Source organism: Musca vetustissima, unplaced genomic scaffold (genome assembly GCF_032173495.1).
Source record: "Musca vetustissima isolate MV318-11 ecotype Yass unplaced genomic scaffold, APGP_CSIRO_Mvet_v1 utg4278, whole genome shotgun sequence".
Taxonomy (NCBI): Eukaryota; Metazoa; Arthropoda; class Insecta; order Diptera; family Muscidae; genus Musca; species Musca vetustissima.
Window position 1 is genome coordinate 1 of NW_026882057.1, and position 72,089 is coordinate 72,089.

Genomic DNA, 72,089 nt, shown 5'->3' on the forward strand with positions numbered 1-72,089 from the left:
TACTTGAATGTATAATCAATAATAATCATACCTTAAAAATTATGAATATCTTATATGCGTATATACAGTTGTGTTCATAAAAATAGTAGTGCAGTTGACCAATTTACAAATGCCAAACATACAACCAAATACATACATATCGTCATCATAAATGCAAACGGACAGAAAAATTCGAAATTGACTTTTTGTTTGATTATTGGTCGTTTAGTCAAACTGCATGTTCACACAAAAAATTAGACATCTAACGTCAAAACAGCGATCTATTTAAAGAAATTCAAACGGACGTAACTACAATAGTATGTAACTACGTAACTACACTCCTGTAAAAAGATTTATCGGAAGGATCCACAAGGTGTATACTTATCTCAAGAACTCTTGAAGAGATAGCCGATTTATTGTGTCAGCATCAAGTGACGCCAAGAGTAATTCTCAATCTTTAATGTATAGCTCTCGTATGAACTAGGATAAAACCAATCGGTGAATATCTTCTTTATTTTTCAACGTGGTTTATGATAAAAATTATGTGATTTTCCAAAAATATTTTTTTCAAAGGTCCGTCATTTTGTTATATTTTGAGCGAAGTCAATAATACTAGTTCACGAGAGCTAGTCATGTACTCGTTCTAACACCGTTGGAATTTTCGCAGTCCGATTTTCCAGTGCGGAATAAACACCAAATGTGATTATTTTTAAATATGTCAATTTTTCGGCGAAATTCGGATAAAATAGCAGAATAACCCCAACATTTTTTTCTGAAATTTCTTGTATAAAATTAAAAAATAAATATGATGACATTATTTTTTCGAAGCAAAAACAAATATTATTCCTCTATACCTTGATTTGTTGTCGCTCTGATTTACAAACCGCTACAGCGACTTGTGTGATTTTCATATCATTTGATTCATCATGGTGTTTAGATTATGTAGATATTTTATATACATTTTTAGGTGTGTGAATGTCATAAATATCATGAAAATATTGACGTAATCTCCTATATTTTTATTATTTTTCTCATATTTCGCGAAGATGTACAACTTTATCGCGATTATTATAATATATGCATATTCTTACTTTACGGAGGAAGATATATATCAACCTTTTTGGTCAATATAATAAACGGCGTAATTTTAAGATTTTTTTCTTATGCCCAAAATTAAAACCTCGATAACTTTTGCGCGCATCAACCAAAAATTTGATCGCGAAAGGTTTCGGATTCAGAACATTTTTCTCTATATGTGTACCAAAAATCATTGATGTGCCACAAAAACAAAAAAGCTGATTTTTTGAAAATTGAATATTAAAAAATTGGCAATATTGCCTATATATATATAGGGGAGAGGGGGCACCTTTGAACACATTTTTCTTTCAAGCCTAATAAAATTTTTTATTTTATAATTTTTGGTTTCTTATAAATTTTAATTAATAGGTGCATATGTATCCTATACATTGAAAATACATATGACATACTTTATTCAAACATGTCAGAAATGTATTTATTTATTAAAAAATATATACAAAAATTTTCGAAAACTAAAAAATTCAGATCAAAATTTATTAAAAAATTCAGATCAAAATTTATTAAAACTTAAAATTACATCAAAACAAAAATTAATATGATGAAAAATACAGTTAATTTTGTAGTCTTATTATCCCATTTGAAATTTTGAGAAATCGAAGGCAAAACTTAAAAACTCCGCTTTTTACTCGAATTTAATGGGCATGTTCAAAGGTGCCCCACCCGTGGCATTTTACGGAAATGTATAATAACTTTTTTTAATAAATATATATGCAAGAAATTACATTAGTTATGTTTGAAATGATTATTGGAATTCAAAAAAATTGTTTAACGAAAGAAAACTTTCACAGAATTCTTCCTGCGCCCTTACAACCAAAAGAATAAAAGTTTACAATTACACTGCGAAAACATGACCACCCATGTACAATTTGTCGACAACTGAAAAAGCTAGCCAAAGTGGTTTACGCAGATAAAGAACAAGATTGCCATATACAAAAATGTGTTAGCGGGTCTGAAAAAATTTAAACCAAGATTTTATGAGCGTTGTTCAAAGGTGCCCCCGTTCAAAAGGTGCCCCCTCTCTCCTTTATATATATATATATAGTAAGGTCGAAGTGTATGCTAATAAAACAAATAAATAAAGCCAAAAATAAGCAAAAGTGTTTTATAAACCAGCAATATATTGTCGTTTGATATTTTAATTAATTTCCATTAATTTACTTAATGGTATTAGTTTTTAGTGGGAAGAGGAAAAACTTGCACGGCTGCGACAAGAGGATTGATAACAAAGTTAAGAAATGAAGAATAAGGTGCAAAGAAATTTAAAATGTCATTGCTACAAGGGTATTTAACGCAATAACAGATAAGAAAAAAACTTGAATAACTTGGCTTAAGACGTTTGGGGGATATGTGTCTAGAACGGCACAGTAGGTGCCAGAAGTCCTAGAAAGGTCCCCTTTTTGACATGGAAGCATGGTAACGCTAAGTTGAGTTATGCAAAATCTCATAAAGCTTGGTCACTAGAAAAGTGGTGTAACATACCCAACAAAGCGACACGACTTTTTAAACCACAGGATTACGTATTACCGCGAAAAATTCAACACCAAGTTTGAGCACAAAAACGAAACGTTGTACGTATTCAATGAACACTCCAGTAGGAAATCGGATCAGTCTCTTATTATCGGTCGACGGGAAGCTCTTTTTCTTTTTCGCCTCTTCCGCAGAAGTGGAGGGCTTATTCTTTTGAGCCTCTGTCTGCTTCTCGCACTTTTTGTTCATCCGGTTCATTCTGGCCAACTTCCGTCTTTGTGCCCCAAACAACTGCTTCTTCCTAGGAAGAGGCCGACCAGACAACTATATTTGATTTTCATGTTCAGACTCAGAATTCGAATTTGAGTCCCCTCCTGTATCTGAAGGCTGTATTGTCTGATGGCTGAGTGCTTGTAGCTGTACCTTCGACTACAGATGCCAATACACCAAAATCTGTAGGTGATTGCTGCTCACGATCGCAGGATGACGACTCGTGGGCAGAACAACGACACTTGGGCTGGGATTGGGATCTCCTTAAGTCCATTTTTGTACACATCTTGGATTTCTAGTACATTTTACAAAACAAATAACGTTTTATTTTCTAACATATTGAAGCGCCAAAGCCTGATTTTGATTTCGCAAAACTTTACTGCATAAAAATCTTTCAGTAAACTCCAGTAAGTTTTTTTGTTGTTGAACTATCAAACTTGCTACGTTATGGGCTGGAAGTTTTTCATTATAATGGTAATTTCGTATTGCCATCATATACCAAAAGCTTTTTGCCCTCTTCACTATATTAAAAAGCTCGTAGCTTTACAAAAAATTTGATTTTTTTAGATTTTTCTTGTGATATGTGTCGTCCATAATCACGCCTTGACACAGGAATTCCAAAGAATGCATATCTACTACCTGTATACTAAATATAAGCTTTAAAACATTTTGTTGCCTGTGGACAACATTGGACCATATTTCACTTAACGCTGTTTGGAGAAAAACGCGTTTAAAGTTTGAGAAGCCCTCTTGCTGTCACTTGATGCAAACATAATAAATCGGCTATATCTTCAAAAGTTGTTGAGATTTTCACTTGAAAATTTATAGGGACATTCTTGAATAAGTGTAGGTTCGAATTAAATCAAAATACAAAATTAAATGTTTTGAAACCGAGAATGGTAGGGGGTATCCTTAAGTACTAGGCAAACATAAAAATCTTATTCTATGCACTTATCACTATTTTTTAAGTCAAACCAAAAGTATGTATATATATTAGGTTGGGGAAAAGAAACCCATTATTTTTATATGAACTATAGGACTTTATTTAACATGATCCGGAATGTCCGATTTGTGCCAAATATGCACAGTTTTGTTGCATGATTTGTTGCCATTTTAAAGGTAAATTAATAATGCCTCTCTCAAAGAAGTCTATTTGCAAAAAACTCGAGTAGTCGATTTTCACAATCTTCCCTAGATACCAATTTTGTATCATTACAGAAATTTTCAATGCAAGAAAAATATGATAATCGCTTGGTGCAATGTCCGGACTGTATGGCGGATGCATTAAAACTTCCCAACTAAGCTCCCAAAGTTTCTGGCGAATGACTGTAGATGGGTGTGGTCTAGCGTTTTCCTGTTGGCCAATTTTGGCCAATTGTAAATGGTTTAAAACAGTTGTGTGGTCGATTTTAGCTCCTGGGTGATGTTCCGACTGCCAACATGGCCGGTCAACTTCGATCATTTCTCCGACTTTATCGACATTTTCGACGACCGGCCTACCTGTGCCAGTTGCATTTTTAACATCAAAAATTCCTGAACGGAATCTACGAAACCAAAATTGCACATAATTGGCTGTTACAGTATCGATACCTTAAACACCATTCACAAGTTTAGCCGCTTGGCTTGCATTTTTGGCTTTGTCAAAGAAAAACTGTAAAATGTACTGAATTTTCTCTTTGTCTACTTCCATCTTTAACACCCTTTAAAACCCTAGATGGGCTTTTAATTATTAGCTAAGAATTTTGTTTAAACTAGGTGTGGATTTTCTAATAATTCGTACTGTTAATCACGTGAACTACTCGAAATATTGATTTTTTCAGCAGTGTTTTACCGCTTAATAATATGTACAAATTTAGCTATGAGATAAAATCCAAACACCCGTTCAAACCACGTTTGGGAATTTTATAATCGACTTATTCGTTTTTTTCTAACATACATAATTTAATGTTTTTATTTATATTGCAGAAATTTGAAACAGGACTTTTACCCTTCCACTGATTCTATATATAAAAATCGTATTATGAATCGTAATATAAATCCCCAGGAAATCGATGGTTTACGAGCTGTGCTGGAAGTATTACGTGCTGTAGCGTCCCATGATGAGGTAGCGCGGATTGCAATTTGTGAACATCCTAATTGGAATCCTCTTTACACATTAATTGGCAAGCATCTTATTAAATTACGCCTAAAAACAGTTAATTATCGTTATCTTTGTTTTTTTAGGACTCCTCAGCTGCTCAGTTCCTATTTACTTAAAGTCTGATATACTTACGACTTTAACGGCTTTGGCAAAATCGAAGGAGACAGCAATGCCACTTTGGAACAATTTGGAGGCTTCTCAAATTATAAAAACTCTTCCCTCCAATATAACCTACGGTAAGAAACTGAAGTATTTTAATTTTTATTTTTGTTGAAAATGTAATGCTATGCGAAAATAAATAAAAATTGAGTTAGTTATAATATAAATTACCCTTTTAGAAACCTGCAATTTGGAGATGGAAATCGAGCAAAATGAATGCCGACTTGAGCAGTATCCCCTTACTTGTGGAATACTTGATTTATTGTATGCACTAGTGACTACGGCTATACCGAAAAATTTAGGAGGTGGACCACGAAAACCCGGACTCGATCCATATTTGAAATTCATAATTAACGGAATATTTTTAAAATTCTATAATAGGTAACTACTTTAGTATGTAATCTAGGCCATAGATTTAATACAATAATTTAAACATTCACAATCATATACACATTTCACATAACATCGCCATTACATGCTTTTGTTTAGTTCTTGATTTTAGCAAAATTATTTAGGGCAAACATATCACACAAAATATTTGTGTTTAAGCTGCTGTTGTAAGTTTGAGTATGACTTAAAACATTTCTCAACTATTTGGCATGATAAAAAGGAAGATCTTTTTGCATGTACGAAAAAAATTAATTTTTTTAATCAAAAATTTTTTATTTTTTTTTAACAAAGTTAACAAAGTAGTTTGAACACATTTTTGGTCGGAAATTATTTTGTTTTTATAACAAAAGTGACATTTTTACATGAAAAATCTAATAGAATGAAAATGTAGTCATATAAACTATGGTCTGTATTTCACTATAAACATTAACATTTATGATATGTACCAAAAATGCAGTTTATGGAGAGATGGGTATTTTGGCTAATATAGCCAGAGAGCACACAGCAAAGATATTAATGTTCCACGCAAGAAGTTAAATATTTGTCAAACTACATCGACTAAAATATAACGAAATACTACTACAATATATTGTATTTTTTAATAAAGTGCTTTGAAGTCGAATCGTGTAGATCAATTCCCAACATGGTGATTTTCCAAACGAAGAATAACAAAAATCGTTATTGGAAACCAATAGGTACCTTCCAGGTCAAAAACATGTGTTTTCTATGTTTCCATATACCTATCATTCATTTTAATCTTTATTGTAAAACACAGGCCAAAACCCGTATGGTTATACCGTTCTTTCTTTTCTTTCGCACTGTAAATTTGATAAGTTAAACAATTAATATATATATACAGTGAGTGTAATAAGTATTTTGCCTCAATAAAAATTTGAAAAAATTCCAATATATACGCCTAAAGCCAGCAAACTAAAGATGTAAAATGAATTATTTATGATGGAGTATGTTTGTGGACATATTTAGATCGTATTTCTGCAAGAATCACAGCGTAAGACCTACTGATCTCGAAGATATCGGCCGAAATATATAACAATCCAAAAATGTTTATCACAAAAAAGTATTTTGCTTTTTATTATTATTTTAGAAAAAATTGTAACATAGAACACGTTTGGTCTTTTTATAGTTACCATTGCGGGTAACGACATACTATAAGTGATTTGGCAACGATTCCAATAAACCACGGCATTTTTTCGCGAGTATTTTCTCACATTTACGTTCAATACATTCTCCAGCAATATTTCATTTAATATTTCGTAATTTCTCGTCCAAAATTTAAAAATCAGAGTATTAAATATAGTCGTCGCGGCTTCAAAACATCCCAAATATGTTAAGAATAATAAAAAGGAGGTTTTACAAAATATATCGCGAGGACAGGACCTTAAAAACTATTAAAACCAAAATCCGACAAACAAATTATTTAAAAAAATATCGCGAAACCCCATTTTTCTAACTTCGAAAACTTTATGGTTCATTATTACTGATCTAGGAACCAAAATATACTATGAAAATAGCAATAAGGAGGTCAGATTCAAAAATATGGACGGTTTTCTGGCAATAGAAATACATCTTATTTCGAAAATAAATAGATCGAACCGTTTATTCCCTACTGCATTTTATTCGCAACTGATGGTGTTAATCGGAGATAAAATATAGAATGCGTATTCGCCACCAGCAACCACAGTTTTTCAAAAGACAATATGATTTGACGAATAATGATGTTTTCTCCCAACTTCATGTATTGTTTTTTATTACTATTGCTTTAGAACTGTTCATATCTTTGAATCTGACCTCCTTATTGGTATTTCCATTGCATATATTGGTTCCTAGATCAATATTACTGGACCATACAAATTTCAAAGTCAGAAAAATTGGGTTTCGCGATTTTTTTTCAATAATTTGTTTGTCGGATTTTGGTTTTAATAGTTTTTAAGGTTCTGTCCTCGCGTTATATTTTGCAAACCCTCTTTTTTATTATTCTAAACATATTTGGGATGTTTTGAAGCCGCAATGACTATGTTTAATACTCTTATCTTAAGATTAGGACGAGAAAATACCAAATATTAAATGAAATACTGATGGATAATGTATTGAATGTAAATGTGAGAAAATACCCACGAAAAAATGCCGTGATGTATTGGAATCATCGACAAACCGCTTATAGTATGTGGTTAACCGCAATTGCAACTATAAAAGGACAAAACGTGTTTTATGTAATATTTTTTCTAAAATAATATTAAAAAGCAAAATACTTTTTTGTGATAAACATTTTTGGGTTGTTATAGATTTCGGCCGATATCTTCGAGACCAATCGGTCTATCGCAATGATTCTTGCAGAAATACGATCTAAATATGTCCACAAACATATTCCATCACACATAATTCATTTTACATCTTTAGTTTGCTGGCTTTAGGCGTATATATTGGAATTTTTTCAAATTTTTATTGAGGCAAAATACTTATTACACTCACTGTATATATATATATATATAGTGGCGAGCAGAAGCGAGTACATGTTTGTACATGTTTGTACTTTTTACGCCATAAAAATAAAAGTAAAAAAGCAAATTCAAAAATGTTGATTGTATTTTATTAGGTGTTTTGTTTGGTAATTAACAACACAACCTAAATTTAAACACTTAACTCTTAAATTTCTAGGAAAAAAATAAGGAAAAAAATTAACTCCAATGTATCCAATGTATTTGAAGAAAAAGAATGCCAAAACACTTTTTTAAATCTTTATTTAGTTCTTTTTTTATTAGTTCTTTTTTTAAGAAAGTATAAGTTTTACATTTATTAAGTCCCGTTTACTAAAAAACATTGTGGAAAATTTTAAACAAAAAACAAATAATTAACTAAAAAAATAAATCATGAAAAAACGTTTAATAATCTCTGAAGAGGCCATGCGGGTCTTGAGTGAAAGAATATGTTCTACCCTGGAAATGGCAAAGATACTTAAATTGTCCCATTTAGTGGTTATTTTGGTACAAAAACGATGTTCCCAAACCTCAAATTAGAGTTTGTACGCCGCTTCTAAGTTGTGTGGACCCACGGGAAAAGTGAATTAATAAGTTTTAATACCAAAATATGCTTCGCTAGTACTCGTCAAACCTGTTAATCGGTGAACGGCGTGAAGAGCCCTTCCCGACATTGACTGTAGCAGCAGTAAAAAAAATACAATGGTTTGGGTTGTCTTTAACTTGTGGGTCTTGGACCGATGCAAAAAAATTGGTAATATAATAATGAAAGACGTCTATTAAGATCATATCATCCGGTCTTGGTAGATAACGCCTATCCTGTAGGAGAGGTAATTATGAGCAGGGCGTTGATCAAAGACACACGCCCATCATTAACAAGTCGTTTTGAAAATTTTTCGAATTTTTTTTAATAAGTACCAAGAACTCGATGCATTTGTATCGTCGCCGTCCGTTTCTGGGCAGAAACGAAAGCGGTCTTCGAAGAAGGCACTAACTAAAATGATGCCTATTCGTAAAGCCTCTATTTCTGCTGGGAATACTGTATCACGAACAGCGTCAGATAAAATGGATAAAACTGATGCTGTTGATGATCAGACGTATGCCAGTGTCGTGTCTCATGCAACCATGGAAGCTAGCAAGGATGTATTGGAAGTGACAATACCTCATAACGCTATGAGTATTGATAACAGTAGTCTTAAGAAGACCGTCAAATCTACTCATAGTACACATGTGTTGTCATTTCCTTCATCTGGTGCGTTTTCCGAGGTTGTAGCTGGCAATTCCCCACTACCTACCCAAAGACAATTATTAATGGCCCCTGTCATGAAAATGGTTTTTGTGTCTAGGTTTGCGCCTGATACCTCGGCTGAGGATATAAATTACTATATCAAATAAAAAATAAATGGTAATTATTTTCTATGATGCTACAAGCTTCGATCGGCATACTCTGAAAGTAGATCATCATTTAAAATATTAGTTCATGATGATATATTTCCAAGTTTGATATCGAAAGATTTTTGGCCTGCTAGAGCGTTTGTTAAAGAATTTCTAGGAAGATCAGATAATTTAGCTCATTTACCTCAGAGATCTGAACCAGTATCATAAAACTAGATAACCTATTTACCATTTGCTATCAGAATGTAAGGGGGTTAAACACTAAATTAACTCGTTTATTTACTGATAGCATTGGTTTTGAATTTAGCATTATTGTGTTTACTGAGACTTGGCTCAAAACGTCTGTGTTAAATAGTGAAATTATGTGTTCAAAATATCAAATATTTATTGCAGATGATGTCAAATTTTCCACTAATTTAATTAAATTAAATTGTTTTCCTGACATAGAATTTATCTGCATATCAATTGAATTGGGTAAATTTGAACTATTCGTTACGTGCTCATATATACCTCCTTCATCACATCTTGATATTTATAATCAGTATTTAGCAGCACTAAACTCAATTATTAATATTATAAATGATTCCGATAGAATTTTAATTCTTGGTGATTTTAATATGCCATCTGTAAAGTGGCTCTCATTGCCAGACTCAGAAAGTTTTACGCCGTTGACATCTGAAGCAAATGTAAACCAATATACATTTGATATTGTTAATCGATTTTGTGAAATTAATCTCCTTCAAATAAATAATATTTTAAATTGTAATGATAGAATCCTTGATCTAGTATTTGTAAATTTTACACAATTTTTTAAATTAATTCGAATTCCTGCTATATGTACTCCAGAAGATAATCATCATCCAACATTATATATAACCATGTGCCATAATTCTACAATTAACGAAAGTTCATGTGACTCATTTAAAAATATTCTTAACTATAAAAAAACAAACACGAAAGCTTAATTCTCTTATTTCATCTGTAAACTGGACAACTGCATGTCAATGTAAGAATCACTCCGATTTTGAATTTATCTATATATATAAAAATTAATTGCTGTTCGTTAGTCTCGCTAAAACTCGAGAACGGCTGAACGGATTTTTCTTATCTTAGTCTTAAAATATTCGTAGAGCTTCAGGGAAGGTTTAAAAGGTGAGAAAAATTTAAAAATCGCGAAAAATTTGCAAAAAAGAAAAAATATTATGAAAAAAAATATTATGAAAAACAATATTTGAAAAAAAAAAATATTCATTTGTCAAATATTGAAAATTTTCAAAATATTTTATTTTATTCAATTGGCATTGTAACGAAACTTTTTTTCTGAGAATGCAAAACAATAATTGAGATGAATTCGCGATCATTGTATGTACACGTTTTCCATAAAATTCACTTACATTTTGGAACAAATGCAAGGATGAAAATCTGAAGATTCAGAAAAGAGTTCTGATTCGAAGACACATGCCCTAGATTATTCTTCTTGAAAATAATAATAATAGGAACATAGGAACATGTTGTTATTGAAGTACCTAAAATGTACCATTATATGGTGGTTATATGCCTAATCGTTGGTCAATGTCTTTAATCGCATATGTGTATCACAGAGAAAATTAAGTTCATATTGAAAGAGAACAACTATAAAAAGCATTTGTTATAACAAAGAGTCTCATGATGTTACCTCAATATGTCAACTACCGATATATTTAATACCATGAAAAATCGTTGTTAAGATCGAACTTTTGTACTTCCTAATATGTAGATTCCTTAAATCGGCCGGGACATTTATATGGGGACTATGTTACACAGTATGTGTAGTAGATTGGAAAACGGGGGTAAGAACTTCAACATACTGAAAATTAAACGGGAAATATGTATGGCGCCTTTTTATTGCATTAAGCCAAATCCATGATCCATCCATTCCGTCAAATTCTTTACAAAACCGAAAATGGTGCGGGACCCGTATGTAGGAGCTATACAAAACTTGGTCGTGAATAGAAATGTTTCCGCAAATGTGTTTTACCCTTTCAATATCATGGAATGATATATGATATGAATGATATACGATACTACAATGGGTATGGATATATACTAATACCACATGAGAAAATACCGAACAATAAGAGTATATCATTATATGCATATCATTATATGGGGCTACCCGGACCAATTTGCACCAATATTGATAATTTTTTGTAAACAGGTTTTCTTCATCCAAAATAAAACATTACAGCTCTTCAGCTGAAGCACTCCCTAAAATACCGAACTCCTTAAAGTACCGACTATTGTGGGCACCTCAAAGATTTAACCAATATTGACAATTTCAGTACGATTCATTCTACCAAATATACAACCAAACGTGCCCAAATCCCCCACAGTATCGAAAAAGGAGGATTACTATTACATGGGGGATATTTGAAAGCTTGGGCGAACATAACATTGCAGCCAAACACCGAATATTAAGGGATGCCGTTAGGTGGGGATATCCGAATACTTGAGTCAATATGAAAAATTCTAATTAGGGAGAATTTCTGCCCAATAAGTATCCCTAATATTAGATTTGGGAAAAAGAAATCCATTATACCGGTGGAACGATGGAATTTTACAGGCATGTCGTAACATCATCCAGGAGCTAAAAATTAAACCATTCACACAAAGCTGGATTCAAAAAGAAGCTCAATGGTTGGGTGACTCACCAATTAACAGAAAAAATGAAATGGATCGAATTTCCATCTGCGAAGTCTTGACCAAACGGAATGAGATACTCTTATTTTTAAAAACGGATGGTAACTGGAAATGAGAAATGGATCACATACGATAACCCAATGCAAAAACGATCGTGGTCAAAGAGCGGTGAAGCACCTCAAACGGTGACCAAACCAGGACTAACGACCAGGAAGGTTCTGCTATGCATTTGGTGGGACTGGAATGGGATTATTTATTATGAGTTGCTTTCATATGGCCAAACGCTAAATTCTGATCTCTCCTGCCAACAACTGTACCGTTTGAAGATAGCAATTGGCCAGAATTGGCCAACAGGGGAGGTGTCGTGTTTCACCAGTAGGCCTATTCTGTAGCTTTTAACAACATTCGATATTGTTTAAATTTCTTTTGTTATTGTAAAAACAATAAAACTAACAAATGAAATTGTTGTAAAATAGACATTATCGAATGTTGTTAAAAAGTTACAGAATACAGGGGCAGGACAACGCTAGGCCATCTTATGAGTAGTACAAATGTATGTGCAAATATAAAATGTATATCTTAAATCGTGGAGGGAACAACAAAACTCACTCATAAACATCAAATTTAGTTTTGTAATGTTACCCTATGTGTGCTATGATAATTACCAAGATGTTACAAAAATATATACACTTCACCTTATGATGGAGGGTATAAAACCAACCTAAAATGCCGAAAATTATACATCAACAATATTGTTAGGCAAGACAACGTTTGCCGGGCCCTCTAGTAATTGATAAATTTTATAATACTCTAAATACATTTATTTCTGAATGTGTTCCAACTGTTAGAATTAAAAATTCAGACAGATATCCATGGAGTTCGGGTGAGTTATCAAGTATAAAAAATTTAAAAAATAAACTTTTTCGAAAATATAAGAAGTCAGGCTCATCTATAGACTACGCTAATTATTCTGTTGCTAGGTCCAAATATACCATAGAGTCCCGTAGTTTGTATAATAATTACCTCAACAAGATCAAAAATAATTTAAAACTAATCCGAAGTCATTTTATGAGTTTGCTAACTTAAAAAGAAAAGTCTCCTTAAAACCAACAATTTTGAAATGCAACAATAAGAAGTTTGTAAAAAACTCTGAAATAGCAGAATGTTTTGCAAATTTTTTCGCCTATAATATAAGCTCATATCCTCCAAATATAAGCTCATATCCTTATGAGCTATCCAAAATAGATCAAATATATATGCCTTTTTTACAAAGTCAAGATGTTGCAAAAAATTTACATACTCTAAAACCAATTAAACTTCCAGGTCCAGATGGTATACCTAGCATAATTCCCAAATATTGTTCTGACACTTTAGCAACGCCTCTTACGTTGCTATTTACTCATTCCTTAAATTTTGGTTATTTTCCCACTATATGGAAGAAATCTTTTATAGTACCGTTGCACAAGTCTAATAGTCTATCAAACGTCTCAAACTACAGAGGAATTGCAAAATTAAGTGATATCCCAAAATTGTTTGAAAAATTAGTTACTGCTGTTATTTCTCACAAAATAAAATCCATTTTAAGTCCATATCAACATGGCTTTCGTAGTGGTCTTTCAATTATAACAAATCTTATAGAGTTTACTTCAATTGTAATAAAGGGATTTGTTCAGCGAAACCAAACTGATACCATTTATACAGATTTTAGTAAAGCTTTTTATAGGGTTAACCATGAACTCTTATTATATAAATTTGATAATATGGGCTTCAGTATAAACTTAGTCAAATGGATATCATCTTACTCACAAAATAGATCACAGCTAGTTTTGTTTGAAGGATGTCTCTCAAAATCGATTAATGTACCCCCAGGTGTTCCACAAAGAAATCACCTCGGGCCGGTTCTTTTTATATTGTTTATAAATGCTTTGCCAACTTCTGTAGTACATTCTAAATTGTTAATGTATGCAGATGATGTCAAGTTATTCATTACCCATAATTCTGAGAAACAATCCATTTTACTCCAAAATGATTTAAATAACCTTTTTCAGTGGTGCAGATTAAATTGTATGGATTTAAATTTAAACAAATGTAAACATATGTGTTTTTCTAAAAATTCCTCATTGATGAGGCTATACAATATTAACGGTTCGGTTTTATCAACAGTTGAAACATTCGTGGATCTTGGTATTTTAATGGATCCAAATAAAGCATATGGTGTATTAAGTTTTATAAAACGGTGGGCCAAAGAATTCTCGGATCCTTATATAACAAAACAACTATACACGTCTCTTGTTAGACCTATATTAGAATATGGTTCTGTTGTATGGGATCCTCAATATGCAATATATTCCGATAAAATCGAATCAGTGCAGAAACAATTCTTACTTTTTGCAATGAGGGGTTTACATTGGAATAGTGATTTTGTGTTGCCTTCTTACACTAGCAGGTTAAAATTAATTCGGTTACCTACATTAAAAAGTAGACGTATTATGTTGAACACTATGATGGTACTAAAAATATTAAATGGTAATATTCCCTCTGATTTCCTAATTTCACCTATTAGAATAAATGCTCCTTTTCGATCTAGTAGATATTATCAACTATTACATGTAGATTTTCATCGCACAAATTATTCTATGGGAGATCCACTCAGTAAAATTTGTATTGATTTTAATTCTGTGTAGTCTAATGTAGATTTTAGCAAGAATGTTGAATTTATAAAATCTAATATAATTGTATTTTTAAATGAGTAGTGCAACTTAATAATAAACTGGCTGTTGGAGTAGATTCTGTAGCTGGTTTTCTATTCCCTTCTCACATTCCCTTCTCAAAAATATGCAAAATATGCAAACATATGCAAAATATGCAAACATATGCAAAATATGCAAAAATATGCAAAAATATGCAAAAATATGCAAACACATGCAAAATATGCAAAATATGCAAACATATGTTTGCATATTTTGCATATGTTTGCATATTTTGCATATTTTTGCATATATTTTGCATATTTTGCATATGTTTGCATATGTTTGCATATATTTTGCATATGTTTGCATATTTTTGCATATTTTGCATATGTTTGCATATATTTTGCATATTTTGCATATGTTTGCATATTTTTGCATATTTTGCATATGTTTGCATATTTTGCATATATTTTGCATATTTTTGCATAGTTTTGCATATATTTTGCATATATTTTGCATATTTTGCATATTTTTGCATATATTTTGCATATATTTTGCATATTTTGCATATATTTTGCATATATTTTGCATATTTTGCATATGTTTGCATATTTTTGCATATTTTGCATATTTTTGCATATTTTGCATATATTTTGCATATTTTGCATATTTTTGCATATTTTTGCATATTTTGCATATTTTGCATATGTTTGCATATTTTGCATATGTTTGCATATATTTTGCATATTTTTGCATATTTTGCATATATTTTGCATATATTTTGCATATATTTGCATATATTTTGCATATATTTTGCATATTTTGCATATGTTTGCATATGTTTGCATATTTTTGCATATTTTTGCATATTTTGCATATATTTTGCATATTTTGCATATGTTTGCATATGTTTGCATATTTTTGCATATTTTGCATATTTTGCATATGTTTGCATATTTTGCATATATTTTGCATATGTTTGCATATTTTGCATATATTTTGCATATTTTTGCATATTTTGCATATTTTTGCATATTTTGCATATATTTTGCATATATTTGCATATTTTGCATATATTTTGCATATTTTTGCATATTTTTGCATATTTATTGCATATCGACCTAGCATACCGTGCATATTTTTTGCATACTCTTGCATATATTTTGCATATTTATCGCATATCGACCTACCATACCGTGCATATTTTTTGAATATTTTGCATATTTTAGCATATATTTTGCATATTTTATGCATATATTTTGCATATTGATTGCATATCGACCTAGCATATTTTGCATATATTTGCATATTTATTGCATATCGACCTAGCATACCGTGCATATTTTTTGCATTCTCTTGCATATATTTTGCATATTTATCGCATATCGACCTACCATACCGTGCATATTTTAGCATATATTTTGCATATTTTATGCATATATTTTGCATATTGATTGCATATCGACCTAGCATATTTTGCATATTTTTTGCATATTTTGCATTTTTTGCATATCGTGCATATGCAAAATATGCAAAAAATTAAAAAATATGAACCCTTCAAATAATTCTAAATCCTTTGAAACGAATTTGTGTCCAATCAGTATTTCGATATCTTCATTATTAAAAAATATGCAAATATGCAAAATCCGAGGTCTAGAAATTACAAAAATATTTTTAATTCCTTGAAACTGAGGTTTGCAAGCTTATAACTCGCGAAATATGAACATTTGCATGTAATTTAGATTCAATTCTATAAAATGAAGTGTTCTTGTCACTATCTTTGAATATTGGTAATAAATAACTTTTTATTTATTGCCAATATTCAAAGCTGTAATGGTAGTTATATAAAAAATGGGCGAAAATGTGTTAAAGCCAACAAGTTTTTTTGATTTGCGGCTAAACTACACAACGCACGCACATGTGATCAGTGACTAAGTTGAAGAATAGCCATTTTGAAGCCGGATTTTCGGTGTTTTTTGAATTTTTCTTATAATCAGAACGCGAATCCAGATAATGAATTAAACTGATTATAGGATTGTAGAACTCGTGATTTTGCTTCGCTTAGTGTATATCTAATGAATGTGCTCACCGTAGCTTATTTGGAATCGGGTTCCAAAGACGAAAATTTGGTGCGTAAATTTTTATAAAAAACATATTTTTGGAGTCTAAATTTAAGAAATCCATTCAAATGCCGTGGAATCCCGCGTGATTGTGGGAAAAACTGCAAAAAATTATTTTGACAAATTCGCGTATATAATCGCGTGTTTCTTGGATTTTTTTTACATACATTTATGTTTGTATTATCACATTCGCGAATCTGTATGAAAATAGGTCAAAAATACATCGATACGCGAATAATATGCGTATTTTATCCAAAATTGATTGTGGCGGAACATCCGCGGTTCTTAACCAATTCTTTTCAAATAGGTGTACTTTTGTGTATTTTCATTGGAGATTACTGAAATCTGATGCGTATAAAAATCGTATGCAAGTTGCGTCATTTTTTTTTGTCATTTTTAGGCTTTTTGCATAGTAAAGTACATCGAGCGGCACACTTTGCCCGCTAAATGAAACTTCGAAAAATTCATAATTATTGGAAGAGTTTGATTCGGTTTATACGAACACCGCATTCGCATCAACTATTCCCTTAACCATAACAAACCAGTAAGGAAAGCAGTAAAGTCGGACTGGGCCGACTATATGATACCCTTCACCACTTTGGGTATATTCAAAAGATGTATCCTAAGATGTATCCTATCGATGCACCAATTACCTAAAACCGGACGAAAATATATATGGGAGCTACATTTAAATCTGAACCGATTTTCACGAAATTTAGCTCACGTCATTCTAAACTTAATTCAGTACGCTATGACAAATTTCGTGCAAATGGAATGATTTTCAAAGACTTTGATGCACCATTTACCTAAAATCGGGCGACTATATTATATATGGGAGCTTTATATACATCTGAACCGATTTTCATGAAACTTGGCACACATTATTATAGACGCAATTCAGCACGCTATGCCAAATTTCGTACAAAGATATACAGGGTCTTAAAAGCACCAATTACCTTAGATGAAAATATATGTGGAATCTATATCCAAATTTGAACCGATTTCAACGAAACTTTTCACAGGTTGGGTTATACTAATTTCAGTACGTTTTGTTCTTTCAATCATATATTGGTTCCTTGGTGTGTCAATTACTTAAAATCAATCGATCTATGCAATATTAGAACTTTGGTACATTATTTACATTAAATCTGACGGAAATATATATATATATATATATCTTAATCTGAACCGATTTTCACGAAACTCAGCACACATCATTCCATGAAACTTGGCATAAAGCACTCTAGGCTCTATTAAGTACGTTATGCCAAATTTCGTGCAAATCGAAATATATATAGGGACTTTGGTGCATCACTTACATAAAATCGGACGAAACTATATATGGGAGTTATATCTAAATCTGGACCGATTTTCACGAAACTTGGCAGACATCACTCTAAGCTCAATTAAGTACGTTTTGTACTTATTCAACATATATAAAAACTTTATGGCTGAATTAACTCTTAATTATAAAAAATAGTACCAAAAAGATATATAGTATTAGTTAAAAAAATTTACAGTTTTGTAAAAAAAGTCAAATTTGCCGAATGTTTGGTGCACCATTTACATAAAATTGTCATCGCTATCAGAAAATATATATGGTTTTAATAAGCCACACAATGTTTGAATTATATGGCTTTATTTTCTAGCGGCGGACCTTTACATCTCAAGGTCGCACACACCATCAGAAACAGGGGTTTTCTATCGCATTTTCGTCGATTTTCAGGAAACTTGGCAGACATCATTCTAGGCTTAATTCATTACGCATTATATTTTTGTGCCAAATTTCTTAAAAATTTTAAAAGTGCAAATCGAAACATCTTTAAAAACACAAAAACCTGTGTATCTAAATAAGCTTATTAGCTAGAAATTTCAAACTTTGTGTCAGTTATTTACGATATATAGGGACTTTGGTGCACCATTTACATAAAATCGGACGAAAATATATATGGGAGCTATATCAGGAAACTTGGCAGACATCATTCTAGGCTTAATTCATTACGCTGTGCCAAATTTTTGACGCACCATTTACATAAAATCGGACGAAACTAAGAACTTGGCAGACATAATTCTAGGCTTATTTCATTACGCTGTGCCAAATTTCGTGCAAATCGAACGATATATAGGGACTTTGGTGCACCATTTACCTTAAATCGGACGAAAATATATATGGGAGCTATATCTAAATCTGAACCGATTTTTCTCAATTTCAATAGGGTTAGTCCCTGGGCCAAATAAGTGAACTGTGCCAAATTTCATCCAAATCGGATCATAAATGCGTTCACAAAAATACATGGACGGACAGACGGACGGACGGACATGCGTAAATCGACTCAGAAAGTGATTCTATGCATATTCTCAAATGTAACTATGGGTCTATCTCGATACCTTTTGCGTTTTACAAACATATGCACAAACACATAATACCCTGTACCACGGTGTGGTGAAGGGTATAAAAATCAAAAATTGAAAAAAATGTGGCAAGTCAAAAATTAATTTATTTTATGTTGAGATATTTTCATGATATTATTTGTTTTTCGCGACTATTAAACCGTATTTCAATGTGATTTCGTTAGTATGCATTTGTGAACGCGAACAGATTTCGAATAAGCATATTTTCCTTAACCTATGTACCAAAAATCATGAAAGTGCTCGCAAAAAAAACGTTCAAATTTTTTTTTTGTTTTCGTGGTACATCAATGATTTTTGGTACACATATAGAGAAATATATTCTGACTCCGAAACCGTTCGCGATCAAATATTTTGTTGATGCGCGCAAAAGTTATCGAGGTTTTAAAACAAAAACGTTGATATATCTTCCTTCGTAAAATAAGAATATGAATATATAATAATCATCGCGAAAAAGTTGCACATCTTCGCAAAATATGAGAAAAATAATAAAAGTATAGGAGTTAATAGGAGTTAATATTTTCATTATATTAATGACACGTATCATACTAAAAATTAATTTAAAAATATCTACATTATCTAAATACCAAGATGAATCAAATGATATCAAAATCACACAAGTCTGTGTAGCGACAACAAACCAAACAAGTTTGTGTTGGCGTTTGTAAATCACAGCGACAAAAAAACAAGATATTCAGGAAAAATATTTGTTTTTGGTTCGAAAAAATAATGTCATCATATTTATTTTTTTAATTTTATACAAGAAATTTCGGAAAAAAATTTTGGGGTTATTCTGCTATTTTTCCCGAATTTCGCCGAAAAATTGACATATAAAAATAATCACTTTTTGTGTATAAGTATACGCCTTGCGGATTATATCAAGACCTTTCCGACAAATCTTGGGGTACTATAAATAGGTATAAATCTTAAAATAAAATAATATTATGAAATATACATTTTAAATTGCGTCTAAATCGCGTAATTATCAAAATCATTTGATGCGCATGCGGTTTCAAGGAAGTACTGAAGTTTATCTTCCAATCCATGTATATTTTGCGAAATTTGATTTGACGCCTATGATGTGCAACATGTTGCATTGAAGTACCCAAAAACTCGTAAAACGCGAATAATTTTCGAAAACTCCATTTGCCATTAACGCGTATTCGATTTCGGTGTGCACCCTAAAAAAATACATCGATCTATACCGATTTCAATGTGGTCCATTAAGAACCATGGATGTGCCAGCTCACATTATTTTTGAGATAAATTGGGTACATCTCTCTTTCGGTTGAAGTTTTTAAAGTTCTCTTTTCGAAAAAGATCAAAATCCGTATGAGGTCATTTATTGAAGCGGAAATGATCCACAGAAAATGCATTTAAATCCGCGATATTTTCAAAAACTTTTTTTTTCCAAATTTTGTGTTTTTGGAAGGCCAGTTCCCGCCGTTCTAATTGATGGATTGTCACAACGAAGATTTTATATTATCCGAAACGTAAAAAACCTTACTGATCGCGGGTACCCGTATCATTCAGTTGACAGATCCAAAAATTTGACCCGAAAAATAGGTTTTTTAGAAATGTGATCGCACAAAATGTTCACCTTCCGATGAGTATTACTCTGAAGCTGTGCAACTACATACACAAAATATATATCAAATTACTCAGATTCTCGACTACAATAATCTTATAATCGATTTTTGGAAATTTCTGTATGCGTATTAAAGCTAGAAGTAAAATTCAAAAAACACTCAAAATCGAGCTTCAAAATGTCAGCATAATTTAAATGTACATGCAGTTAAAATTTTGAAAAATGATACATAAGGGGCGTAGTCCCCATTTTGTTGCCTTCTAGTTTTACTTTGACACGAAGACAGTGAAATGAGTGACTTAATCACAAATTGATAGAGAACATAAAAAAACTGGTTCTCCTCAACCTGTTTTTACGCATTTTTTTACATTAAAGTAGACACAGCTTTCACTAAAATACAGTTTGGAGGTCAATATCATGAACAGTTTGTAACGACAGACCAATTAACCCCAAAATTATTTACTTTTTTTCATATACTTAAGTAATTCCCGAGTTATAAAGGGGTGAACCTCCGCTTCAGCTATGTTAAAAATTGGCAATATTGCCTATATACAGTGAGTGTAATAAGTATTTGCCTCAATATGTATTTGACAAAATTCCAATACATACGTCAAAAGCCAGCATACTAAAGATGTAAATTGAATTATGAGCGATGTTTGTGGAGACATGTTTAGATCTTATTTCTGTAAGAATCACTCACCCCTATTCCGTATGTCGTCGTCGACACGAAACGACGTCGAAGAGAGTCGTCTTTTGCAAATTGGTATTCTCTATGTCGTTGTCGACATTTATCGATAACTATTGAAACATTTTTGGTATTCCGTAACAATGTGTGACGACGACGATGTCGAAGATTTCTTCGTCATAGTTTTTGTTGACGACTGAAGCGTTTGAACATTTTTTTTTTTTTTTTTGAAATTAAAAAAAAAAACATGACCGGACAAGGACAGGATACATCATTCTAGAATCTATTCAATACTTAATGCAAAATAAAGTGTAAATAAAGAAAAATATATGGGATCTATATATATATAAATCTAAACCGATTTTGACCAATGTCAATAGGACTCGTCTATGTGGAAATAAAATTTCATCCCAATTGGAGGGATTTTTTCCAAATTTCATCCCGTTCGGATCATAATGGTGACATGTAACATGTTTAAAATAATACATGAATGGAGGGACATGCATAAATCGACTGAAAAATAATTCTATGTACATACTATATACTAAAAAGTAACTATGGGTCTATCTCGTTTCTTTTTGGTCGTTGCAAGCACATTTACCAAGACATAATGGCCTATGCCACAGTGCTGTGAAGGATACAAACACATTTTTGCCCAAAAATATGCAACAATTTTTTTTGTTTTTATTGATATTATCGATAAATAGTCGACATCGTCGCATGAGTGTTACAGAATACCAAATCAGTGTCGAAGTGATATCGATGTCGATGCGAAGTGATGTCGAAAGAGAAACGTCGTCGACAACGACGACGACATACGAAATAGGGGTGACTGCGAAAGCCCTATTGGTCTCGAAGATATCGGCTAAAATCTATAACAACCCAAAATTGTTTATCACAAAAAGTATTTTGCTTTTTACTATTTTATTAGAAAAAATCATTACACCTCGCACGTTTGGTCTTTCTATAACTACCATTAAGGATAAGCATATATTATAAGCGATTCGGTGACGATTCCAACAAACCGCGAATTTTTTTCGATAGTATTTTCTTACATTTAACTTCAATACATTCTCAAGCAATATTTTATGTCACATTTAGTCATTTATCGTCCTAATATCAAAAATAAGAGTATAAAATATAGTATAAAATATAGTATTTCCTGCTGCATTTTATTTGCAACTTATGGTGTTAATCAGAGACAAAATATTGAATTCGCATTCGCCATCAGCTACCCCAGTTTTTCAAAAGACAATAGGACTCGACGAAGAATGATGTTTTCTCCCATCTACATGTACAGTTTTTATTTTTTATTTATTGTTTTAGAACCGTTCATATCTTTGAATCTGACCTCCTTTTTGGTATTTTTATCACATATATTGGTTCCTACATCAATATTAATGGACAATAACGATTTCTAAGTCAGACAAATGGGGTTTCGCGATATTTTTTAAATAATTTGTTTGTCGAATTTTGGCTTTAATAGTTCTGAACGTCCTGTTCTCGCGTTATATTTTGTAAAACCTTCCTTTTATTATTCTAAACATTTTTGGGGTGTTTTTAATCCGCCACGACTATATTTTATACTCTTATTTTTGATATTAGGACGAGAAATGACTAAATGTGACATAAAATATTGCTTGAGAATGTATTGAAGTTAAATGTAAGAAAATACTCTCGAAAAAATTCCGCGGTTTGTTGGAATCGTCACCGAATCGCTTATAATATATGGTTATCCTTAATGGTAGTTATAGAAAGACCAAACGTGCGAGGTGTAATGATTTTTTCTAATAAAATAGTAAAAAGCAAAATACTTTTTTGTGATAAACATTTTTGGGTTGTTATAGATTTTAGCCGATATCTTCAAGACCAATAGGTCTTTCGCAGTGATTTTTGCAGAAATAAGATCTAAACATGTCCACAAACATATAGCATCGCACATAATTCAATTTACATCTTTAGTATGCTGGCTTTTGACGTATATATTGGAATTTTGTCAAATTCGTAATGAGGCAAAATACTTATTACACTCACTGTATCTCTATATACATATATAAAAATTACATTTATGTTCGTGATCGCTAAACTCAAAAACTACTGCACCAATTTGGACCAAATTGTATGTACATGTTCTATGGGGCGTGAGGAGTGTTTCTGTGTAGTTTGAAGTTCATCCGACAGATGGCGCAATATTTAGTTTTTTTATGGGTTTTCACCATAATTCAAGAACTACTGCACCGATTTAGACCAAAACTTTTCTTATCGTAGTCTTGAAATATTCCTGGAGCTCCAGAGATGGTTTAAAAGGTGAGAAAAAGTCGAAAACCGCGAAAAATTTGCAAAATATATTATGAGGCATATTTACATTTCCGCGAATTTAGTATAGAGCCATTTTGATTGCACCATGTCGTTTTTTTATTTTGAGATATTTTGGTCAAAAATGGGTAGCGTATCATTCCTTTAAGACTTCATTGTCAATTATTGATAATTTTCAAAATATTTTATTTTATTTTTTTTCAATTGGATTGATATTGTACGAATATTGAAAGTATTATTTTTGTGGAATACACTCGATGATTGTATAGAATGCATATACATATTGGGACAAATGCAATTTAGAAGACATTCTGAATGGAGTTTATATCCATTCATAGAATTTTGATTCTAAGATCCATGCTCTAGATTTTTTTGTTTGAATATACATAATAAAAATAGTTTAATAGGAACATGTTATTCCTTAAAGTTCCTAAAATTTTGCTATGCCACGAATATCAAATCAGGTGGTACCATTATATCGGTGGTTAATATGTTTGAACTTATAAAAACAAAAACTCGCATATATACGATACCATCGGTAAACCAGCAAATGCATAATAGGCATAATATCTAATGTGAAGGATATACCAAAACCTTCGTCAAAAACATATATTATAACATAGAGTCTCACGATGTTACCAATTGGTTTTACGAATACCTCAATATATCAATTACCGATATATAAAATTAGGACATCTAATAACAAGTGAAAACGTCGTTATGTTCGACCGGGCCAAACTTTTACCGATATCATCGATAACTTTTGGTATGGAGATATGTTGCCCAATGAGAACCCAAAGTATCTAATCAATTGGTTAAAAATGTGCCTAAAGGCCTAAAAACTAATGGTGGTACCGTTATATGGGGAATATCTTAAAAAGTGAACCAATATTCATAATTTTTGGTAGAAAGATTTGCTACCATATGAGAATTTAAAATAATAAATTATCGCGGAACCAAACACCCCAAAATAAGGAATAATGGGGAGTACGGTATATGGGGGCTATCATAAAAAGTGGGCCGATGCCTTTTTGACACAATACTTGAGTCAATATTAATAATTTTAAGTAAGTAGGTTCGGTATACATTAAGACCCCCAATTACCAAATTATAAAAAAATCGGTTGAAACCCGTGTCAACATCCCCCGATATATACTATTTTTATTAACAAACATCGAATCAAATCTCTATCTTAAATATTGTGATCACTATCGTGATTTCGACATAGATTTTTATTCTGATCAATAATATATACATATACTTTCTGGGCCCTCAGTGTTGCAAAGGGAATGACAAATTTAATATACATTTTACCTTATTGTGAAAGCTATAAAAAGCTTACATAGCATTGGGCTACCGTTATGTGGAAGTCGTATAAACATATTGCGAAATAATCTAATTAAATCCGAATACTGAATGACAATTCCGGCTCTTGATATCTAAATTATTACAAAAATTATATCCACGGAAATTTTAGAAGGGAAAACAACGTTTGCCATTTCGACAACTGAAACTTGATATTCTGTTGCTTCTGATGTAACGATCAATATTGGTATATGGGAGACAAATATAAAATGTTTGTCCATACCAAAAATGTTCATGGATATTTCATACACAAAAAAATGTTTATGCAAGTATGAATAGAAATTAAAAAAATTATTCCTTAACAATATTGCTAAGGCAAGACATCGTTTGCCGGGCCCGCTAGTATATATATATATATATATATATATATATATTGATGTTCGTTAGTCTCGCTAAAACTCGAGAACGGCTGAACGGATTTTTCTTATCTTAGTTTTGAATTGTTCGTGCAGCTTCAGGGAAGGTTTAAAAGGTGAGAACAAATCGAATAATGCGAAAAATTTGCTAAAAATATATTATGAAGCATATTTGCGTTTCCACGAATTTAGTATCGAACTATTTTGATTGGACCACTTCGTTTTTGTTATTTGGAGATATTTTGGGCGAAATTGGTAGCGTATCAATCTTTTAAGCCATCATTTGTCAATTATTGGAAATTTTCAAAATATGTTCTTTTTTCAATTGGATTGACATTGTACTTATTAAAAATATTTGTGAGAATACAAAAAATAATTGAGAAGTGTATCATTGAATGTACACGCGATCATTGTATGCACACGTTTTCCAAAGAATTCACGGAATTTTTGGGACAAATGCAAGAATGGAAAATCAGAAGACATTCTGAATCGAGTTCGTGACCATTCAGAGAATTCTGATTCTAAAATTCATGCCCTAGATTATTTCGTTTGAAAATTACAATAATTTTGGGAAGAAGTTTTTTATTACAGGAATCCGTTATACCAAATTATAGGCAACATTGTAGAAAATTCAGTCAACGTCTTTACTACTGGCTTTAACTTCTATTAGAAGGTAAAGCCAGTAAGGAAAGTAGAAAAGTCGGACGGGGCCGACGATATGATACCCTTCACCACTTTGGGTATATTCTACATATGGGCACTTCCGCAGTCACTTACACGACTTTCAGAGGCAAAATCAAATTTGAAATCTTAAATAAATCGAAAACACATACATTTTTTACAATTCTCCCTTAAGACTTTTTTTGTAGAACTTTATGAGTACTATATGTGGTAAAAAAATCGAGAGCCTATAGTTTTTAACTTTTGAGATAAACGTCACAAAAGAGCAGTCACTCACGCGACTTCAAATATACATGACTTTAGACATCACTACTAATAATGGGAAAACTCTGCGAATTGTGTGAATATTTTAACCTGGAAGCTGTGTCTGCATCTGCTCTAATTTCAACAACACGTAATAACATCATTCTAGAGTCAATTTGATACGTTGTACAAAATTTCGTGTCACTCGGTGCACCATTTACCTAAAATCAACGAAAATATATATGGGAGCTATATCTAAATATGAACTGATTTCAACGAAATCCATGAATTCAATTATTACAAATATTATATTGTAGAAGGGAAAACAACGTTTGCCGGTTCGACAAGAACACCACATATAACTCAATTATAAATTAATTTTTTTTTCTATAAAACCATGAGCATAGAATAGTAGATACTCAGTACTGTAATGTTACTTTTTGTGAATGTCATACAAACGATGTGTTTTCGACCTAACCCAACTGAAACACGAAATTCTATACTGCAGTGAATTATATTAAAATGTGTGCTACAGCTTCCAATGTAACGATCAAAATCGGTATATGGCGAAATATATTAAAAGTTTATCTGTTCCCACAATTTTCATGGACATCTCTTACCCAGAAAAATTGTTTATGCAAGTAAAAAACAGCAAGAAAAAAACAAAAAGAAAAACAAATCTGAAATACTGAAAACTATTTCTTAACAATATTGTTAAGGCAAGACAACGTTTCAAATAATACACTTTCTATTTATATTGAAACTATGCCAATTTTCTCCTTATCAAGTTCGAAAGCGAAAAATCGGGTTTGGGGAAAAATTTGTTATTCTGAATTACAGGGATTGGGAGAATGTAACGACATTTTGACCACTATAAATTTGAAGGTAGTTGACCACAAAAATATAAGTATTAAACATTTTGAATATTCTAATTGGTTGTATGCATATTTTTAACTCAAAAACAACAAATAAAATGCCATTGAAAATCCTATTGATAACGATGAATGCTCAACCAAATATTGTCACGGAATGTATAATTGCAATATTCCTTATTGAATTTAATAAAATTGAATTGAATTATTCGTTGTCTCTGACATCGTTCAATGTGGTTTTTGCCGTTATAAAAAGGTTCTTTTATTTGTAATCTATTGTAGTTATTGCATCAAAACAATAAACAGCTGTTTCACCTGCCGTTGTATGTTGCCATATTTAATTTAATTTATTTTCATTTAATTACAGAGCAGTTTTACTACTGATTCTTGGCATTTCACATTTATATTGTTATAAAGCTTAAATAACAATAAAAAGTAACATTTAAAAAAAATCAATGAATAAAATATTGAATAACATTATTACTTAGCTGGCTTGTGACGGAACTTTCGTTCCATAAGCCGAGCTTAAAAACGATTTCAAGGGGCGTCGGTCTTTTGCGCACTTTTTCCAATTTGAAAGACCATGTTCGGCAATGTTATCTTCCACTCGATCTTTCCATCTAATTCTTGGCCTTCCCCTTCTGCGTGAAACATAAGCTGGTTCGCTTTTATATGCCTATTGAGCTGGGGCATCTTCATCCATTCTCAACTCAACTGTCCGCATTTTCGAATCACATTCCGAGGCTGCAGGTCTATTCTAACAAACTGTGTTTAAGATGTATGCAAGTATATAATTATATAAACTTCGTTTAGGCAATGTAAACAAACTTCCACATATATATTAGTGGTGATTTTAGACATAAGTATTTGCTTTTATATAAATGAAAAAAATTTCAATATACAATTTTTTTCCAATTTCTGTTTTAGGACATACAAAGATCCGTCTGAGAAGTGGAGAGTAGGAGGGAAATGCTTGAAACTTTTACATTATCTGCTAGAGATTTACGAAGTAAACCCAAAGGATTTTGAAGAAAATATGGATGTTAATTCACCTCCAGGATTTCACATTATGCTTAATTTGCAAACTAAATCAGATACGCTAAGACTAATTCTTCATATCATTGACGATGCCCGTGTTGAAATAGATGATCTAAAAAAATTTAAAGGAAAAGATGCATTGGAAGAATGTGCGTTACTATGTCTACAAATCTTGAAACTGGGTTTGAAAAATCAGGATATCTTCTTTGAAGCCCATTCAATTTCCAATAGCGCTGTCCTGCTTTCCGGATTGAACAAAATATTGCTGGATATTAATCCTCGTAGCCGGAAACCGGATCACGTACTGAATACAACGTTTTTCTTGACATATTTTAATTGGTTGCCGCACCATGCTCTTGAAGCCGTCAAAATCTTACATATGGTATCAAGCCAACCAGGAGTTAACTCACAAATAGTTGGAATTTTTACACAAAATGAGGATATTAAGACTATCTTAAGACACGGTTTTGTGGAGAGCTTGGAAAACGATTTTGCACAAAGACCGACAAAAATAGAGACGGATGATAATTTTACATGTGTTGATGGTGTGGAATCAACAAAAGTGCATTTGCAGATCAAAGAAGCTATTATTATGCTAATACAAGATTGTTTGCGTCAACCAACCCCAAATCTTGCACAGTTTCTACTTGGATTTGATCATCTAAAAGACATACATATCTCAAATAAAAACAGAATGGGCTCATTAGATGTTGGAAACAATTGCACAAAATCATTGGTTTATTTACTAGAAAAACATTTGCAAGTGAAAAAAAATTCCTATGCCGTGGGAGCGGACGTGGAGAGAATTGTTGAACGTTCTTTCAGCTTGTTATATTCTTTGTGTGAAAATCCTAGAACATCTGATCAAATTTTGCGATACTTACGGACAAAGCAGGACTTTCTTTGTCGTTATTTAAGCGAACTACCTGTACAGGAAATAACAAGCTCTCATGTTATAAATCAGATTAGTTTCTTGTTAAAGTGTACTGCAATAGAACTAAAATTGACTGCATCAAATTGCCAGTTGAGTAGATTTCAACATATTACGGATTTTTTCTTGGGTATGCCGTCGAAAAACAACCAAGATCCAACATCAGTGGAGCTTAGCCATTTCTATACCAACAATTACAATACAATTATTGATACAACAACGAATACGTCGTCGATTGCGAGAAATAACTTATTATGTGAACTTATTAAAACTGTTGATTTGGAAGTGGATCATGTTCCAGTTCCAACATGGAACTTTTTTGATAGATCTTTATTGGATCAGATATTTAAAGAATGCGAATATAAAACGAACGATGGATATAAAGTAATTGATCTGCGTAAAATTCATTTGACATTGCACAGTGAATTGAAAATAGTCCAAAGCACAATCGCAAGTGGGCAGCGAAGGTTAGTGTTACAAGAAATCGAGTCTGTAATGATGTATGCCCTTAAAGTAAATGAACAGCGATGCAAACGACATGCCATCATTAAGTTCGTAGAGGCTTGGAGTCAGGTATATGCATTCAACTTTTGCCATTTGCTTTTTTTGTTTTCATTTTATGATTTCCTTTATTAGTTATCTGAAATACTGTTTAGCTGTGTGCCAAGTTCATGTTTGTCTACATCAAAGAAACAGGAATTAATCATTGAATTATTACAAAAAATCCTCCTCAAAATTAGTCCAAATCAAGCGATTTTGGAAATATCAGCTATTATATCGGAAACAATATTGATACTACTTGTCAACTTACGGAACTGTTTTTCAAACGCTTTGGTATTGGGCAAGTATTCAAAATAAAAAGATAAATCTTAAAATAAATAATATGTTTGAATTTTATCTTTCATCTCTGATTTTAGACTACGAACGCAATGAACAAAATACAACGGTCGTAGAGAACTGTCAACTGTCGAAATCCAATGCATTAAATATTAAATTCATTTTGAAATATTTATTGGAGTGGATAATTGTAAGCGGTGTTGTTTCCCAAAAATTAAGAATTAATTTGTATGCTTCTTTATTAAACTGCCTTAGCATTGTACAAGGCCAGAGTGCAAAGAAGGGCGTTGCATACACAAACGACAGGTACGTATCTACTATATGATATTTGTATATTATAAACATTTTTATTATAGATGTTACTTAACAATAATTTGCTTTGAAACAGGTACGCAATTACGTTGCAGTCTATTTTGTAGTAGAAATTATATACGGAATGAGAATTTTGTATGTATGTGTACAATGTAGATTTTAACTACTAAGCCAAAAACGTTGATATTTTCCGTAAAATACATAGACTTCATGCACATACTATTTTGAAATTTAAGCTTAAAAAATCATAAAATCGGAACCAGTTTTTTTATTATAACCTACAAATGTTTGCCTTATAAAATGTATATCAATGTAGCTTTAGTAACAGTTGACGAATTCAATGGAAAATACATTTGAAAATGGTGATAGGGAAGATAGGTAATTGAGCAATTTTTGTTTCCAAATCTAATTTCATACGAAAATTTTTGTCTCCCCTTTGAATATCTCTTATATTATGTATACCTTTATATTCCTTCAGTTTAACTTTATAGTCAAATGTTCCGACAAAAAAAACTTGTTAAGATTAAAGTGTAGTATACTTGCCCACGTTTAACTCTACAGTATTTAACGCTTATATGCATTTTTAGGGCTAATAAACGATAAATGCATACAGTACTTAAATATTATTACCTGCCAGCACTAGATTTAATATATTAGTCATATAACATGTGTGTTTTTTTTATTTATTTAGTGTTATAGTAACAAAGCCCATTCGATCGTTGAGTTACACAAAACAACACTAGTTGTGGAAAATAATAAAAAAGTGGTATAATTTTGGCCTAACTAATCTAAATAAAAATAAGTAAAAATAAGTAAGTGAAGAAGCTAAATGTTTTGAGTACGGCGGGAAATATTAAAAATTCGAACTAAAAATATTAAAATATTAAGAATTCGAATTTGTCCAAAGTAACAGTCATTCTTGGAAGCATTAGATACAGTTTTCATATTGACCTTCCAAAAGAGAATATGCCAAGAACAGGCATCAACTTTGCAACTTTAACATCTTATAAAATAAGCTAAGATTCCTACTTCACTAAAACATTAAATTTTATAAATGGTACAAAGATGTAACTTTTTTACATTATTTAACCCTTTGTGGCCCAATGTTGCCCACAGGCAACAAAATGTTTTAGAGCTTATACGGCATTTACATTAGAACTTTTTACCGGGTTAACCTACTTTATGAGGATTTATTTGGCATATATTCAAAGGAATTGAAAATTTAAACCCACTGGGTTAACCAAATCCGGTTCAATGTAAACGACCTTTTATATTTAATATATAGCTAGTAGATATATATTCTTGGGATTTCATATGTCAAGACCTGATTATGGACGACACATATCAAAAGAAAAATCTAAAAAATTCAAATTTTTGGTTATTTTATGAGCTTTTCAATATAGAGAAGAGGGCAAAAATGTGTACAGTACTAATTTGTGTATCCAGTCAAAATTATTTAAATCGCTTCGTCTTTGAAATGTGCGAATTCTGTCATAAGAATTATTTTTGATTCTAGTAGAACAGAATATAGAGAATAATCGAAAATGATTTTTTCGTCGATTTTTCATATTGTTTTCTTGATATTGGACTTTTATTTTTTAGAAATAATGTACTGTATCTCCCGAATGCAAGGATGTAGTGATGTAAAATTTTGTCTATATCCTATCTAGGATAGTTCCATTAAATCTGTGAACAGAAAATTGTTCTATGATTATGGAAAAAAATTCGGGGCTCAAAGGGTTAAGATTCCGTCTTCTATATGGCAAAATTATTCTACAGACAAATATTTTTCAATATATTTTGAAAATGTTTACTAATTCTTACGTGATTTTTGTTGACTTTTGACCTTTAAGATTTCCTTAGATTTTTATTTTATTCGGCTTATTTATCTTTATTTAATGTGTTTTTATTTCGTTTCGGATATTTCGATCGTCTTCGATGATCATCAGGAAGTGAAAATTAATACAATGTGAAGAGAAGTGCAAATATAAAAAATGACAATTACATTTTTATCCACAAATATGTATGACAATTGTGTCCAAATATACCGAAATGTCATTGAAAAATATCAAAATAGAAATAAAATTTAGCTAGGTGTCACTTGTGGAGAAATAAAGGTGTCACGACTGAGTGACACCTAGCTAAATTTTATTTCTATTTTGATATTTTTCAATGACATTTCGGTATATTTGGACACAATTGTCATACATATTTGAGTTCGAAAATCGTTCTGAAAACCTTTGGATGTATGACGACCTCTTGTAAATCTTCGGTTGTCGATTTTGGTGGTCAACTTTTTTAAAATCATTCATATCCAATATTTTCCGAATTTTTAAGGTAATTTCTTAAACTATCGAATGCTGAAAATATCGCTAACATTTCTCTCTCGTTAGTGGCATAAAATTCTCTTTAAATAAATGTTATTGGTCGACCATTTTGGCTAAGGGCAGCACCAATGGCAATATTTGAAGCATCTATTGTTAAGTGAAATTCTTTTTCGAAGTTTAGGTAGGGCAGTATTACTTCCTCATATATAAAAGGAACTTTCATGTTCGCGTTCTCTATAGTATGGAAGATTGTGTTTAGATTTTTAATATGATCCTCCTTGGACTTGCTAAAAATTGTGATGTCGACTATATAGACGTAACATATTTTTCCAATTAAGTCACGTAAAATATTATAGTATTCTTCATCCTATAATCTATTACAACTCTGTAATTCTTTTGACCGGACATGTCTTCCTTCCACCACCCATATCCAGTTGATTTTATGGGAATCGCGACGGTCGTATTATTTCATCTCGTAATAACTTTTTTATTTCATCGTTAACAACTCCTCGTAAGGAAAAATGGTAAGGATAATTTCGATAAAGTGGCATATCTGAAGTGGTCCTAATGTCATCAAGTACCTTTGTAGTACAAGTTAATTTTTCATCAGGTTCTGTAAATAAATTAGGATAGTTTTTTTATAATTTTCTCCAAATTCACTGATTGATTTTTAGTTTGGTGTCCTGTCCTTAATTCTATATTTTTGACGTATTAATAAAAAGATTTGAGAATATCTTTTAACCAATAATAATTTTCAGCTGTGTAGATAACGGCAGATAACTCTCTCATGGAAAAGGGAAGAATTTTATAGGCTCTGTTTTTGTTCCACAAATATCAAGAAAAGTATGCTGAGTTATTTTTATATTTTCACTGATTGAATTTGCTGCGAAATTTCCTTAATTACTGTTGTTATATTAAAGGTCTCACAACGAATGGAAAAATTTATTTTATAATTTTCTGTATACCATGACAATTACACAAAACAATTTTAACTAGATATTTTACAAATATAATATGCAAAGTAGTAGTATTAGGTAGTTCATTCTTTATTTCCAACACCCCCACTAGATTAAACTCCTAATCCCATCAGTTCGCAGCAATACTGGTGTTTCAATCTTGATAGAGGCTTTGTAAAGATATCGGCGATCATCTCCTTTGTGTTTAGATATTCGATACATAATTTCTTATCTTCAACCAATTCCCTGATAAAATGGTGTCTTATATCAATATGTTTTGATCGTGCATGGTATGTGTTGTTATGACTCAAACTTATTGCATTTTGATTGTCGCATTTGATACTGATGAAAGAAAAATTTCCAAGCTCTTTAAATAGTGATCCCAACCATAATGCTTCTTGCGCAGATGCAGCCATTGTCATGTACTCGGCTTCAGAAGTAGACAATGCCGTTGTTGATTGTTTCTTCGAGTTCCATGAAATGCAGCCATTTTGAAATTTTAAAATATACCCAGAAGTAGATTTTCTATCATCAAGGTCACCTGCTCAGTCAGCATCAGAAAAACATTCAATAAATTCTATGTCATCTTTCGAAAATTGAAGTTTATAATCCACTGTGCCTTTGAGGTATCTCATTACCCGTTTGACAGCTTCCCAGTGTGGTTTTCCATGTTCATTGTTGTACCTTGACAGAACCCCCACTGCATACGATATATCGGGACGACTGACCTGAGCAGCATAAGATAAACTTCCGACAGATTCTTGATAAGGTACTTTAGGGTCCATTTTCGAAGATTTCATATCTTTTGTTAATTTTTTATTGACATCTAATGGTGTAGAAACAGAATTGCAATTTTGCATATTAAATCTTTTCAATACACCTTTAATGTACAATTCCTGCTCCAACCACAATTTTCCATTTTCACGATCTCTTGTGATTCTCATACCTAAAATTTAACTTGCCTCACCAATATCTTTCATTTTGAAATTTCTTGACAAACAATTCTTAATGTGTTTTTTGGATTCAAGATTATTTGAAAAAATCAATATGTCATCCACATATATAGCGACATATGTTATTTCTGTTCCGTTCAATTTGTAATATACACAGGGTTCTGTTTTAGATTGTGTTAGCCCAATGTTTTTTAAAGTTCCATCTAATTTCTTATTCCACACCCGGCTGGCTTGTTTAAGGCCATATAACGACTTCTTTAGTTTACAAACATTTCCTGTGTTTTCCTCAAGACCTTCAGGAATTTTCATATATATTTCCTCTTTCAATTCACTCTGTAGGAAAGCTGTTACTACATCCATTTGGTCTATGTCAAGATCATGCTGAACTGCCAAGCTTAAAAGTAGACGTATTGAGGAATACCTCACCACCGCAGAGAAAGTTTCTTCGTAATCTATTCCATATTTTTGAGCGTACCCCTTCACAACAAGTCTAGCTTTGTACCTCTCAACCTCTCCCTTCGAGTTGCGCTTCACCTTAAAGCACCATTTACTATCTATTGGTGTTTTTCCTTTTGGTAATTTAGTAATTTCCCAATTTTTTTTTTGTGATAAAGCTGCTAGTTCATCATCCATTGCCTTTTTCCACTCTTGGCTTTGGTTTCCTCCCAAAGCTTATTGTACCGTCTTTGGTTCCTCATCTTCACTCGATGCGAGACACACATATCCATATCTTGTTGTCGGTCTTGAAATTCTTGTTGATCTTCTTATATTATTTGTCGGTGCGATTCCCGTATCTGATGATCTCTGATTCATATTTTCCGAAACATTGTCGAAACCAAGAAAAATTGAACAATCCGTTTCGTCTGAAAAATATTCACATTCTGAATTTTCTTGATCACTTTGTCTCTCTTCTATTTCTTGAAAATTTGAGCCTTGCAATGTATCATAATTTGCATCACCATGATTAGGTACATTAGTTGCATCTTCATCAATAGGTTCATTAAGTGCTCTTTCCCCCACTGAATCGCATCGGCGAAAATAATAAAAATTTGCATCGTCTTTTGGCATATCTTCGTAGAAATTACTTTCCAAAAACTAGGCATCTCTACTTAATTCAACGCTGTTTCTACTGGGATCAAAGAAACGATATGTCTTTTTGGAATTGCTATAGCCTACAAATATAACTTCTTTTCCCTTTGCATCCAATTTCTTTCGTTTTTCCTTTGGGATGTGAATCACGGCTTTACATCCAGACACTCTAAGATACGTTAAACAGGGCTTCTTACCTGACCATACTTCTTCCGGAGAAATTTCATTCAGCTTTTTCGTCGGTGTTAAATTAATTAAATGAACTGCAGTGTTTGCTGCTTCAGCCCAAAATTTCTTAGGCAACAGGACTGAATCAGAAGAAACCTAGTTTTTTCTATTATGGTTCTGTTCATTCTTTCAGATACACCATTTTGCTGAGGCGAATATGGTACCGTAGTTTGGTGATAAATACCGTGTTCAACAAAAATGCGTCTCATTATTTCATTGCAGTATTCAGTTCCGTTGTCGCTTCTTAATGACTTAATATGTCTTCCTGTTTGATTTTCGACCAATTTTTTGAATTCGAGAAACTTTTCAGCCACTTCAGACTTCCGTTTGAGAAAATATATAAAAACTTTTCTCGAGTAATCATCTATAGAAGTTAATATATATCGTGAACCACTAATGGAATTTGTATCCATTGGGCCACACAGGTCTGTATGAATTAAATCTAATATACCGTTAGCTCTAGTTCCAGTATCGTTAAATGGGGTTCTTGATATTTTCCCTTTCAAGCAAGCAATACAATTTTCTTCACTTTGCTCACAATTCATTCCAATAACTGCTTCTGATGCCATTTTCTTCAATGTTTCATTGTTTACATGACCGATTCGCTTATGCCACAATTTACCTTCTTCAATCTTACATTGAGAAACCATTGCTTTGTTACTTGAAAAATTCATGCGAAACATTCCTTCAACCAAATCTCCTGTAACAATAATATTGCCACAATTGTTGATAACTCTGCAACCTTTTGCATCAAATACAACTTTGTATCCGTTTTCAACAATTTTTGAAACGGACAATAGTTTTATATACAAATCCGGAATGTGCAGAACATTTTTAAAAGTAACGTTTTCTTTCTTGGAGTTTCCTACCAATGAAACCATGTCGACATTTCCAACCCCATTAACACGCATTGAAGAATTATTTGCTATGATTACCTCAGAAGTTGTTTGTTCATATCGATCACTAAAAAATTCCTTACTTGAACACATATGGGCTGTAGCGCCGGAATCGAAGTACCAATCATTGTTATTCAGTTTACGTACTGAAAACACTCCCATCGCAGAATTCCCACCATCTTTCTTTGTAAATGCTTTCTTGGATGATTTGTTTGGGCATTTGGCGGCTATATGACCGTATTGGTTGCAATTAAAACACTTGGGTCATTTAACATACTTCCCAATTCTTTTTTCGTTGCCAGCTAGAGCCATTTCAGTTGGTTCATTCTTCACATCTTGCAATTGAGTTGATTATCTCATTTACATATTCCTCAACATTTGAACAATCCTTCAATTTTGTTGAGCAGAATTTTTGAATTAATCCAACTCTCCTGACCAGGCTATTGTCCTCATAAATGTTTGCTAATGCAGTCCATATATCTTTTGCACTCACACATTCTCGTATATGAGGATAAACAGATTTATCCATCAATAAGGCTAATTCTGCCTTTGCTTGAATATTCTTGTCTTCTTTATCTTCGGTCCCTTGAATGGATTTCCACAGACCTTTCATTTGGAAATATGCCTCTACTACAAACTTCCAGTCTTCAATGTTTTCGCTTCCGCGAAGTTTCTCCAATTGCATATTCGTTGCCATATTCCTTTCTCGCTATTATTCTCTGATCGTGTACAAATAATCTTAATTTTCGCGGAAGGGCCCATAACCTGTTGTTATATTAAAGGTCTCACAACGAATGGAAAAATTTATTTTATAATTTTCTGTATACCATGACAATTACACAAAACAATGTTAACTAGATATTTTACAAATATAATATGCAAAGTAGTAGTATTAGGTAGTTCATTCTTTATTTCCAACAATTACTAAGTCAGGTTTAAAATAGTTTTTATTGTTTCCAATTTTGAAATAAGGTAACGAAGAAGTCCTTATATAAAAATATTAAGGTCAGTGATAAAACTTTCATTGAAATATTACCGCCTTACCGCCTTCTCTTAAAACATTTAACTCTTCCTTAAAATGTTATCGAACTCATTTATACGATTACTTCAACCTCAACTAATCTTAAATTCATGGGTTTTGCTTATTTGTTTGTGTTTTTATTGCATAACTGATTTCAACATTTAAATAAATATAAATAAAATTATATATTTTATATTGATAATTGTGATATAATAATAAGATATTTAAACCTGTAAATTGAAATTAGTGGTTGAGAGTAGATATAATATTGAAGTCCTTGGCCCTATGTGCTAGTTCGCTACATCAAATAATGGAATTATAATAATAAAAATGTTTTTGAAGTACAATGGTTCAGAGCCCCTCCAATATGAAATAAATTGAAATTGAATTGAAATTGAATATTCATCCAAAATATCAGATATTCCGATTCCATATTGATTATTAGCAATCGCTTCTACAACATGTTCATTTTCAATGGCTTGAGAGTAATTTTTTACCTCAAGTTCATGTTTTTCATTACCTTCAGGGAAATAGCAGTATTTTTTCAGTTATATGCTCGAAGCTTTCTTCTCTTGTATTGATGTATATAATCCTGTTGTAGGTCTTTAGTACGCAGGATTTATAGGAGGTCGATTAACATAGAGTAAGTGATGCAATCGGTTGAAGTTTAAAAATATTAAAATAATAAGTAAGTACTAAAAAATCAAATAACAGACATAAATCTCGAGCTAATTCGCAATCATTAAAAATAATAAATTAAATAAGATATCAATTGGAAGTGAAAATTATACTATACCACATTAACATCATATGGTATACCACGTTACCCGCACATTTTTAAAAATCACTTTTAATAGAATTTCAAATATTTTCTCAAATATCTCTTAAATTGTTAGTAAAATATTATTTTCGAAAGACAACACGTGTAGCATGTTAAATCCAAAATTACAATTTAATCGGATAAAAAATAAAAATTTTGCAATCTAAAAACAAATGGATATACCACATTAGCATCACTTACTCTAATTTATTGGTGTTTGTTGTTGTTGTTGTGTGTGTGTTGACTACTTGGAAAATTGTTTTGGTGTCATGTATTTGAGAGTGAAAGATAGGTTAGGTTAGGGATGTACGGTTTTTAGTAACAACTCGGAGACTATTGTCCATTGTGATCATCCTTTATACCTGATAAGAGAACGGGAAAAGAAGAGAGAGGAGAAGATAGTAGGAGAAGGAGAGCCTAGAGATGATTATTTTAGTCATGTCAGATTTTTGACAAGGGGTTTGGTTTGGTTGGGTCTATTTTAGAGAAGAAAGCTAGATTATCAATTTCATATCTTTCAAACTGTTTGTCTTCTGCCACTCAGCGATGGACATCTACAGAGGATATGTTCAATTATTTCTAGCTCTTCTTCTTCCTCACATAGACGACAGTAATCCTCTCCGTTGGAGTCCCATTTCGAAGTGAGAGATCTAATCCTGCAGTGACCTGTTTGATGCCCACAATTATTTCGATCTCTCTCTTATTATGTGCCAAATGCGAAGTTCTTCGTCGAGAGAATTCAGGCCAGATTATCTGGTCATCGCGCGGTGCAGATTTTCTAGGATCAACACGAATGGGAGTCCCTGCTCGTGCGCCAATTAAAAATAATTCACTTATTTTTAATTAAAAAAAATCAGACGTGTTTTAGCACTTCTTACTTTATTGAAAGTTCGTCGTTTGATATTGGAAGCAATTGGTTATGATTTCACGAGTTGTTGAGATTTTCTCTTGAAAATTTAAAGGGTAATTCTTTAATTAGTGAAGGTTTCAAAAATTCAATTTTTTAAACCCAGAATACTGGGGATCCCCTTTATTCAATTTTTTGGCTTATTGGCTTTGTAACAAGAAATTTACTAATGAATTTGTGTTTTATTTCCACAAAAAAATAAAAAAATAAATAAAAAGTGTTGATATATGACTTCCTTCGTAAAATATGAATATTAATTAATCTATGTATATAAAAATGGAGTAAAGAAAATGCATACTAACGCATCAATTGAGATTCTGAATTAATCGTTATTATTATTATTAATATAATAATAATTATTCCTTTAAAAATCGAACCGCGGGGTCGAAATTTGTTGAACTAACTATCCTAATTGTTTTCAACAGTTTGTTGAAAATATCTGAGAAAGAATTAGCTTTGTTCGTTATATGTGTAGTTGCTTATAACCGTTGTTCGTTATATACGGATTCTACTTGCACATATAAATCATTTAAAAATTCAAAGAATCATTTAACACCGCTGTTATTAATTTTTGTCTCAAATACAGGCCAAATTACCTATAGTGCAGTGGGAAGGTTTTTTATGAAAGAACATTTTGAGAAAAATCCGCGAAAATCTAGCAAAAATGATTTTAAAGAAACGGCTGGACCGATTTGACTTAAAGTTTCTGTTAGTAGTCCGTAATTGAAGTGGAAAGATTTTAACAAAAGAATATTTTGAGAAAAATTCTCGAAAATGTTGCAAATGAAAGATATTAGCATTTCCACATATTTCTTTTTTTTCGACGTTCCCACGCCTCTCATTCCCACCCCTGCCGACCGAGGGGGCGAAATCCCCTTACGTAGGGATCGCGTACACACCATGATCCGAATCATGATGGGATTTGAGAGTGGAATAGAAAAACCAGCTACAGAATCTACTTCAACAGCCAGTTTGTTATTAAGCTTTACTACTCATTTAAAAATACAATAATATTAGATTTTATTTGTTCTACGCTCAAGCAAAAATCTACATTAGAGTATACAGAGTTAAAGTCAATACACATTTTACTAAGAGGATCTCCCATAGAGTAATTCGTGCGGTGGAAGTCTACATATAATAGTTGATAGTGTCTACTAGATCGGACAGGAACATTTATTCTAATAGAAGAAATTTGGAAATCCGAAGGTATATTACCATTTAATATTTTTAGTACCATCATAGTATTTATATCGAACATTTATGGTTTAACCTCTTCGTTTTTCTTTTTTGACATATTTTGGGCAAAAATGGGCAGCGTATATCTTTAAGAAACTGTCAATTATGGAAAATTCTCAAAATATATTAATTTTCTAAAATTAATTGGATTGTCATTGCCATAAAAAACTATTGTATATGAAAGTAAATTTATATTTTCATTAGAGTTAAATTTAATAATAAGAAATCGAAAAGAGGGAGTAAAATTAATCGTTATCATTATGCTCACATTTTGCATAAAATCAAGATTTATTTAGTTTGAAAATATAAGTTATGTTACGTGAAGCAATTTGCATGGTATGTCTAGGTTGTAAGACATGGTAGAGTAAAGACTAAGACCAAGACTAAAACTAAGACTAAGCGGTTCCATTATGTGGAGCATATACCAAAAACTATACATTGAGGAAAGTTTCTTACCCTATGGGGAATTCCGAATTAAAGGCAATTAAATTAAAAACAAAAACATCTATCAAAGTATTCAATAAAGTTCAATGGTGTTAGTAATTCGCTATATACGATTACAAATACGTCAACAAAATACGAAGGTATTATTGAACATTTATATTCGGGAAGAATACTTTTAAATTCGAATCCTACATGGAGGCAATTCCGCATTACACGCTGTTTGTGTCTAACTTATATCTGCCTTTATGGTTCCTCAAATGTTTTTTTTTAAGATGTGAATAATGTTTGCATGGTATATTGACTGTACCGATTTCACTCACGTTCTCATTCGGTTGTTTGTAATTGCATTGAAAAGGTTTTTACGAAGAAAATGTTGAGAAAAACATCAAAAAGCCGGGGAGTTGGAATAATCGAACGTTGTGTTAGCAACATCTTTTATAACTCAAGAACGTCTACACCGATTTTGAAGATTCAAAGGACTTATAAATCGTATGGGGTCAGAATAGGAAAATATGCAAAGTAATTGTGAGATCCCGCCAAAACATATATATTAAGTAATATTTACAATTGTTGTTGTTGTTATTGTTGACCTGTGATATGTTAATTCTTGTGGATTTTTGTTTTGGCTCTAGGTCAATTGAAAAACTCGTTGTTTATGTTTTTCTTTTTGTTTATTTTTATTTTCCAATATTTCGACTGTCTTCGGCAGTCATCTTCAGGGAAATACTACAAAACATACAAATATTTTAAAGATATAGACTTAATTGTATTGCACAGATCTTACTTTTATGAGAAAAGCAACCGATTTTCATCACCGTCTATGCTAAACTATGCTAAACTAAGTTTATAGAAACATAGTTCATAAGCACAGACGAGAAAAAAGAAAAACTTAGTTTAGCATAGACGGTGATGAAAATCGGTTGCTTTTCTCATAAAAGTAAGATCTGTGCAATACAATTAAGTCTATATCTTTAAAATATTTGTATGTTTTGTAGTATTTCCCTGAAGATGACTGCCGAAGACAGTCGAAATATTGGAAAATAAAAATAAACAAAAAGAAAAACATAAACAACGAGTTTTTCACAACATCCGATTACAACATTTCACGATTTAGAGTTAAGATATAAAACAGGCATTTTGAATTAAATGAAGGTATACGGCGTCAACATTGGCAAAACTTTCCCCCTTAACTGTCAAAAACTATATATATAATATATAGCAAACATATACAAATCTATAACGGCAATCTGAAAACTAATTAACCATTTTTTTAAAAATGAAGCAATAACAAATCGTGATCTTCTATTGAAAAAAAAAAAACATTTGGTGAAATGCGTTCTACCAAATTATAAAATGTTATGTGCTTGGGCCGGCATTGGGGTACCAGTTAATACTTTTTATTGACATAAACTTAGTGACATTTTTTTTTTACCAACCTTATATTGATGCAATATTGATAAGGCAAAACAACGTTTGCCGGGTCGGCTTATTTTTTTAAAAATATGAATAAAAAGAAGTGAAATCGTCGTTAAGTTCGGCAGGTCAATTTTTTATACCCTCTTCCATGAGGTGCATAGTAAAATACATAAAATCGATCTGGACTTTTATATGCGTGTTATGCTATGAAAAATCAATTAAAATGAATCCAAAATGGCGCATTAAAAATAAGATAAACCTAAATATTTCATATCTTTGCAATATTTAAAATCAAAACAGCATGAAATCGTATTTTTATTTATTATGGTCTTAAAAATATGGCAAACCTTAAATAAATTGTTATTATAGCCAATTTCATTGAAAATGACACTCAAAATCCCCAAACGACAAAATGATTGGGGTCCGAAACCTAAGTTATTACCAAATTATTACCAAATCCGAAACCTATGTTACTATTGATAGTTTTTAGTACGAAAATTGTAAACCCAATGCGAAATCAAAATACTAAATTTCATCCAATTTGGTTGAAATACGCCAACCACATCTCCAAAAAACCAACATTAGGAGGTTACCGTTATATGGGGGCTAACTCAAAAAAAATTATGGTCTACGCAAGACGATATCTTCCATTTTTATCATCATTATCATTATAAGGGCGTCGATAGGTGATATAACCATTAAAATATCCTCTGGCACTAGATTCGGAGTTTTTATTGATCATCTTCAATTATCTAATAATTGTCACTTTCATTATAATCAGCAGTTCCATCTGTGTAATTGACCTTCATTTCATGTTAATATTTTGACGCTTGTCAATGTTACATAACATTTATAAGTTATATTCACAGGAATATGAAATCTTGACTTTGACCAAATGTTATTTGTAAACCGGGACCCACAATGTTATAAAATTCTACTGGTGCAAAGCTCAAAGTCTGCAGATTTGAAATATATTACGTTTTATTGGCTCTACCTAAAATGGTCTTTTTGTCAAAAAATTGGATTCCTGGCCCATATGGAGGCTATTGGAAATTTGGGCTAGGAACTTGTACGAAATCCTCAAATTTGTGTGGCCTATACCAAATCCGAACAGATATCGATAATTTTTTGTAGGAAGATTCGACGCCCAATTAGAATCCAAAATATCAAATTAGAACCAATTCGACTGAAAAACGTACCTAAGAGTCCCAAAATACCGAATAATGAGGGAAAGTTATATGGGAGCTACTCCAAAGCTTGGGCCAATATTGATTCTTATTGGATGGTACATTTTCTACACAGAGTCCTAAATTCGTTCGAATAACGTTTTATGGGCGGTGAAAATCATATCCAAAATTCTCAAAATAAAATGTGGATTTACATGATGCTAAGTCAGCGACATCTGATGAATTGGACTTAGCGCCTCATCAATACAAAAATATAATTAAGTAAAAAAACATCCAAATGCTGAAGAAGCCTGTTAGAGTATGTTATGTATGGAAAACTAAATATTTTTACAATTTGAAAATGTCTGAAATGTACAGCCAATTTGTGCACATGGGGCGAAATATGGTCGTACCTGAGTAGATCTCAAAGCAATGAAGAATCGAAGGAAGAACAAGAGTCCTTACTAATAGTTGTTTTTTTTTTACAAAAAATATAAAAAAAGTTTCAAAAAAGGATCTTATATATCAATTAACTCTTGACACTACCCGATTTATATAATGCCTAAAATAAAGTTTGTTATTTAAAATAATACCAAGACATACTCAATAATAGCATCAGCACATTTAACATGAACACTTACATCACTGAACTTAAAAAATAATAAAGCTTTGCTTTTTAATTGATTATCCCGAATATTTTTACCGTGTACCAAATCATACAACAACTCCACAACTAAATCTATTTGCGACTGCAACACTGCAGCAAAACAACTATTACCTTTAAATACTAGCTGCAGATCATCAGCAATTGCGAAAAACCACTGAAAACTAATAAAAAATCAATTAAATTATTTACTTTGCTAAAGAAAAAAATAAAAATAAGAGAATTTTGTTTTTACAAAAATAAGCAGATAAGTTAATCTTTATGGCAACATGTTTGTATTTTTGGCTTAAATTTGAGTTTTTAATCGCAAATTTTTAATACGTGTTTAATTTAATTTATTTATGTACATATAACAGTAATTACACTTTAATCGACCAAAAACCTAATATGAACAAATCTCTGTCATTTCCTTTAGCATGGTTACACGATTGGATAAATCTAAAGTCAACGGTGTTGAATATTCAGACGTTACACATATAAGAATGTCTTTGGAAGTGCTTTTATCGTTTGGTGAAAAATTGATGGAGACAATTTGTCACGATTGTATTGCTGGTCACGATATATGTAAAATGACAGCCCTAGCTTGCATTGATGTTCTACTAGACATAGATTCAATGTCTCACTTAATGAACTTTGTAGCACACCATGGATATTTATCCCACATCATAGAGAGCATTGCGAAAAGTGACAATCAACTCTGCAGCACCTTGGCAAATGTTCCTGAAAACATGAAATACCTTTATGTGTATGAATCAAAGATGTCAATGCTGATACGATTTGCAAATACCCATATTGGCGCAGAACTTTTACTCTCTAATAAAATTTTAGAGATCTTATCAGGAATGAAAGTATTTGACATGCACCCTGATTTAAAAAGAAAGGAGTTGTGGCAACAAAACCAAACAAGAGATTTTGTTCCCGCATTTGATTACCGCTTCCGACAAATCCTATTTCCAGCCTTAAATTTATGTGATTGTTTGGTGTCGACATTAGGCACTGAAAACTATTCCGTCATATCACAAGTAATGCATTTCTTATTCTCTCATTGGGACATGATCGAAATAATACTTAGATCTAGTTCTCCTTTTTCGGATCTCGGATTGTTAGAAGAATTATCTCTTATTACTGGAGTAATTGCTCGAACATTTAATCAGGTGAGTTCTGCTTTATTTAAACCAAATATGAATAACAAATTATCTCTTGTAATTTTAGGAAACCTTGTCATTGATTAATATGGATGCAACCGGAGATATTGGCATTAATTTATATCGAGTTCAAAAACTAATGTTATCCATATATTTGCGTTTTATAGTAAGTGATGAAAACTTCAAAGAAATGCTTAAACCCGAAAACGCTTTATATGACCAATCTGATGAAAATCAATCACTTCATATAAAATATTTCTTGGAAATTGCTGCAAATTTAACTTTATTTTGTCGAAACATAATTACAAACAATTCTGCTGATCATAGAACGAATGGACTATTATTTTCACCACATATGAACGAGACGGTACACAGGTAAGTGTAGTATTCATTAAAATTGTAGTGCAGTTGGGTTTTAACTTAATTTAATGGCGCAAATAAAAAGCTGTATTTCTTTGTATTATTTTCCGAAAAAAATATTTGTTTCCATCAAAAAAGTAACAATAAAAGAAAATAGTAATTTAAAACGAAAATAACACAAAAATGTTGGATAAAAGCAAAAGTTTGACGCACGTATAACTTGGCTTATTTAAAATCATTGCAATGACATGGATGTAGTTGCAAAGGTTTTTACATCGCTGTTCTTTTATCTCGCCCCCTTGCTTCTTGAACTAAATCCCATAGTGTGGCTTTGGCATGACGCGTCAATCCTTTCGGATACAGTCGAAAGTTATGGGAAAAAGTGCAAGGTGTCAGTCAGTCCAATTATTTTGGGTTATCGCTTCTATAAATATGAAGTTACATGAACTTCGGAATGCATCCGAATCATAAAATATGACATAAAATATATTTCGACACTAATGTAAATTTTGATTTTTTAGATTTGGGAGCGAATTTCAACATTTTCAAATCATATATATATATATGAATATATATATATATATATTGCATTAAAAACAATAGTCCTCAGTTCCGTTCCAGAACCTAAAAGAATCTACTCATTTTACTTTTTACTCGAAACCCGTTCCTCAACCCACAAAACTGGTAACAAAATGGCGTTCTCTTTGTAAACTTTTTACTCGAGAAATTTGGTCGAGTAAAAATGGTAAACAGGAATGCCTATGTTGATTTTCAAGTATTGCCATCTAATTTTGGAATATTAACTCGATTTGCCTTCCCGAACTTTTCAAATTATTTTGTACTCTGAGAGCAATATTGAAATGTTTTCCTTTTACTAGATTAACCATTAAAAACGTACTGGAACAGACCACTTTTGTGTGTTTTCCGACAAGGTATAAAAAATAACCACTGTTTCATAATTTGATATTCCCTGTGCAAGTAAACTTCCCACCGATGAAGTAACGGTGCTCGACAAATGGTGCGCGATGCATTGAAGAGATTTTCTCAATTCAATGCAGCTAGGCCAGATAACGTTTTCCCAGCTTTACTACAAAAGGAGGCGGCAGGAAACCAGCGTAATCTTTACTAGGAATAAGTAAATCGACTTTCGACTAATCGGCATTTTGTATTGAAAAGTCTTAAAATCGAAGTAGACTTCTGTAGGCCTATTCTGTAACTTTTAACAACATTCGGTTTTTTATTGTAAAAACAATAAAACAAACAAATGAAATTGTTGTAAAATAGACAGTATCGAATGTTGTTAAAAAGTTACAGAATACAGGGGCTGATCTTTGAGAAAGTAGCAAAGATGGCTTTCCAAGATCGACTTTCGATATTCTTAAAAAATACAAATCAGTCATTTGCGAGTTTGCTGGTATATGTTTCCTAACTGGCATATGGTAACATAATGTTTTTTTAGGGTAATTAGGATTCGCTGTTCTATCTATCCATTATACCATTATACTCAATTCTGCATGCTTTACAGTTTTGACTATGTATTGGAGTTGGTATTCCGTGTTTAGGGGAATTCTAACATACTGTCTAAAGTTTTCGGTCCACTTCAACACAAAATTTTTATCTGATCATCACCGAAAATTATAGTCATGTCCTTGAGCATAACTGGAACATCATGGAAAATTTCAATGCTAATGGGGTACTAAATAACATATGAATACGTAAGCACCTGTAAATATTTAAGTGTAACTTCCACATCCGAATACATACGACAATATTGGTATCAATTTGAAGGTCAATCACTCCTCTTGGATATATTATCAACTTCTTGGGATACTTTACCAGAAATCTATCAGTACAGCCATCTGCCAAAAAAATAATTTCTATAAATATTTAACAAAATATATACATTAAAATCGAGGAACATCTGAAAGTAGCAAAGATGGCTTTCCAAGATCGACTTTCGATATTCTTAAAAAATACAAATCTGGTAACATAATGTTTTTTTAGGGTAATTAGGATTCGCTGTTCTATCTATCCATTATACCATTATACTCATTCTGCATTCTGCATGCTTGAACATACAGTTTTCGGACTTCAACACAAAATATATATATATGCCATAGAATACAAATGTTGTAACTTTTCACACAAAAGTCAGGGTCCATATTGACCGATTTTTATCAAAACAGGCATGCCCAACAAATCCATTATTTGTATATGAACTATATGACTTTATTTAACATGCTTCGGAATGTCCCATTTGGGCCAAATATGCACCGTATTGTTTTATGATTTGATGTCATTTTAAAGATAACTTCATAGTGCCTCTCTCATAGAAATCCTGTTCTCTATTTGTAAAAAACTCTGGTAGTCGATTTTCACAATCCTCCCTATATACCAATTTTTTTATCATTAAAGAAATTTTGCAATGCAAGAAAAATATGATAATCCCATGCATTAAAACTTCGCAACCAAGCTTTCGAAGTTTCTGGCGAGTCACTGTTGATGTGTGGTCTAGCGTTGTCCTGGTAGAAGACGACACCTCTCCTGTTGGCCAATTCTGGCCAATTGTAAATGATTTAAAACTAGTTTATGGTAGATTTTTAGCTCCTGGGCGATGTTACGGCTGCTAACATGCCCGTCAACTTTGACCATTTCTCCGATTTTATCGACATTTTTGACGACCGGCCTACCCGTGAGTGGTGCCTCTTTGTTGCACATATTTGGCTGTTACAGTATCGGAACCATAATCACCATTCATAATTTTAGCCGCTTGGCTTGCATTTTTGCCTTTGTCAAAGAAAAACTGTAAAATATACTGAATGTTATCTTTGTTCACTTCCATTTTTAACACCCTGCAACTCACAACTGAATGCACCAAACAAAAAACTGCGAAATGTTACCATTCCAAAGAGCATAGTCTGAAATTGTTTGATCGATACTTTACCAGAAATCTATCAGTACAGCCATCTGCCAAAAAAATAATTTCTATAAATATTTAACAAAATATATACATTAAAATCGAGGAACATCTGCATATTGAAGTAACTTTTTCTTGTAACATTTTAACGAAACACTGAATATTTTGAGAACCTGTGGCAAACTATTGAACACCCGAGCAAACATGGAAAGACTTCTCCAACAAAGAGTTCAAGGTTAATTTCACAAAATCGATTAACAATATCAAATGTATATTGGTTTACATTTCTTCAGACGTCAACGGCGTTAAACTTTCTGAGTCTGGCAATGAGAGCCACTTTACAGATGGCATATTAAAATCACTAAGAACTAAAATTCTATCAGAATCATTCATAATATTGAGTTTAGTGCTGCTAAATGCTGATTATAAATATCAAGATGTGATGAGGGAGGTATATATGAGCACGTAACTAATTAATTTAATAATTTAATAATTTAAATGTACGCAAATCAATTGATATACAGATAAATTATATGTCAGAAAAACAATTTAATTTAATTAAATTAGTGGAAAATTTGGCATCAACTGTAATAAGGACACCCCCACCTTTTTTACCTGTACGATCTTTTCTAAATATTTGATATTTTGAAGACATAATTTCACTATTTAACACAGACGTTTTGAGCCAAGTCTCAGTAAACACAATAATGCTAAATTCAAAACCAATGCTATCAGTTAATAAACGAGTTAATTTAGTGTTTAACCCCCTTACATTCTGATAGCAAATGGTAAATAGGTTATCTAGTTTTTTGATATTGGTTCAGATCTCAGAGGTAAATGAGCTAAATTATCTGATCTTTCTATAAATTCTTTAACAAACGCTCTAGCAGGCCATAAGTCTTTCGATATCAAACTTGGAAATATATCATCATGAACTAATATTTTAAATAATGATATACTTTCAGAGTATGCCGATCGAAGCTTGTAGCATCTTAGAAAATAATTACCATTTATTTTTGATTTGATATAGTAATTTATATCCTCAGCCGAGGTATCAGGCGCAAACCTAGACACAAAAACCATTGATAATGGTCTTTGGGTAGGTAGGTAATGGTCTTTGCCAGCTACAATCTCAGAAGACGCACCAGATGAAGGAACTGACGACACCTGTGTACTATGAGTAGATTTGGCGGTCTTCTCAAGACTACTGTTATCAATGCTCATAGCTCATAGTTATGAGGTATTGTCACTTCCAATACATCCTTGCTAGCTTCCATGGTTGCATGAGACGCGACACTGGCATACGTCTGATCATCAACAGCATCAGTTTTGTCCATTTTATCTGACGCTGTTCGTGATCCAGTATTCCCAGCAGAAACAGAGGCTTTACGAATAGGCATCATTTTAGTTGGTGCATTCTTCGAAGACCGCTTCCGTTTCTGCCCAGAAACGGACGGCGACGATACAAATTCATCGAGTTCCTGGTACTTATTAAACAAATTCGAAAAATTTTCAAAACGACTTGTTAATGATGTAAAGTCTTTTTTAATGGATACAAGCTTCGATTCCAAGTCTTTTACAAAATTATAAAAATCGGCAGAAAGTTTTCTACAGTGAACACAGCACCAACGAACGCCAACATTGTCTCTAATAGTATCAACTACTTTCGCGTTGATACGAGCACACTTAACATGCCACTGATTTAAACAAAACCAACATGAAACGCACAATTCATCTTATTTAGAAATGTTACACAATTCATACGGACAGACCATTGTAAAATTTGTTTAATTCAAATATTTGTAAAAAACTACAGAAAATTCAAAAAGTAGCTAAATACAAAACAGGAGCACGACAGAAATTTATCAACAATCACGACAGGGTTGCCAAACAATCCTTAGATACTGCATATGATATACATTTTTTCTTCAGTCTCAATAAAACATTAAACTCAATAGGTTATGGGCCTCTAGTTACGTTTTAAAATAAAAATTTTTTCCAATCTGTTAATTTTGTTTTCTGCTGTGGGAAAAAATTGAAAATTAAAGATGTCAAGCGCTCAAGTATCCTGTGGAGAGACTGAGGGGCAGAAAAAAATTCGATGTATGGAAAAGACAGGTGAAGTCCTTGCTCGTGATTAAGGGATGCTAATTATAGTTTGAGACCGAGTTGTGTTAAAAAAATTAATTTTTATTTTTTTGCAAATCACTTTATTAATTAAACTTTTTAACACTTTATTAATTTTGACTTAAACACTATTTACACTTGTAACTTATAATTAATATTAAGGGTTCGAGCCGTCTTTCTAATTAAGGACCGGAGAGTAATCTTCACCGTACGCGGTTATTGAAATCTAAATGCAAACTGATTTGTGATCTTCAATTGTTGATATATTTATGATTTTTGCGTTTGCTTATTAAACAAAGGATAATATGAACAAAGGGTAATTAAATATCCTAAACATATTTTGATTTTATTTTCATTCTTTGAATATGATATTTGTTAGCTCATATTTCCGAATCATAAACGTTATTATTTCTTAAATAAACATAGAAATTGAATTTAATAGGAATATTTTTATGAGAATATTTTTATAAGGGGGGGTCTTCTTTGGTTTTGTATTACGATCTCTAAATAATTGTGAATTAGTCATTTGGGTGTGGTCAGATATGCTGATCGCTAACTCCCCCTGCCTTAAGAGGTTCCCCCCCAGATCTCTATTATTAGATTCGTTAATTTCATTAAATTTCTTTCTTAATTCTGATAACGCGAGTTCTTTTAATTTCTCTTCAGTCCTTTTAACATTTTCTTTTCTTTTAATTAAATGTAATTTAATATATTTTCTTAATTTGAAACATACATATACTGTTATTATTAATACAAATACAATAATGATACTTAAAACTTTATTGCGGCTGCTATTTAGATCATCTCTTATAGCTAAGAAGTTTATATTTTCAAAGTTCGTGGTTTCATTAAATGTTTCAATTACATCGAATATTGGTATTTTATTATTTTTTAGATAACTATTAATTATAGCAGTCGGATTCTCACAAGTTGTATTATTAATTATTATAAAAAATTTTTATGAAGGAATGAACCTTCTAATTTTGTTTGGTTTACAATATTTCTTCCTGATATTAATATTACACCATCTTTAATTATTTCTATAGGTGTTGGTTTTCTTACAACGTTTTTACATTTTGCTTGCCTTGAATTTAGAATATTGCTCAAACTTGTTTCTTTAAGTGATTTTTGACAGTATGTATTGTGCATTTCTTGTTTACAATTTATTACATTATCGTATTGATTATGACATTTTACAATTTGTTTTTCAATTTTTAATTCGGTATTATTTATACTTATAGGTCTTACATCATATAATTTGCATAATTTGTTTACAATAGGAAACTTAATATATATAACAATGCAATCTTTCGTCTGGATTACCTTAAATTTAGAAGCATCTAGTATGTCCGTGAGAGCTATTCTTTTTTCTTCAACTTTCATGATTTGTCTTATTTCTTTCAAATTTAAAATTCCTGTGAAAAGTATTTTAACTTTGGCTAAACTAATTGCGTGTATTAAATTTGTTAAGTCAGTGAGGATCAACCTGTTTCTTTTTCGAATTATTTTAATATTTCCCCTAGTCTCTTTATTTGCTTCGAATTGGTCTGTTAATTTATTAATTATGTAAAATATTTTAGAATTTATGGTTAATTGTTTGTTACTATTAATTATTAAGTCATTGATTTTCTGATTTATTTCAACAATGCCATCATGGTCCGGTGTTCCCGCGATCCATTACCAAAGTGTTCCTATTTCATTTATTCCTCTTTTGATTCTATCATTCAGTTTTAGTTCTTCAAGTAGCGTTTCTATCATTTCAATCTCTTCTTCGATGTTTGTAATTTGGTTTTCCGAATCTTGTTTCTTTATTAGTTTACTTAATATAATTTTATGCTCTAATATTAATTCATTATAGTAAGTAAGTTTGGTTACATGAAATATATTTCCAAATGTCTCATATATTGCGCAATCGTCGTTTTCAACTAATACGTATCTTTCCCTTGTGTAATCCACAATATCAGCGTTAATCAGGTGGATTATAAATGTTGCAACTGTCAAAATTTGTAAAGTCCACATCTGTAAAAAATTATTTTATATTATCCTTATGCACGATTCTCTTATTACTATATATTAATACTTTATCTCCCAAATCTTCCTTAAATTTTTGTTTTTTATATCGGGGTCTAAGTTTATTCCTTTCGTTCAATATCTTTTCATATATTATATCCCCATCTTCATATTTTCTTAATTGTCTCTTTTTATTTTCGCGTTCTAATACCTTGCTTTGCACTGTTTTCAATTTCTCTGGAATATCTGTATGGTTTACCTTATTAAATAATACATCTACTGGTTGTAAATTGATAACTGAATGTATCGTTTTGTTATATTGTTGAGCGGCTTTATAAATTGCTTCTATTGGGTCGATTATTTGGTATTCCTCTTTTATACATCTTGACATTTCAATTATTGTAGATTGTACTCTCTCTACTTGACCATTAGTTTTACTATGCCCTGGTGAACAATATTTTAGTTCAATTTGCATTCTCTGCATTATGGATTTAAATTGTAAAGATGTGAATCCTGGTTCGTTATCTGGCATAAGTATTTTTACATTTGGAAAAACTTGAAAAATTTCCTGGATGTATAACTAACTGTTGCTTGAATTGATTCAATGGTTTTTTTGTTTCAGGAATATGGGTCAAATCTAAACTTTCACTTGAATGCTGTGTTTCTAATGAACTAAGCGATTCATTTTCGGATGAATTATTTGTGGAGTCTGTAACCTGATTTAAATATTGTCGAGATAGAGCATCTGCTACGACGTTTGTTTTTCCTGGTTTGTAAACAATATTTGGTGAATATCCTGAGATAGTACTGCACCGATTGCTTCGTTTGATGCATCAGTCGTTAAAATAAACTTTTTGGTGTAGTCTGGTTGGTTTAATTCTACCGTGTTTTGTAATGCATTTTTAGTGTTTCAAATGCTTTCTTAGCATCTCCATCTAAATCTATAAAAACTTTTGCTGACATTCTATGAGATATTTTACCTTTTCCAGTTAAGTACTTAGTTAACGGTTTCGCAATTTTAGGATAGTTTTTTTATGAATTTCCTATAATAGACTGTTATTCCTAAAAATCCTCTTAATTATCTTATTGTATTTATCTGATATTGTGACCTCGTTAAATTTTTTGTAATCTATTACTAATCTTTGTTTTTGCGTCCCGTCTTCATTTAGTCCCTTTTTTGAAACTATCCATATTGGTGAATTGTAAGGACTTTTGCTTGGTCTGATTATACCTTCATTTAACATCCTATCAATTTCTTCATTTACAAAATTTGCTGCTGAGACGGATATGGGTACTGTCTACTCCAAACTGGTCCGTCAGTTCTTGTTCTTATTTCAGCCTTAATATCTGTTCGAAAGGGTATTTTCATATCTATATTCGAGTGTTGGGTTTCTATATCCTTGTTTATTTCTTCGCTTAATTTTTCCTCTATATTTTCTTGTATGTTGCAATTGTGAGCCATTCTTATACGTTATTAAATTTATTCCCTTTTTCTCCATCTTTTATTTCTGTTTGAGTTTCTTTATCCACTTTATTATTTTTAGTATCCCTTTTTTCCTTTAATTGTGAAGCCATTCTTTTACGTTATTAAATCTATTCCCTTGTTCTCCATCTTTTATTTCTGTTTGAGTTTCTTTATCCACTTTATTATTTTTAGTATCCCTTTTTTCCTTTAATTCACTTCCAGAAGTTATAATTTTTTCTATTCCTTTATTATACTGTAATTCTTTTTTATCAACGTCAATTCTTGCCTTTATTATTTCCAAGAAATTACATCCTACTAATAGATCTGCTTCCAATGTATCTATTTCATAAAATCTTGTTTTAACTCCTAGTAAAGTAATGTCATGATAATATTTTATTATTTTAGTTCCACTCATCGTTCTAACCTTTTTAAATATTGGTAAGGTTTGTTTGTTTTCATATATTCCTTCCCTAATGTAGCAACTTGTTGCTCCTGTGTCTAGTAAAATTGTATATTTCTTTCCAGTTTTAAGGTCCGTCTTGGTTATATAAGGCAGACCGTCGTTTACCCTAAAAAATGGCTTTCTCTAATATTATTAACCTTCTCAATTTGACGATCGGTATTATTGTCGTTTAAATGATTTGCCCTATGAGTTTTCGGTGGTGACACTACCTGATTAGAACCGTTATGAGGCATTTTAATTGCCTGAGCATTGTGGTTATTATTATAATTATTATTATTAAATCTATTCGGCGGTTGATAGTTGTTTTTAAATATTGGTGGTCTAAATTGTCTGTCATTGTTATAGTTATGGTTTTTTTTTTTAATTGGTATTCTGTCTATATTGAATGCTTGTATCAACATCCATTGGTTCCGGTTTTGGTTGGGGTTTGTGCTGTTGAGCGATTGGGTAGCGCATTCTATTGTCATTCTTATGTTTGTGTCTATTTGACATCATGTTATTTCGGACGTGTTTGTCGTAATTATACGCTATTTGTGCGCGTTGATAATTGGATTCTATTTCTTGCGCTTTGGCTAACGCGTTTGGTAAATCTGTCGGTTGCATTTATGCTACTATATTGTTATATGGAGCGTTAAGACCTGATATGAATACTTTAAGTGGCGTCTGTCTATGAAAGTCATTAGATTCTTTCGTTATTGCTTTGTCGTTCCCGTAGGTCATGATTGTCTTATTAATTAATAGAGTCAATTTTTCATTGACCTTATTATAATATTCCATAAGTGTTGAGTCTCCCTGTCGTAACATGTTTGGTTCAGTCTCTAATATGTGTCTTGGGCGTTTATCTGCAAATGCACAATCTAATCTGGCTATTATTGCATCAAAGTTTAATGGAGTATTATGGCTATTTAAGATTGTATCTGCCTCACCAACGCATTTCATCCTTATCTTATTCAATGAATAAATGTATGGCCTACTACATTTCTTATGTAATTTCATTACATTGTGGACAGCTTGTCTCCATGACACGTTTCCATTTTGATTTCTCAATTCAGGTAAGGCGTTTGCTAATGATGAGTCTGACCTATCGTCAATAGTATCTTCTACTTTCTCATCTTCGTAGTCTATATATTTTGTTTCTCCCGTAAAAGTTTCGAATTTTTTGTTTAAATGTTTTATGTGTTCTACTAGTTGTCGTGTCTGTTCCCCTATTAATTTCTGAATGTCCCCCATAGTTAATGTGACTGTCATTTCGTTTGGATTTTGTAATCCCGATTGCACTTGTTTTAACTATATAACTTAATTTTACCTTACTGTTGAATTCTGGAACTGTTGATTTCAGGATTTCTTCTGGACTTCCTTCTTTCTCTTTGGCTTCTTCTGGGCTTCCTTATTTTTCTTTGGCTTTTCCTGGACTTCCTTCTTTTTCTTGGCTTGTTTTCTTCTTAGGCTTCTTTTCGACTTAGATTTCTTCTTCCTTTGTTGTCTTTATTTAATTTTGTTAATTTTTTTTATATATTTTCCGAACGGAGTATTTCGATTACACGCTTAATTTTCTTATTTTCGGTTGCGCGGAACGGTTTAGTGGATTAATTATTTCACTGTATGTTCTTTTTAATTTCTTCTGTGTTTTTGTTTCACACTCACTATCGTATCCTTCTTCGGATTCGTGTACACAATCATATGATTCACAATTTAAATTTTCGATTGTATTTATCGATAGGTCCGATGTATTCACACAGTTTCTTTGGAAGTTTTCTTCCATTCACTTAGTTGGCACGGCATCCCTATTATTTTTGGGAAACCAATTAATTTCACTGAATATGTTGTGGCGTGGTATCCTTTTTGGATACATGTTTATTGGTATCCTTTTATTTCAGGTATCCTTTTATTTTAGGAGACCTTTTATTTATTTCACTGGCGTGGTATCCTTTTTGGAGACCTTTATTTATTTAATGGCGTGGTATCCTTTTATTTTAGGAGACCTTTTAATTATTTTATTGGGGTGGTATCCTTTTATTTTAGGAGACCTTTTGTTTAATTAGCATTTTTTTTAAATTTCTTTTTAAATTTACGTTTCCACTTTTCCGCATTCGAGGATCTATGTCCTTGTTTTCACTTTCTTCGCTTCGAGGATCTATGTCCTTGGTATTTTTATCTTCACTTCACTTCCAGGATCTATGTCCTGGGTAATGAGTTTCACTTGTTTAGTTTCAATTTGTTGTCCTTTAGAAAAATGAGCGGCCTTGCTAGTTGGGCGCCATTTATAGTTTTGAGTCCGAGTTGTGTTAAAAAAATTAATTTTTATTTCTTTGCAAAACACTTTATTAATTAAACTTTTTAACACTTTATTAATTTGGACTTAAACACTATTTACACTTGTAACTTATAATTAATATTAAGGGTTCGAGCCGTCTTTCTAATTAGGACCGGAGAGTAATCTTCACCGTACGCGGTTATTGAAATCTAAATGCAAACTAATTTGTGATCTTCAATTGTTGATATATTTATGATTTTTGCGTTTGCTTATTAAACAAAGGAAAATATGAACAAAGGGTAATTAAATATCCTAAACATATTTTGATTTTATTTTCATTCTTTGAATATGATATTTGTTAGCTCATATTTCCGAATCATAAACATTATTATTTCTTAAATAAACATAGAAATTGAATTTAATAGGAATATTTTTATGAGAATATTTTTATAAGGGGTCTTCTTTGGTTTTGTATTACGATCTCTAAATAATTGTGAATTAGTCATTTGGGTGTGGTCAGATATGCTGATCGCTAATTTGCTGGAAATCCGTTAATGAATTGATGCCCAATACAGAATTAAATGAACGTGCGGAGATCACTTTAATGGTCGATCCAAATAATTATGGACATATGGCAGCGGCAACAACAGCAAAGGAAGCATGGACGGCTTTAGTCAAGGCATACGAAGATACGGGCCTAACACGTAAAGCTGAACTTCTGGAGCAGTTGGTTAACATAAAAATGCAAAATTACAAGTCAATTGAAGATTATGTCAATGAATTGGTAATTATTGCTCTAAACGTCAAAAATGCGGTATTAAATATAGATGATGAGTTAGTTGAGTTGTAATGGCCGTGGGGAACGCGAAAGAAAAGTTGACAGTCGATATGGTAAAAAATCTTTTACTACAAGATGCAAAGTTCGATCAAGGATCAGAAAAGAACACAGCGCTTCAAGCAAGGACATCTAAGAAATTCAAGAAACAAATAATTTGCTATAATTGCAAGAAAGTTGGCCACATATCAAAGAATTGTCCGAACAAAACTTTCTCAAATGGTGGCCAAGGAAAACACGAAAAGAAATCACATATTTTATTTGTTACGACTGGTTCAACATTGTGTGCAAATGCAGCAACTGACATGAGTGCAAATTCAAATTTTTGGTTCATAGATAACGGAGCAAGTAACCACATGACCAATAATAAATCAATAATGTACAATATTAGAAATATCGCAAGCAAGAAGGTAATTGTTGCAAGTAGAGAAGAGCTTGAGGTCAAATGTATAGGAGATATAGACCTGAAGTTTAGGTATGAAAAAAATACTATAACCATAAAAGACGTGGAGTATGTGCCTGATTTGTGTGCGAATTTGCTTTCGGTTAGGCAAATAACACAGAAAGGAAAAAAGGTGACATTTGAGGGAGAAACATGTCGAATTTCCGATTATGAAGGCAATACTATAGCTTGTGCTAAAACTGTAAATGAATTGTATCGCCTAGGAAGTACATGCAATATTGTGTCTTCTGGAACTTTACTTGTAATGAGCGATTTTAATTTGTGGCACCGGAGGATGGGTCACATATACAATAAAAAGCTACAAGAAGTAAAAGATGCTAATTATGGAATTAATTTCTTGGAAAAAGGACAACAGTATTGTACGACTTGTGTGAAGGGTAAGCAGACGCGCAGACCAAACAAAGGAGAAGGCACTAGAGCGGTTGAATTATTGGAACTCGTCCATTCGGGAACTCGTTTCCTAGTTACTTTCGTCGACGATTTTTCACGAAAGGTGTTTGCATATCCGGATGTTTTTTCAAAATTCGCGGAATTCAAGATTTTGGTTGAAAACCAAACTGGGAAGAAAATAAAAATTCTTCGAACTGACAATGGAGGAGAATACTTGAATAAGCAATTTTCAAAATTCTTTAAAGAACATGAAATAATTCATCAACGAACGTGTGTATATTCCCCAGAACAGAACGGATTTGCAGAAAGAATGAATCGAACTTTAATGGAAAGAATTCGTTGTATGCTTCTCGATAGTGGACTGGATCATCGTTTTTGGGCTGAAGCAGCCGTCACGTCTGCATTCTTAGTAAATCGTGTACCTTGTCGAGGGTCAGACATATGTCCAGAAGAAATATGGCCAGGACGCTGACCAAATTTGAAGTTTTTAAGAATTTTCGGTTGTCCCAAAAGAAAAAAGATCGAAACTGGAACCAAAATGTAAAGAGTGCATTTAGGTAGGATACAGTAGTGAAAGTAAAGCCTACCGACTATATAACCCTCATGATGGCACAATAATTATAAGCAGAGATGTCGTTTTTATGGAACATGGACAAGTCAAAACCAACGAGGTAAATGTGATTGATTTGTACTATCCTGATTTGGTGCAACATGGTGTTGTCGATTCAAGGGAGAGTGTAATTGATGTCCCATTAGTTCAAAGTGAATCGACTCTATCGCCACTTTCTACGGATGACCAGAAGAAATGAATCCAGAATCAGAAACTGACAGCAAGTATTTCGATACTGATTGGCCAGATACGTACAATAACCAACCTAGTAGCGAAGAACCAACAATCCGCAGATCCGAACGAATCGCAAACAGAAACCAACCCTCAACAAGTTTTTGTGCGATGGAATTTGTTTCAACAGATCCTGTTTGTTTCAAAGATGCAATGTCGACAGAATATTCTGAAAATTGGAAATCTGCAATGAACGAAGAAATCAATCATTGATGTCAAACAATACGTGGGTGTTGACCGAATTACCACCGGGAGAAAAAGCTATGCAGTCCAAATGGGTTTTTAAAACCAAATATGATGACCATGGCAATCCAAAGAAATGGAAGGCTATGCTGGTAGCCAAGGGATTTACGCAGCGAGAATGTGTAGATTTTAACGAAACATTTTTCCCCATCGTTAGGTATGAGTCCGTAAGGTTCCTTGTTGCCCTTGCTGTAAAATATAATATGATCATACACCAAATGGATGCAGTCAGCGCATATTTGAATGGAAATCTTAAAGAAACCTTATGTATTTACCAGCCTGAAGGATTTAGCGATGGTTCAAAGAATGTATGCAAACTGGAAAAATCCTTGTATGGGTTGAAACAGTCTGGGGTCTTGTGCGAAGCGACATTGACCAATGTATATACCATGATATCAAAAACGGGTATAAACTGTATGTTGCTATATATGTATACGATGTACTCATTTTCGGACTATAACGAGGCAATAAGAAATATAAAGGAGAAACTATCAAAAGCGTTTAAAATGAAAGATATGGGAGAAGTATCAAAAAAATTGGAAAAGGAACTCAATCCAGTTTGTGAGACAACTATCAAAATATTTTGCGACAACAAAGGAGCTATCCAAGCAGCTTTAAATAATAACTATTCGAATAGAACAAAACATGTGGGTATAAAAGCCAAGTTCATTCGACAAAAGATTGATGAAAAGGAAGTTACTCTAGAATACGTCGCACAAACGAAATGGTTGCAGACGTTCTCAGGAAACCCGAATCATCACAGAAGTTTAATAAATTAATGAAAGATTTTTGTCTTTTATAAATCCTTAATATGTAAATTGTATAGTTTTATAGGAAATGTGTATACATTCAGGGAGATTGTTGTACTTGGAATGGTTACCCATTTGTATGTTTTATACTTTATTGTTGACTACTTTATTCGAATATCATATAGCATGCCATGAATTATAAATTGTAACTTTTCGCATATGGTATACATTTTTTCTTCAGTCTCAATAAAACATTAAACTCATTAAAAAGCATACATCTGATTTTAAGGAAATCATCAAACGAAGTAAGAAGAAACTCTTTAAGATAAGGAGAACCCTGATCACACAACTTAAGTACAAACACATAACGCACTTCTCTGTGAAATAAAATCCTATGTTTGCGCAGGACAAAACCACAGCTGCCACCCAAAATCTCAACACAATACATACAGTGAGGCATAATCAGCGCATGTACTACCTGTATCCTAATACTTTTCGGCAAGGCAACGTCCAAACAGTATGACTTTCGTAAAATAAAGTTTACTTAGGACACTAACGAATTAACATGCACATCAAACACCAAACCACTATAAAGCAACAATCCAAGACACTTTATGGATCTTACAACATTTATAGGAGAACTATAGATGGAAACATTTATTGAATCCGCTAAAATTGACTATATTTTCTTCGTGGTTTTATCAGCAAACATGTCCTTAGGTGCATCTAGTTTTATTCTCCTAACAACTTTTTTCGCTCGATTACGCAAAGTACAATAATTTCTCCAGTTTATCAGATTCTTGTCACGAATATATGCTTTATATGCAATATATCGAAGGTTTAAATGATAACGTTCATCTGGGGACTTAAACCAATCATTACCATATACCTTGCGCAGCTTTTTCTTATCAGGAACAATATCTAAGCCACAAAAAGAAATGGCATCAAAAAGAGCAACAGGGTCAACTGAGTCATAATCCGGATACTTGTAAAACTGGCATTTTGTGTTTCATAAGAAATTCAAGGGATAGAAATTCCAGAAAATTCCTAAATTATATTAAAAAATAAATAATGTTTAAAAATGGCTTCTCCTTACAAATTATGTAATATTTCATGTGGATGATGAGTTGAGTGTCACTTGCTGGTTTTGCCTTAATCAATGGCACGTTAAATGTGCTCGAATTAATGCAAAAGTAGTGGACACAATTAGGGGTAATGTTGGTGTCGGTTGGTGCTGCGTTCATTGTCGAAAACTCTCTGCCGACTTTTATAACTTTGTAAAATACTTGCAGTCGGAGCTTGGTTCGATGAAAAAGAATTTACATCGTTATCAAAACCTTTTGAGAATTTTTCCGATTTGTTCGAAAAGTACCAAGAGCTTGATGAATTTCCCTCCAACCTGGTCAAAGACCATTATCTATGGCTCCCACCATGAAAATGGTATTTGTATCTAGGTTTGCACCAGATACCTCGGCTGAGGATATAAATTATTATATAAAATAAAAAATCGATGGAAATTTCTTTCTACGTTGTTATAAGCTCCGGTCTGCTTTCTCAGAAAGTAGATCATCTTTTAAAATCGTAGTACAAGAAAGTATGTTTCATCTACTATTTTCGAGAGAATTTTGGCCTTCTAATGCATTTGTAAAGAAATTTCTGGAAAGATCTGAAAATTTAGCTCATTTGCCTCAGAGGGCTGAAATATTGCCAAAAAAAACTAAATATGTTTCTAATGTTTACTACCAGAATGTAAGATTGTTAAACACAAAATTAACTCGATTATTCTCTGATAGCCTTAGTTTTAATTATGATGTTATAGTATTTGGTTAAAACCATCCGTGTTAAATAGTGAAATTTTGTGTTCTAGATATCAAATATTTAGAAAAGATAGAGTTGTTAAAAAATTTAATTGAATTAAACTGTTTTGATATCGAATTTATGACTTGCTCATATATTCCTCCATCATCACAACTTGATATTTATAATCAGCATCTGTTAGCAATAAATTCAATCAATCACGGCGATTTTAATCTGCCATCCGTAAAGTGGCTTTCATTGCCAGATTCTGAGGCTCTAACACCCTTCACATCTGAAGCAAATACAAACCTATATACCTTTGAAATTGTAAATCGATTTAGCGACATAAATAATATCAAATTGTTATGATCGAATTCTAGATCTAGCATTTGTGAATTATACAGAATATTTTGAAATAATTAGAATACCTCCAGTATGTACTCCCGAAGATAACTACCATCCTACATTATGCATATCCATGATGCATAATAATTTAGCTACCAAAAATTCTTCAATGTAATTTAAATCTGTTCCTAATTATAATAAAACTGACTCATTATTTATTTATAAGAGTCATAGTGATCTAGAATTATCAGTATATAAATTTATTCTAGAATGTGTTCCCATTGTTAGAGTTAGAAACTCGGAACGATATCGATGGGTCAAATCTGGGCTTTCAAGTATTAAAAATTATAAAAATAAACTTTTTAAAAAATATAAAAAACCAGGCTCCTCTATAGATTATGCTGAATATGCTGTCGCAATTTCTAAATATACGACAGAGCCCCGAAAACTTTACAATCTTTATTTAAACAAGATTAAACATAATTTCAAATCCTATCCTAAATCTTTTTATGACTTTGTTAATATAAAAATAAAAGCTATGTCAAAGCCCACCATTTTGAAATTAAATAATCAGACATTTGAGAAAAACTCTGAAATTTCAGAGTGCTTTGCAAATTTTTTGGCTACAACATATTCATATTCACCCTGTCCAAATAAAGACACATAAAGTTATAAATTATCGACGATAGATCAAATACAACAACTTTTACATCTCCTGTGCGACCCATATTAGAATATGGTTCTGTTGTATGGGATCCCCAATATACAATATATTCCGATAAAATTGAATCAGTGCAGAAACAATTTCTAATTTTTGCACTGAGAGGTTTACATTGGAATAGTGACTTTGTGTTGCCTTCTTACACTAGCAGGTTAAAATTAATTCGATTGCCTACATTAAAAAGTAAACGTATTATGTTGAACACTATGATGGTTATTAAAATACTCAACGGTAATATACCCTCAGACTTCCTAACTTCACCCATTAGAATAAATGTTCCTTTTCGATTAAGTAGATATTATCAACCATTATACGTAGATTTTCATCGCACAAATTAAAAAATGTAGTGGGGCCTGTATGTAGGAGCTATATCGAAACTTGGTGGTAAATAGAAATGTTTCCTCAAAATGTGTTTTACCCTTCCATATCCCGTTGTGGTATATTACAGCTACTACAATGGGAATGAGAAAATACCAAACAATGGGGATACCATTATATGGGGGGCTACCCGGAAACTTGGACTAATATTGATAATTTTTTGTAAAGAGGGAGCTACCTCAAAGAGTGGACCAATAAAGATGATTTTAGTACTATTCATTCTACCAAATAAAACAACCAAATGCCAAATTACAGTCAAATACCGAATGTTAAGGGATACCGTTATATGGGAGTTATCCGAATACTTGGATGAATATTGATATTATTAATGCGCTACCGTTATATGGAAGTCCTATAAAAATATTGGGAAAATTGAATTATGTCCGAATATGTGAATTTAAATTTATTTTTTGCGAATTCAATAATTCATAAAGTTGAGTACTATTATCAAAATATATCAAATTCAATGCAACTTTTACAAAAATGTTCGGGAATCTCGATATGGGTCTAATAGATCTGCATTTCCTCACATACTGCAAACATATTTCGGCTTTCTTCAATAAAGCCTTCCGAAATCGAATCGTTCCCTTAGGTTAATTCCCATATTTTGATATTTTATTATAAATATCTATTTATTTTAAGAATTATTTTTTTCCCAATGTTAGGTGTACTGTACAAATTGTTGCCATTTTTGATAGATTTTACAGATTTGTTTAAAAAACATTTTATGTAAATGATTTTGGTAACTCAAAAACTAATAATCCAATCGGTTCCAATTTTGGCACATTTCTCTGGGAGTGTATAGCTATCGTATGAACTAGGATAAAGCCTCCCTTATATTTTAACTTAGTTTGTGGTCAAAAATAGCCGAATTTTCCAAAAATTAGTTTTTCAAAAGTCCGTCAATAATCCTATTGAATATGAGAGACAGACATGTGCTCTTTCTAACACCGTTGTAATTTCCGGATTCCGATGTTCCGCCATCAAAAATAAGGACTTTTCTTTAATCACAAAAAACAACAACAACCAAATTTTGCAAATTATTTTTCTTCTCTTTTAAATCTTCATTTATATATGTGAAAAGTTTCAGACCTTAACATGCATTGGTATTCATTTATCAGCCCAATGAAAATCTTGAAAATTTATAATCGAGAATGGGGGAGGTTCCCTTAATACATTTTCATGATTAGTAATGCCTTTCCATATATTTTCGATTAAACATATACAAATTTAACGTTCGTACAAATGATGTACATTAAACTAATACATTTTTTTAACTTAATGATCTACTCATCCCATATTTAAGGAAGACAAAATATCACCTTTTTTAATTACGCACCACCGGGCAATCAATTGATAACACAGTGACACATTTTTCAACTTTAAAATCTTGAACCAATCGAGACCCCCAAAATCTTGAAGCTTGTGATGGTGGAAGAAAATCCCTAGCTGGGTTTTGCATTATTAGCTAAGGATTTCTTTTAAATTAATTTTTAAAATATTCGACTGGGGCGGATTTTAGCACAATTTTCGAATAATACGTACTTATTATTGAGTCTATATCTCGTGAACTATTCGAAATATTGCTTTTCTCTCTTAAGCAATATTTTTCCTCTTAATTAGGTCTACAAATTTTCTCTTGAGATAAAATCAATAAAACAACAACATCATACTGAAAATAGCACAACTGCAAAAAAAATTAAAATTTAGACATACTTTTTCCATGTTTTTCACACTTATTTCAGAAACTGCTACTGACTCGGACAAAAAATATATGACAAAAAGATAGCCAATAGCAAATCAAACAACTCTTCTTAAAACCCCGATTTCATTGGTTGACTCCTTCACATAGTTATAGCCTCACAAATTCATCAAAATGAACCAAAGAAATTCACTCCCAATTGTATGTTTATAGAAATAAAAATTGCTATGCTTTTTTCAATAAATAGGTACAAAATTGAAGTAAAAATTAAACATGGAAAAAGTAAGTCGAAATTTTAATTTTCTTGCAGTTGTGCTATTTTCAGTATGATGGTGTTGTTTTATTGATTTTATCTCAAAAGAAAATTTTTAGATCTAATTAAGAGGAAAAATATTGCTTAAGAGAGAAAAGCAATATTTCGAATATTTTACGAGATATAGATATAGTATTATTCGAAAATTGTGCTAAAATCCACCCCCAGTCGAATATTTTAAAAATTAATTAAAAAAAAAAAACTTAGCTAATAATGCAAACCCCAGCTAGGGATTTTCTTCCACCATCACAAGCTTCAAGATTTTGGGGGTCTCGATTGGTTCAAGATTTTAGTGCTGCACAGTGTAATTCGACGTCCTACTTTTTAGTCTAAAATCAGGTAGTAATGTTCGATCAGTTGTTCCAATTGCTTTAATCTACCAATAAATGTTATTCTCTTCATTAAAAAAAAGTAAGTCGAAATTTTAATTTTCTTTTCTTGTGCTAAAATCCACCCCCAGTCGAATATTTTAAAAATTAATTAAAAAAAAACTTAGCTAATAATGCAAACCCCAGCTAGGGATTTTCTTCCACCATCACAAGCTTCAAGATTTTGGGGGTCTCGATTGGTTCAAGATTTTAGTGCTGCACAGTGTAATTCGACGTCCTACTTTTTAGTCTAAAATCAGGTCTTTCTGGTACTTTTGGTGGAGAATTTAGGTAGAAAATCGATTGTTATGTGCAAAGATTAGATTTAATTTTTTTTTATTATTTGCAACTTATTGCTGACGTTCCGATCTTTTAACACGTAATGTTCGATCAGTTGTTCCAATTGCTTTAATCTACCAATAAATGTTATTCTCTTCATTAATACGGAACATCTTTGCTTACTTACGGCGAAATCTTCTTTATCCAATTAAATAGAGAGTTAAAGAAGAGTCTTTTCTGTTCGATCAGTTGTTCCAATTGCTTTAATCTACCAATAAATGTTATTCTCTTCATTAATACGGAACATCTTTGCTTACTTACGGCGAAATCTTCTTTATCCAATTAAATAGAGATTTAAAGAAGAGTCTTTTCTGCCAGATGTTTTTCTCACATATTGGAATTATTTTCTCTGCATTTGAATTATTGTCGTAAAATCGTAAAGAATGTGATCGACATTTTGTGAGGTTAATGCTGTTTTTTCATGTTGTTTTCGAATTATTGCTCATTAAATGCACTGTTGCTTTTGTACTTGAAATTGGAAAGCGGTCAAAATGACCGCCTTCGGCGTTCTAATGTTAATAATAAATTCAAAATGTATACATTTATGCAGAAGAAGTCATGAACTAAATACTCACTGATCCCCACCATAAAAAGTAAACGAAAATAATATACAAACTAAAAACTATGAAGGTCATGCCAGTAATAGATTCTTCAAAATTTGACCTAACTTAGTTAAGAAAACGCATCAATTTCTAGCGGAAAATATTATTGGAGTGCGAAAAAATCCTCAAGTCATAAGGTAAGCTCTTCCAAATCCGAGCTATACGCACAACAAACGACCTAACGTACACAGATCGAAAAACGCGTTCTATAAAAATTTGAGGGTTTCTAGTGGATCTAGAAAAAAAAAACAAAGAACGAACGCAAAAGAGTAGGCATACCAGTCTTCACAACTTTGTGGAACAATGTTAAATTGCGATATTTGACAAAGTTTTAAACCATATACAACTTCCGACAATAGAAGCGAGCTAAGATAGTTTTGCCACGAAGGGAAAAGAACATATTAGTCGGACGTAGAATACCCAAACTTTCCCAGCAACGACGTCGATATGAGACTTAAGGGAACCCCACCCATTCTCGATTTTAATTTTTCTAGATTTTCAATGATACCAATGCTTGTTAAGGTTTGTAACTTTGCACATATATATTTGAAGATTTAAAAGAGAAGAAAAATAATTTACAAAAAATTGTTGTTATTGCTTTTTGTAATTAAAGAAAAGTCCTTATTTTTGATGGCGGGCATGATAACTCCTCACTGGAACATCGGAATCCGAAAATTCCAACGGTGTTAGAAAGAGTACATGTCTGGCTCTCGTATGAACTAGGATTATTGACTTCGCTCTAAAATTAACAAAATGGCGGACCTTTGAAAAAATATTTTTGAAAAATCGCCGATTTTTAACCAAAAACCAAGTTAAGAAATAAGGAAGATCTTTACCGATTGGCTTTATCCTAGTTCATACGATAGCTATACACTCACAGAGAAACGTGTACAAATTTGGAATCGATTGGGTTATTAGTTTTTGAGTTATCGTGCCCGCCATTCGCAAAAGAGCCATTCGTTTAAAGTCTGAGAAGCCCTTTAGCCGTCACTTGATGCTGACACAATAAATCGACTATATTTTCAAGAGTTCTTCAGATTTTCACTTGAAATTTTGTAGGGACAATCTTGAATTAGTGTAGATTCGAATTAAATAAAAAAAATTGACCCCGAGAATGGGGGGTCCCCTTTAAATGTTAACCTATTATCTAATATAATACGAAGGCATTTATGTTTATCAACAAATTCAATTTGAGCACTACCAAGGAAGATTTTCAAATCAACCGATGAACGGATGTTAGGGCAAAATAACATTGCCTCAGTTTTCGAAGGATTCGCATTTAAAGAATTTAAAGAGGTCCAGTTCAAAACACCTTCTAAGCTAGAGTTAATAGAACTCTCTAAAATAGAACTCTCTAATGTACTAGAAATAGTACCGGAAAACAACAAGAATACATCATCAGCAAAGAGTAATGTGGCACATGAGCGTGGGCTAAACATATCAGGAAGATCATTAATATACATGACAAATAATAGGGGCCCCAGAACTGATCCTTGTGGAACTCCAGAACACCATTTAAAGCAACAAATTGCGATCGTCCAATTAAATATGAATAAATAAGTCTGCAAGCAGACCTAGAAATATCATATTCACTGTTTAGGTTGCCAACCATCGTTTTATAACAAATACAGTCAAAAGCCTTAGACATATCTAGAGAAATCATGACATTTATCTTATTAGAGTTAATATTCATGCGTATAGAATCAGTAAGATGCAGGAGCAAGGATGATGTGTTATGTCCCTGGCGGAAAGCATATTGAGAATGAAATATCCTAGGAGTAGTGAATTCGAGCAACTGTTTCTTAATTACATGCTCAAAACCTTAAACAATGAAGAGGGATAGAAATTGAACGAAGGTCCTCAGGCCCATGAACGATTTTTGACTTGGGTATAGGTACTACACGTGCTGTTTTCCAAAGTTTGGGGAAGGTAGATGACATTAAAATATAGTTAACCAAATCAAGTATGAACAATCCAACCAACGGAAAAATTTGCTTAATGAAATTAATAGGAATTCCATCAATCCCGACAGACTTAGATTTGACATTAAAAAGAGCCTCTAACAATTCGGGTTCATCAATTGAACGAAAAGAATGGGAACCGTCAGTATTAATAATTTCATCGAAATCAAAAGTCATAACTCCTATAGTCAGGACTGACAAAAGATTCATTAATGACATTTACATCTTCACAGATAGAAATGTTTACTCTATTTGTACAACCAAATGCTTTAAGAACTCTCCACAAACCAGTGGAATCTAACCCAGCAAATAGTTTTACGAAATACGTCCTTCTCTTATTGCGTATCACACTTTTCGCCTGCAGTAAGAATTCCAATTTTCAGAAGTTTGGTCAGATAGATACACAGAATATGCCAGGTCCCTGAGTGATCTTTAAAAAGCAACTCTCCTAGATGTCATCCAAGGGTCAATGGTATAAGAAGTTCTTCTTCTAACCAGAGGAACGAAATTAATAAGGTTTTTAAAATGGCAATCAATAATAGAGCTCTTAGTATCAACATCGGTAGCTTCAAAAAAGGATTGACGAACAAATTCACCTATAAATTCATTAATCCCAAACCAATCAATGTTAAAGAAATCGTAATACTCAACAAACTCAGGCAGACGATGGAAATTAAACTTCAAACTAGTGAAAATCATAACATGGTCAGCTATAGAAGGACACTGGACCTGATCAATTATAGAAAGCAAATTTATATCACTGACAAGCCAAAAGTCGATTAAGGAAGTAGAACGCGAGGTTAAATCAAAATGTGTAGGCCGACAGTTATGGCCTATTGACATATTAAGCCTCGTACAAAGTGAACGTACTAAGTTAGCCTTAGAAAGGTAAACAGTCCCAAATAGAAATGTAACACCACCATAACTAATCTCCAAATAAGTCAAAATCCCTGTCAATGAGTATACACCTCAGCTCATCCAACTTTCCAGAAGGTTTTATACTTCTACAATTTAGGTGAGCAACTTTAAATTGGGACTGGTAAGATTGTAATATGGATTTGAAGTAAGCACTACAACTAAGCATTTACCATTCAATTTTTTATTGTAGTTCAATCTTTTTTTAATTTATCTCAACTCAATTACTTACCACTTTTATAATATCTAAGATACTTATTATTAAAAAAGTATGGACATGTGATTATATATATAATCCTGTACTGCCACTTATAAGACTTTTGTCTTATTGTACAGGAAAAACATTAATTAACTTAAAAAATAAATAAATAAAAATAAATAATCTTATATGGGGGTGGGGCAATAATCAAACATATATCTTTAGAACGAGTACGGAAAAATAATGCATATAATATATAATCATGGTATAAAATGTATAGGTAAGAAGACACTACGAATGCAAGCGGACAATATAATCACAAAAAGTCAAAAGCTCACAGCAGTAGTAGCGGACGGACAAGAAAATATATACAGTTAGGTGTACTAACATTTTATAACAGTGAATCGTAAAAATCAATAAGTTTTCAGCTCTTAAATTACAGCATTACGATCACGCAATAAAGCTTCTCAACTAGCAGCATCCTTGAATATTCAATTTCCATTGGGCATTGTGAGTTCAACCACGAGCTTATCAGAATTAATGACTTAAAAAGCTTCCTGCAGTCAGCATGCAATTTTCCAACAGCCGTTGAAAAGTGATCGTTGAGATAAATTCTTTTGTTAACCAAGACATCAGCAGGCATTCCCAAATCAACAAGATGGCATACCATAAACGTTTTGGCTTTAAGATTCTTAAAATATTTCTTCATAATTTCGTCCCGTATAAAGACATCATTAAATTTCACCAATACAGACTTCTTATGGTTGATGTAGCATGCATAGTTAATATCATGACGAATAATCGGTATGTCAAAAAATTCGCCCAGCTTGACAATTGGATCTACAAAATTGTCCAACCCTTCAGGCAACCCACTGATAACAATGTCCGCTCTATTTATTTTCCTATGCAAAACATTATTCTCATGTCGAAGTTGGCACAATTTAGTATTAGCCTTAGTATCCACCTTTTTTATTAAATCGCGCCATTCAGCAATTTGAGATTCAACATTCATAATAAACGTTGACATATCATTTTTCATATCAACAACAGCATCAATAGCTTTTTTAACCTCGTTCCTTTCCTCAACATTCACTCGCAGAAAATTGTCAAATTTGTTTGCGGCTAACATCACTTCGCAATGTTGATGTATCAGAAGCATCAGGGAGGTTGCCCACGCATGCAGGACAAAAGTACGAAAGCGACGGATTGGAAATTAAGACATCAAGTTGATCATTGGACATACCAGCACAAGCAGAATGCACCCATGATACACAGCAGCGACACTTAACACTCCCTTTAGATTTGCAGATATTATTAGAACAAACTGAGCTTTTAGGTGACGGTATTGTTACTAATGTTTGGTTATTGTTTACATAAACAACAACAAGTAAGAAATAGAGCGCCACCAATAATGTAAATCCAAATATAGACAAAACACAGCTGAACTTCCAATGAAATTTATGATATACGTAAAAGGCGTAGCTTGAATTTAATAATTCCACAGTATTCAATAGTTATAGATCAAAGTTTCAGTAAGAAAAATAACAAA

At 32.1% G+C, this 72,089-nt stretch overlaps 1 protein-coding gene across 1 annotated transcript; it reads left to right on the forward strand.

Moving 5' to 3' along the window:
* The first annotated feature begins 4,830 nt into the window (after positions 1-4,830).
* On the forward strand, positions 4,831-47,272 carry LOC133328207 (nuclear pore complex protein Nup205-like). The gene is made up of 9 exons (XM_061536758.1): positions 4,831-4,976; positions 5,038-5,190; positions 5,293-5,494; positions 28,325-29,939; positions 30,003-30,211; positions 30,267-30,509; positions 45,054-45,792; positions 45,851-46,158; positions 47,143-47,272. The coding sequence occupies exons 1-9, from the start codon at positions 4,835-4,837 to the stop codon at positions 47,270-47,272; spliced, it is 3,741 nt and encodes a 1,246-aa protein (XP_061392742.1). The 5' UTR covers positions 4,831-4,834.
* Positions 47,273-72,089: the final 24,817 nt, after the last annotated feature.

Coding starts and splice junctions, on each gene's coding strand:
- LOC133328207 (XM_061536758.1), top strand. CDS start 4,835: ATGAATCGTAATATAAATCCCCAGGAAATCGATGGTTTACGAGCTGTG. Junction 4,977..5,037: donor TCCTCTTTACACATTAATTG/GCAAGCATCTTA, acceptor TTGTTTTTTTAG/GACTCCTCAGCTGCTCAGTT. Junction 30,510..45,053: donor GTTGCATACACAAACGACAG/GTACGTATCTAC, acceptor CATTTCCTTTAG/CATGGTTACACGATTGGATA.